The 72,089-nt window shown below is 39.5% G+C and overlaps 2 protein-coding genes and 1 long non-coding RNA gene across 12 annotated transcripts in view; 2 read left to right on the top strand and 1 right to left on the bottom strand.

The window, feature by feature from the left end:
- Positions 1-4,706, top strand: part of LOC115953023 — a 5,465-nt gene extending 759 nt beyond the window's left edge. Inside the window, exons 2-11 of one of the 9 annotated variants that reach the window (XR_004083626.1) lie at positions 203-399; positions 477-680; positions 792-921; positions 1,336-1,487; positions 1,854-2,143; positions 2,221-2,455; positions 2,806-2,886; positions 3,023-3,122; positions 3,386-3,460; positions 4,076-4,684. This is a non-coding gene — a long non-coding RNA (uncharacterized LOC115953023). Of the gene's footprint in view, positions 1-202; positions 400-476; positions 681-791; positions 922-1,335; positions 1,488-1,853; positions 2,144-2,220; positions 2,456-2,805; positions 2,887-3,022 lie in introns of all 9 variants that reach the window. The other 8 variants (XR_004083624.1, XR_004083623.1, XR_004083622.1 and 5 more) reach the window with 8 other exon arrangements.
- An 8,138-nt stretch (positions 4,707-12,844) lies between these two features.
- LOC115952235 (40S ribosomal protein S15a-5-like) lies at positions 12,845-16,401 on the bottom strand. 2 transcript variants are annotated; one of them, XM_031069324.1, is made up of 4 exons: positions 16,295-16,401; positions 14,854-15,027; positions 13,370-13,530; positions 12,845-13,181 (listed from the first exon to the last, which is right to left on the bottom strand). In XM_031069324.1, the coding sequence occupies exons 2-4, from the start codon at positions 14,981-14,983 to the stop codon at positions 13,083-13,085; spliced, it is 390 nt and encodes a 129-aa protein (XP_030925184.1). In that variant the 5' UTR covers positions 14,984-15,027; positions 16,295-16,401; the 3' UTR covers positions 12,845-13,082. The 2 variants fall into 2 exon arrangements, with proteins under 2 accessions (XP_030925184.1, XP_030925185.1); XM_031069325.1 differs by having other exon boundaries at positions 14,854-15,018; positions 16,295-16,397.
- Positions 16,402-46,083: 29,682 nt separating this feature from the next.
- Positions 46,084-47,046, top strand: LOC115951378 (calcium load-activated calcium channel-like). Its single transcript, XM_031068595.1, has one exon. It carries the CDS (start codon positions 46,216-46,218, stop codon positions 46,825-46,827), a length of 612 nt encoding a protein of 203 aa, XP_030924455.1. The 5' UTR covers positions 46,084-46,215; the 3' UTR covers positions 46,828-47,046.
- Positions 47,047-72,089: the final 25,043 nt, after the last annotated feature.

Here is a 72,089-nt window from a genome sequence, read left to right on the forward strand (position 1 = left end):
CTTATTGCTGAATACTGAAAATTAAAAATAGTGTAGTAAAATAATTTTTAAATGTGTGAATAGTATTGTAGGACCCAATTTTTATTTGATTTTACCAAATTCTGTAATTGCGGCACCCGTAAACAGTGCTTGGATCAAGACACGGTTGGATTTCAGCTGTATACAAACTCACACTATGGTTATGGACATTAATTTGACACAGTGAGGCTAATGGAAGGAAGGAATGCCAACAAAGTGGTTCTATATGAGGATGCAGCAAAAAAACAACTCCAAGAGTTTATATCAGTGCTACGTGCATGGTTGTGAATTAATGGCCCAATCAATCATGTTCTTCTCTTGGTGTTATTTTGGAAAATGTTGAATCTGGAGTCCTTCATCATTTGTTAACACCTGGCACTGGTATGAGCAGCTTTGATTTTTTAAGCAATATGCTATTAAAAGGGTCTAGTTTGGTGTCTTATCTTTTATATATACAGGTGTAGGTCTCCCTAACATTGATTCGGGTATAAATCATTTCAAGGATGCTTTTGATTGGGTAGAACTAGAAGCCAATAATTCAGGACGTATCGTACCTCATGAAGGAGTTGATCTGGAGTATGACCTGTAATAAAGTTAAGGAGGTTGAGTCTAGTTTAACAAAACACCTCTAGGACCAGCAAAAATTACTTGGAGATGCATCAGTAAGAATTTTTTCACAAATTGTTTGGGCTGGAATTTTCAGTAGTCTACTTCTTTGTTTATTTATATTCAACAACAATAACCAAGTTCTGTTATCTAACAATCTGTAACAGATTACATATGTCACAATTGGAAAAGAGGCATATCTCTCACAAGTACCAGAAAGTTTGCGCGCGCAAGAGAGAGAGAGAGAGAGAGAGAGAAAGAATTCCTTGTGACTATGAGTTAAGATCATCTAAAAAGGTGAAAGCAAAATTTGTGGTGAATGAAGTAGCTACACTGGTTATTTTTGATCCTGTAATTGAACATATTTTACATACCTGGACTAATTAACAACCAGGTGTGTGTAATGCCTCTTTCTTATCTTAATTGCAACTTAATGGAAAGCATTGAGCTCCTATTATGACAATCATATTGAACCGTGAATTTTAATGTGATAATGCAATGAAGTAATCTCTGTCATGTTGAATAACATGGCATAGTTTATAGTAGTACCAGGATTTATTGATTCTTTTGGTTAAGATTTTATCTTTGTCAGTTTCAATCCCTAGTTAAAATAATTCTAAAGTGCCTTATTTAGCAGCACATTAATTTGGGTTTTATATCTCAACTATTTTTTATTTTGTTTCTTGCCTGGCATTTTCGGGGCTTCTTTAGGTATTGGACTCCAAGTATCAAGAAGTTGTTGGGAGAGCTTTCACAAGCTGAGTCTGAAAAGGAATCCAAGCTGAAAAGCATTCTTCAGAGGTTGACTGGACGTTTCTGTGAGCATCATAATAAGTGGAGCCAATTAGTTTCTGCTACTGCAGGTACGCATACCCTTCTCTTTTTCTCTTTCAGATACACTCAAGCGTACATGCAAACAAGTGTGATTGTGCATATAGAAGAGTGGAGGTGTCACAAGGTCATAGTTCTCTTTTGGGGAAATGTCACATTGTCATAGTCCTCTTTTGGGGTAATAATGGTAGTAGATCTTCAGATCACGATGGATTAATATCTGCTTCTATAGTATCTCAAAATTAACTTTATGTCTTGGAATTTTATTTTGTTACTAAGTTATCTGACATATTGTCAGATTTCATGTTTTCATGAATAAAAAGAACAATATTATATAGTAGTCTACATTATACAAAATGTATTTCATTTTGTATGGCTAAAATTGGTACATGTTGCAGAGTTGGATGTTTTGATCAGTCTAGCAATTGCAAGTGAATATTATGAAGGGCCAACAAGCCAACCAATTATATTAGACTCGTCAAGTCCGGATGAAGTGCCATGCTTTTCTGCAAAAAGTCTAGGACATCCTGTTCTTAGAAGCGATTCTTTAGGCAAGGGTACCTTTGTTCCCAATGAAATTATGATTGGTGGTTCTGGTCATGCTAGGTTCATCCTTCTCACTGGTCCTAACATGGGGGGGAATTCAACTCTTCTTTGCCAAGTTTGCTAGGCTATGACTTTGGCCCAGGTAATGTTTTTGTGGTTTTTTTTGTGCAACTCTGAGTTTTAATATTTTGTGGTTTTCACCTTAATGGTTCTTTTCAGGTAGGAGCAGATGTCCCTGCAGACAGTTTTGAGTTGTCACCTGTGGACCGAATCTTTGTTCGGATGGGTGCCAAAAATCATATCATGGCAGGCCAAAGTAAATTTTTAACTGAACTCTCAGAAACTGCATTAATGCTGATGAGATTTGTCAGTGGATCAAAGGATTTTCATTGCACACTATTGTTATGCCTGTGATTTTATAGATTATTTGCAGAATCAAAGACAACATTCTTGAGTATGTACAAATTGATTAGTCTGCCCATATTGGTTCTGATTTTTAGCATAATTAATTAGATCTTAACTGTCAAAGGACAATCCTATCACAAATTTCTCCTCAGTTGCTTTATGTTGAGTCATATTAATAATTTCCTTGGTTACATTCTAAATTTTATTATTCTTGCACATTTGTCCCGTATCTCATCTCATGAGAAGTTTCTTCTTGCATAAGAAAAACTCACTCTTGTTTGATCATTATGCTTTAGAACTTTTAAAGAATAGTCTGCAAAAGTAAATTTTATAATGAGTTAAGATGAATATGATTGAATAATTTTCATGCCATTGACATATTTTTGATGGTTGATGCAGTCTTCTGCAACTCGTAATTCCATTGGTGGCATTGGATGAACTTGGACGTGGAACATCAACTTCAGATGGGCAAGCGATTGCGTATGTGTAAATTATTGGATTAACTTGTCTTTCAGCGATTTCAATATTAATGATCAATTCTCTACAAATTTGCCTTTTCTCTGAGGGTTGTATCTGGTTGAACTTTGTTTCTACTTTGGTTTTCTATCCATTGCAGTGAATCAGTTCTACAACATTTTGTCCACAAGGTACAGTGTCGAGGAATGTTTTCTACTCACTATCACCGATTAGCTGTAGATTATCAGAATGATCCTAAGGTATACCTCTGCTTTTTCTGTTATTTTTCTGTTTCATCACAGACGCTGTTGACACACAAGCTAAGGGTATCTTCTTAATCTTCAAAAAACTAGACAAATGAGTTTTTAGCATGATTGGCCATGTGATAACCATATATAATAGTATCATAGTTTATATTAGATTCATCATGGTTTAGACATAAAGGCCATGATATTGGTACTCTACCAATGGGCACATATATTCTGAACATTGTCTAATTTGTTGTTCTTCATGTTTGGAATAGGTTTTGCATTTCTTTACAAGTTGACACCTGGTGCATGCCCTAAAAGCTATGGTGTTAATGTTGCACGGTTAGCTGGTAAGATTCTTTTTGTATTATTGCCTCTTTGTTGAGAAGCTCTCTTTATTAACCAGAAGAAACGTAGCTGAGGTACAATGATTTGGTTTATGTGATTTTAGACTGTTAACAACAGTCATTTTCTTAAATTATCTGTTGGTAAATTTCCCCAAAGTGACTAGCCAATTTAAAAAATTACTTCTCCATATACTTCTCCATGTAAAAGAATTATCAACCCTGATCTCTTTACCTTGTAAAACTCTTGACTTGAAACCCATGACTCTTTGAAGGGGAACTACACTAACTTGTCTTCTCCCTCCTAGAAAATTCTGATAGAATATAAGACATCCATAAAATCTTCATAGATTCTAACTCACAATGAATACATCCATTTAACAATTCCATATTGATACATATGGACTTCCTGTATACAAATTGTGGAGATTTTTTGCTGTCTAGCACTTCATGTTTCTCCTTCTGGGTACTTAGTCTTTATAAACCATGAAAGTTCAACCACCTTTGATTATCTTTTAAATATTACTTTTTTTTTTTTAATTAATGATAACAATATTTTGGTATTTTTTTTAAGGAAACCAATATGTTTGAAGTTGAAATATCATTTGAATTATATTTAAGGAACGTATATTCTTTTATCAAACATATATGCAACTGCTAGCAACTGCAATGGGGTGGCAAGGGTGAGGACCTTGATGAAAACATTGGAGTGCAGAAGGAACCTAGCTGTAGCTCAATTGAAGTGAATAATAAGGTACACGAGTTTCTTACTGGAGATAAGAAACACCCAAACAGCAAAGAAATTTACATGATGCTATTGGAGATAAATGGTTGGCTTAAGGCACACGGCTACATACCACAAACAGAAATTGTGTCACATGACTTAGGGGAGAGACAAAAGGAACAATCCCTTGAAGTTCACAGTGAGAAGCTAGCTATGGCTTTTGGGCTCATCAGTACTCAACCCGGAACTACTATAAAGATTGTGAGGAACCTCCGTGTATGTCTGGACTGCCATGCTGTGACCAAGCTGATTTCAAAGATAACTGGACGTAAGATTGTAATGAGGGACTGTATTTGATTTCACCACTTTGTGAACGGTTCATGTTCTTGTGGGGATTACTGGTGAATTGCAATATTGTTAACGGATCATGTTCTTGTGGGAATTACTAATGAACTGTAATATATCACTGTTATAGTGTTACTATGCTTAGCATTCCATTGATCGTATAATTTGAATAACTTTTTTAAACCAATTGCCATCAAATTCCAACTTTGCCTAATCTGTTTGACCAGTGATAGTTGGGCTCATTCCTCAACATCAACTGAAAAGATAAACATTCAGCAAAGAAAAACTGAAATAAACATAGTAAACGAAATGTAACTGGGTAACAAACATCGTTCCAAATAACTATCATTGGGAAAAGAAATGGTAAACTAGAAACCATAAATTATGGTCCAATTCAAATAATTCTGTACATAATTGGGTTGCAAACTTACAATTCACTCCTACCAAGCATAAGCCTGACAGATAATTGAGTAAATGTAATTACAAAAGCGATCAACACAAGTGAGTAATGCCTGCTCTATGGTTAAAACGCAAAACCTACCCACCCAAAATACATTTCTACCCATCCCCATCAAAAGTAATATCTCTACAACTAAACTTTGAAGAACAACTAAGAAGTTAATTATCATTCCTGAGGTCATAGGGCTTTGGAATTCCAGGGAGATTGTAGAGCATTTTCCAAGACCTTACATTCTGAAATCAAAAACACAAACTGTCTTGTTGGCAAAACATGCGGCAATCTTGTCAACTTCCTTGTTCCAGCAAACTTCAAATATGCCCCCATTGCCTGTATAAGTTTTGACAATCTTGTTTTCCTTCAATGACCAGATGTGCATGGATTTATCAAGAGATCCACTGGCCAAATACTCACCATTTGGGCTAAATGCAACAGAATATACAGGGTTCCTGAAGTTTCAATATAAGATATCAGTGAAATTGAAAAGCATCTCATCAGTTAAAATCACCTTCAAATAACATCAATGACAGCAGCAAGGGCCAGTACGTGTGTCCATTTAAGCTGTATAGAAGTTTCCCAACTTCCACGTCCCATAGCTTCACTGTTGAGTCAAACGATGCACTACATAGAAACACAACCCACAGAATATTTTAACTGAAATAAGTAAAACAAGAATGAAGACCTAATTATGTCCTGAAACACACAATATTTTAACTGTGTGTGTGTGAGAGGTTTGTATGCAATATGGTGCACAAAATTTTTTATTAAGATCTTGTCATAGCAAAACCTTAGTTTATCTTAACACAGTAATTTAGGCTTAGTTACACATCTAGTCCTCAACCTTTGCCCCATGTTTCAAATTCATTAAAATATAAACAGGACTATGCATCTACTGCTGTAATTGAGGTTTTCTCTCTTGTGAGTCATACACTCTTCAATCCTGCGGATATTATACAGAAGGTGAGTTCAAACTTTGGACTTTCATTTTTCAATTGCATTTGAGCTTTGAAGTATTTATGCCTATGTTAGTTCATTTAAGTGAATCTCTCCCTCTGTTAATTGCTGGTCACTCCAATGACTAATATTTGGGAAAGAATGGGGGAAAGCCACCTTTGAGCTATCAATCATTTGTGAAGCTTGCATGGCAACCATCATGGGTGTTGCGGTATTCTAATTTCCTATCCTTTGAAATGATTCATTTTAGGCCTTACATTTTTAAGTTTGTGTCAAAAAAATACTTATCAAAAAGAAAAGTTTGTGTCAAAAAAGTCCTTGCAGTTAACTCCTGCTGATTGAGTAGAGATTGTTCAGTGAAATCCCAAGGATTTTGATAGCAGCATATAAGGGAAAGGATTGGCTATTCAAATACTTTGTTTTGGAGTAGAGAGAATCAAAGTAAGATCTAACGACAATGAACGTTAGACATAAATTTAAAATGTACAAAAAAATATTCAAATTTCCTCTGGTGTTGAGGGAATTGCATACATAAAGATTCAAAAATAATTATAAGGACCAAAATGAAACATTTCAAAGCCTGAGGACCATTTTAAATCATGAGGTGAAGGTTCAAGACTAAATGTGAAACTAAACCAGTAATATATTTTTTGGTAAATTGGAAATTTCATTAAAACAAACTAAAGGCTACCGGCAACAGCAGGAATAGCCCTGTTACAAAACACACCCTCCTTGTCCGCACTAATAAGATCTAGCAAGTCCACAGGAGGATCCTAATACACATAATAACAATAATCTTGGAGCACACCTTTTCTAGCTAAAAAGTCAGCACAAAAATTAGCCTCACAATAGCAATGCCCAATCCAAACTTGGCCAAATTGGGATATCAACTGTCTACAATCATCAACAATAGGCATAACAACCCGGTTCAAATAAGAAGGATCTCTAATAATATCAACAACTACTTTGGCATCAATTTGAATATCAACAGCTTGAAGATGCATGTTGTGACAAAGGTTAAGGCCATCACGAAGAGCCCAAAGCTCAGCAATAAAGCTTGTGGTGACTCCAATGCATCTAGAGAAACCACCAAGCCAATCTCCACGATCATTCCAAATGATGCCACCGCAACCAGCTCTACCAGGATTCCCTAAGGCTGATCCGTCAATGTTTAAGCGAAACCAGCCAGGTGAAGGCTTCTCCCATCTGATCTGGAACATCCTTCTGCTACCTGCAATTTTAGGATTCAAAACACAATGCACAAACTCAAGAGCTTGGAACACCGCCTCACTGTGAACACCAGGCCGAAAGTTTTGGCCTCTAAACACCACATTATTCCTTTCTTTCCACAACAACCAAATGACAAAAGGAAAAAGAATTCTCCAAGGTGGCTGATTGGGCACTCTACACCCATGATCTTTGCAATTCTTTTCAAGCCAAATGTGGAGGCTATCCTCAAAGAAGCTGCTGTTTGGCCGAACCCCCAGGCTAGTCCAAATTGTTTTTGCCATCTCACAGTCCCTAAGTCTATGAATAATGGTCTCAACTTCCCTTAGACAAATATGGCACCTATCCAACTCACTAAGGTGCCTTTTAACAAGGAAATCTCCCACCCCAATGCTATTATGCAAGCATTGCCATATGAAAGATTTAATACGCGGTAAAGTATCCACCTTCCAAACCCAACACCCCATAAACTCCTCTTCCTCCTCACTGCATCTAGTGGCTAAAGAATAGGCTGATTTAAGCTCAAAATCCCCATGCTTATCACCATTCCAAATCAACCTATCTTCCTCAATAGAAGTCCCCAAAGAATAAGGCATGGCATTAATTTCCATAATAACATCATTTGGAACTTGGACAGAAACTTTTGACCAATCCCATCCATGAGGACCAAAAACCTCTTTAACTTGGAGCCTCTCTTCTTCTTCAAGGAGAGGACCTTGAATTAAAGCTCTAAACGGGGCCTTTGCAAACCATTTGTCATGCCAAATGCTCAAACTACTATTTTGTCCCGGAATCCACCGAATGCCTTTATGGAAAACCTCACTACCCTTCTGAATTGCTTTCCAAACTCTAAAGCAAGGAAGCTTGTCTTTAGCTCTAGCGTGCAACCGATGGCTAGTACAATACTTGCTTCTAAGAACCTTTGCCCACACAGCATCCTTCTCCGTCCGGAATCTCCAATTAAGCTTGGCAAGAAGAGCTTGATTCCTTCCCCTAGCTGATTGAATTCCAAGACCCCCTTGATCTTTAGCTTTGGTCACTTTATGCCAACCCACCCAATGTGTTCTTTTCGAAGAATCCAAAGATCCCCACAGAAAATTACGATTAACTCTATCAATATCATCCAACAACTTCTTGGGTAACGCCGTGCATTGCATGACATAGGCAGGAATAGTAGATGTGGAGGCTTGAATGAGCACCGTTCTACCTGCAAGTGATAATAAATTAGCTTTCCACCCCGCCAACTTCTGCTTGACCCTATCCAAAATGAAATTTTGATCTTGATTGTTCCCTCCCGGTGCTTCAAGGGAAACCCAAGGTACTTTCCAAGATTAGAAGTAGATTTAAATCCCAAAATATCACACAAGGATTCTCTAGTATCCACGTCTACATTTGGGGAGAAATAAACTCTAGACTTACTCTCACTGATGGATTGGCCAGACCTAGTACAAAAGTCATCAAGCACATCCCTAATTGTAGAACAATTCACATGATCCGCCTTCGATAAGAGAACCAAATCATCCGCAAAAAACAAGTGAGAAAAAGCCATCCCACTCTGAGAGCTTTTGACAGGAACCCAACTCTTCTCACTACACTTATCTTCAATGATATGCCCAAGAACTTCCATACAAAGAATGAAGAGATAAGGAGATAATGGATCACCTTGCCTAATTCCACTCAAGGGGAAAATAGGCTCAGCAATTCCACCATTAAATAGAATAGAAGTGGAAACAGAAGAAACACAACTCATGATGAGATTAACCAAATTGTGGGGTAAATTTGCATTAATCAACACTTCTCGAATGAAACTCCATTCAATTTTGTCATAAGCCTTTTCAAGGTCCACTTTAATCGCCATGTAGCCTCCCTGCCCCTTCTTATTACTAATAGTATGAATCAACTCTTGCACCACAATAGCATTGTCTACACTTCGCCTCCCCGGCACAAAAGCTGATTGGAGAGGGCAGACCAGCTTATCAAGGTGAGGTCTAAGCCTAGCTACAATGATCTTAGTGACAATCTTGTACACCGTGTTGCAAAGACTAATGGGGCGATAGTTCCCCAAACTTTCCGGGCCCTTTAGCCCAAAAGCAGCCTCCTCAACCAAAAAATGAATGGGGGGTGGGGGTGAAGAAATACAATGACCAGCACATTATATTTTTTTTGATAGGAAAGTTAAATGATAATAGTGAAACCAGCATGATATATTAATGCAATAAAGTTATCCATCACTACAGACAGGAGTTGAAGATGGGCCAAGTAAAAAATTATGAAGTCTACAGTCTGAGAAAATAAACCTGACCATCATTGAAGCCCAAATGGCAATGGAACATTTTCAACACAATGGTGGCTTAAACTAACAACTCCTGATGCACTCTACCTCTTAATAATATTGTATGAAACTAATTAAAGTTCAATGTGTTTTGTATATATGAAGATGTCAAATGCAAACTTCTTTAACAATACAAGATGAGTCAAGACTAATAATACAAGTCAAGGGTACTAAAGATTCAAAGTAATAGAACCTCATATAATCAATTGAGTTTTACAACAGGCTGCAAGTTTTTAATAATTCTGTGCCTCTATGAAAATTTTGATAACATTAACAGGTTTTCTAGAACAAACCCATAATTCATAATCCATACTAAATTCACTTTTCAAGGAATAAAAAATAAATGATCAACTAAAAAAGAAATTCCAGAACTACCAAATAGAATGACTAGATAACTGATGCAAATGCATAAAAGTAGATGAAAATTAATGGCATTCAAATTCATTAAATCAACAGCATATACCTTGCCAACAATAACTGATGATTAGGGTTGCTTGTACTAGGTCCAGTGGGACTTCCATCTGATAGTATATTTCTCCTGCAAAACAATTATCCAATGTTTCTGAGAACAATCCAGTCAGATCAGAAGTGCATATGCTGGGAGGCAAACACATTGAGATTAAAAAGAGAAACAAAATCTCCACAGTACCTTAGCATGATCCTTTAAGTCTTGAACAAACTTTTCCTGCTTCATACTCCATATCTACAACATTGCTATATATTAGTTGAAATTGAAAACAAAAACACATCAAAAAGAAAAAAAACCAACAGAACAATATATATTTTGGAGTGACAAGAACCGAGATAAGCCAAGAAGAAATGTGATTAAACTGTATGACATAGTGTAAATTAATTTGAAGATTGAAATACAAGTTGAAGATGGTGCGCACACACACACAGAGATAATGCTAAGAGCAAACATCTATGTCAATGGAACATAAGATGCAAATCAATGTAGTACTGGTACCATAAACAACCCTTGCAGTGACAAAAGTGCAGACACACAAACACATGCACATATATATAATGCCAACAGTGAAAATCTATGTCAATGGAACATAAGATGCAGGGAGGTTTGGTGCTCTAATTCTGTGCAGGGGCCCAACGGAGTTTGTCTTTGGAAGAAGATCAGGAAGGGGTGCGACACTTTTTATCATTTTGTTAACTTTAAGGTGGGAGATGACTCTTCTATAAAATTCTGGGGTGACCCTTGGTGTGGGGGGCTTCCTCTGAAAGACAACTTCCCTGAACTTTATGGCTTTGCTTGTAACAGGGATGCTTCAGTGGCAGACTTGTTATCTCTTTTAGAGGATAGTTATCATTGGAATGTCAGTTTTGTTAAACCAGCACAAGATTGGGAATTGGAATTGGTTGTCTCCTTTATGGATTTGATCTATTCTGGCCTGAGGAGGAAGAATGTAGTGGATGAGCTTTGCTGGATTCCCTCCTACAAGCGACTTTTGATGTTAGATCCTTTTATAGGGCCTTAATTCTTCTACTCAACTCTCTTTTCCTTGGAAGTCTATATGGAAGCCAAAAGTACCTACAAAGGTTAGTTTCTTTCTTTGGATTGTGGCACTGGGGAGGATTTAAGTAGTGATAATTTGAGGAGGTGTAGAGTAATGGTGATCAATTGTTGTTGCATGTATAAGAGAGATGAGGAGACTATTGATCATTTACTTATGCACTGCCCTGTTGCTAGAGAGCTGTGGAATTTGGTGTTTTCTCTATTTGGCGTTCTGTGGGTTATGCCAATGGGGTTGTGGATCCTCTAGCAAGCTGGCCAAGTAAGTTTAACAGATATAGATATGCAGTGATTTGGGCCATGATCCCTCATTGTCTCATGTGGAGTATTTGGTGGGAAAGGAATACTTGCACTTTTGAAGGAAGCAAAAGAGGTTTATTCATGATTTGAAGCTGCTATTCTTCCAGACTTTATCTGAGTAGACAAATGCCTCGGGTGTTTTTACTTTTAACGCTTTGGCTGATTTACTTGATAGCTGTAATTTTCTTGCTTTATAATTTTGTTTTCTTTGTTAGCCCCTAGCACACTGCCTGTGTGCTCTGGTCCCTCTGGAATCTGTACTACTGTTTTTTTTTTTTTTTTAGATAAGTCCTTCTGTACTTTTGTTTTTTATTTGATGAAGCAGTAATTACTTATACAAATAAAAATAAAACGTAAGATGTAAATCAAATTTCCTAAAAGGAAGGAGTAGCATCAACAACCTTTGCGGTGATATCATCAGAGCAAGAGGCCAACAAAGAACCTGTTGGATCCCATTTGACACAGTTAACTTCACCCTGAAATCGTACAAAGTTCATAATTAGCTTTAAAAAAAATTTACAATGAAATATTTTCATAAGTCAATGCACACAGTTTGATCTAATGCTTTCCAAACATTCAGAAGCCAATCAAAGTCAACAAGTTTCGCTACTTGATATTCAAAAAGAACAGATTTAGACACGATGAGGCAATTCTAGTAACTAATACCACTAATGTAGGCACTAAGCTGGTAAATACATGTTTTGCTACTTGATTAATCTTAGGCATGTTTTGCTACTTGATTAATCTTAGGGTCGATGTATAACTTTTGAGTAAACTAAAACATTCCTAAAGGTGGAGCTGGCAATTCCCAGCAAAAATGCACACAGTTTTCTCATGACATGCTTTGCACGCTGCTCATAGTATTTTTTTTCTTTGCACAATGATTGAAATTCTTAAATAGTGGTTGAAGAGTTCACCATTTTTTTGTTTTATCGTTTATTGTAGATCACTTCATGGCTGCTGGCAGCACTGGTGATACTGATTAACGGGTATCTGTTGCTGGACTTCTTCTCCTCTGAAGTGAATAGTACGTTGTTTGGCACAGTTGTGTGTGCATTTACAGCTGCATATATTGCATTTATAATTTACCTTGTTTCCCGGGGTGCTAACTTTAGAAGTTGGTGCAACTTAGGACAACCCAAGGTCGTAGCAGACACAGAAATTTGAGTAATCAATGCCCATTGTTGGTATCAATTGCAAGATGTTTGAAATTAGAAAATGCCCGTTTGCAAAAGTGCCATCAGAGTGCATTTGCACTGAAATTTTAGATTTAACTTCAATTGGTAATCATCGATCAGTTGTGTACAAATTTTACAAATTTGAAATCAATAGCTTAATATCGTTTCTCTGTGCTGTATTATGCAGCTCGCGGTTGTTGTTTCTTTATAATATAACTCGTTTACTATCTTTGGTTTTATAGAGGGAAGAAAAATGCAAATTAAGATATCCTGTCAAATTAAGATACTTTCGTAACAATATAGTCACAGTAAAAAAAAAAGAAGCAACAATATGACCAAATTCTCAGGTAGATCTAGTGAATTTGTACCATCGTGTTTCAATACTGAACAAACAATCAATTTAGGAAGAGAAAGGAAACAAAGTCATGTCCATCATCTCATTCATCAACAGAGACAAAATTACAACTGACTGAAGAAGAAAAGTAGACAACATAACAAATGCTTGCTAAAAGAGGCAAAATGTGATCATATGGGCAACTCTTTGCCCCTTTCCCTCCAAGCATGTCAAAAAAGGCAAGTTGGAAGTCTAAAGAAAATAACCCAAAACCTGACCACCCACATTCTTTTTAATTGCCTCTTCGTGATCCAAAACACCATCTGGAGTTGTGATTACAACATAACCCCACTGCACGGAGAGAGGGAAAGACAAGTAACAAAATAAGTCAGAAGAAGAAGAATTTCATTCTTTCATAAACAAGTGAGATTTCATTAACAACACAAACACAGAGCCCATTCTTCTCCCAAGCCTTTTCCAATATAAAAAGGGAAAACAAGCATCCATGACAGAATGTTGAACATCAAAATGTGACAAACCTGATGTGTTGGTAGCATACGCAATCTGTAATTTTCAATATCCCTTGCCTTGATATCCTGCCTGTAAGTGAGAGCCTTGCAATCTTTAACCCTACCTTGTAGTTCAACTGTTATCCTCCCCACTCTATGCGGATCATAGACCTGATAATCCTTGATGTACCCTAAAAGTAACTATACCAAGTTAAATTAAACTGTGTGCCCAAAAAAAACAAGCTGTTCATTCTGCAGCATGCAAAAGATAACCAATAGCCTTTCAGAACCCAAACCCAAAAATAGAAGAAGGAAATCCATGGGTAGCAAAGCTTTGCTGGTCTAGAGAAGGTGGTTTAAGAAACTTCCTAAACTACCCCTCCGTAAGCATGGATTCATATAGAAGCAAAGGAACTATCTGAAAATGCCTAAGACTAACCTTTCATAAGCAGCTAGAGCTGCTATGAGGAAAATTAAATGAGCTGCTATGAGGAAAATTAAATGAAATCATGCTTCTGATCCCAATAAAACACAAACAGCTATCCAATTAACCAAGTAAAATACAGGCACCTTCTTGTCTCCCATTTATGTTTATTATCTATTTTCTAGTAACTTCAGGTTTCTAATTATGAAAGGGACCTCCCAAGGGTTCTAAACTAAATTATCTCCCTCTTACTTTATGGCAATTGTTTCAACCTCTCGTCTTTTAGGAATATTGGACAAAGAATAAGACTAAAGGCACCAGTACTTGAAAAATAATAATAAAACAAGTAGAATTTTGGCTTAGACTCAGTATATGAGCTACATATAAAATGATAAGTATATGAGCTCTAAATCTAATAATACTTCCTCCTCCCACAATAGGTGGAGGATAAGACAACGGGTTCAAAATTCACCAGATGCAAGCATAACCAAGAATCAAAAAAGCTTAAACCTATATCAGTTCAGAGTAGAAACATATACAAGACCAATGAAAACACACACACACACCCAAAAAAAAAAAAAAAAAACTTGAGTTGAGTGTAACAGCACTGGACTTCAAACCATACAAACATTGAAAAGAGAATCTAAAATACTCTGAAATTCACATGAAATGAAACAGAACCATGATGCAATCGTTCATCACTCTATTTAGAGTACCAGGTTTCGAAAACAACCCCATTAAAATTTTTATGGGTAGGAATAAAAGAGACAATCCACCATTCTTTTTCAATCCAAACACTCCAGTATCTCAATGTCTCACTATTTCTGCTAGCTCTAACATTATGACACCAATAATTTGAAGTACCCACCAACCTTTTACCACTTCAGCACCAAAGACCAAACACAAATATTACATTACCTCAAGATAAATAAAAACTAAACCATTGATCCTTAATTGATACAACCCACCACTATTTCAAATAATAAGGGAATCCAAAAGTATAAATGGGAAATTTTGATTGAAGCAATGGAAAAAGTAGAACTATAAAGAAAACCCATAACAGCAAAGAGAGGGAATAGTACAGATTTACCTCGATCTTTCATGATATTGAGAAAGGAAGAAATGACATTGGAGATAGGCTTCAACTCCACTGTTGCTTTTCCTCTCTTCTCCGCATTCACAATTGATCTCAACGCATCGTTCAATATCCTCCTCCCCATCTCTCTCTCTCTCTCTCTCTCTCTACCCTGAATGGCTAAAACCCCTAAGTCGGACACAGTCAAACAGTGAGTCGGACACAGTCAAACAGTGAGTTTAGCCAGATTTGGTGGTCGACTTAATAAATACGTAGTTTAATTAATAATTTTTTAAATTATATAAATAAATATTATACTTACTAAAACTCTATAAACATTTCTTTTACACAAAATCACAAATAAATAATTAACAAACTCTATGTTGTGGCTGTTTTTTACTCTTTTGCATTTTGCAAAAAAATCTTTGCCCATTATAAGCATTATCGGACTTTGTTATGACAATGTACAATGATAAGTAGTTTAGTTTCTTAAACATTTGTAATTGATCTGGTTTGTATAATTTTTCATTGGTCTTAAAAAGTACTATTTATTACTTTTCCTTTGAATTGTTGAATATAAATTCAAATTATAATATTTCTCATAGTGCCAAAGTTGTTCACAGAATCACAGGTCAACCATTACTTTGGCATAATGTTCTGCATTGAATCTCATGTCAAGCAATCTGCCCATCCCAAGCATACTATATTTTAACGAAATTATGTTATGAACTAGACAAGTATGGATGTGATGTAAGGAAATGATGGCATGAAGGCTAAAGAGTATTGGAATGCAAAACAGATACCGCTGAAGGAGTACAATGTAGAGCAAGTGTCGCTGATGGGGTCCAATTTGTTAGCCGGGTTATCAAATAGAAGATAGAGAATCAGTTGGATTGGTTCTTTAGTTTATTGATAGGCTTATCAAATAAAGGCTTCCTATCATTTAGGAAGAGTTATTTGATTGTTAACAAATTATTCTTCAAAATGTAATTCTTTATTAAATACTACTCCATATGCAAACATGCCCACCACAAACATCCCTATGCATTTTTCTTAAAAACCTCATATGCAAAATTATAAAACACATGAACACATGTAAATATAAAAAAGAAATTATGCTATTACAAGTACCTCATTCATATATTTCCCCCTTCTAAATCCCCTTCCCATGGCCCCAACACAGCTAAAACATGCCCAACACAAATGACACCACCATATACCCACCCACCACAAATGAGAGCATAAGCCAACAAAAAAAAATGCCAAGAAAACAAGCATTTCCACTGACACCAATCTTTCAAGAGGTCAATAATATGGAATTTCAATTTGAAAGTCCATTTACGAATATTCAGTAAACTATCAACATCAAATACATGTAATACTTAACTACAATGTGTTTGGACTCACGAATCAGTAATAAAGGTAAATATTCAAGAGAGAGAGAGAGAGAGCTAACCCAAGAGGAGGGAGATCTGTAGAGAGCAATCTGAGAGCTGAAGGAGAAGAGGTGTATACTACTATGGCAATTGGCAATAGGCAATTTGGCATCGTGTTCATGTTGGCTGAAATGCTGCAGCCGAGGGATTGATGGGCTCACTTGTGAGTTGACCAAATAAAGGGGGAGGGAGGGATCCAAACCAAAAAATGAAGCCCATAGGTCCAGTCCGAGGAAAGGCAAAGGCCCATTCAAGCGCCAATTAAAGCCTGACGCATAAGCAGAGTCCGAGGAAGTCAGACTTGAAGACGACGCTAGTTTAGGCAAATATGCGATTAGAGAGGATTGGCATTTTTTAGGAACTTGAGAAGAAAAGACCACATTGTAGAGAGATTGGCTTTGACCTTTTATGAACAATCCATCCTCGGACGAGCTCGAGGAAGTGTTTACACTGAATTTGTGCTTCATCTATTCATTTTAAAAGCTTTTGTCCTTTTCATTTCAAGCTTGGATCTTAGTTAGTATTGCAGTTGACTCGGAAAGCCCACTGTCTTACAAATTTATTGTGTTGGGCTTAAAGTACTGAGTACCACTATTCTAAGTAGGCTTGGGTATCTTTTGGGTCATTACAAGTCACATATTAAAATTCCTACCTAAATTTAATACTACTTATGATCATTTTTTTCTAAATTTGAAGAAGATAGAACATGTGATGATCTTTATTGTGCTGTGATTTTTATTGAGTATATGTGATTGGTTTTTTTTTTATTATTATTATAAATTTTAAGTTCATTAATATTAGATTCTTAGTATTTTGTACTCATTAACTTACTTAAAACAAAGATTAAAAAACTTAAGTGGACACATGGCACAAACTTAAGTAGATAATTATGATGTGGTCTCTACATAAATTTAGACACATGGCACAAAATTGAATTCTAATTTCAAATTCTAATTGAATTTTCTTTGATCTTTACCTATTAATATATATAGATTGGCATGCAGATATTGACATTATCATTTGAACACGTTCAAAAGTTTCATTTGATTGGTCATGTTTATCTATATTTTATTAAAATTAAATTAAAGTAATACAAATAATATTAGCCACTACAAAATTTCATGGAGATCGAGATTTTAAAACATTTTCTGTCCGCCATATAAAGTAAGTTGCTCAAGGGTAATAGGGTTATAGAAAACCAACTAAAAATAAAATAAAATAAATTTAGTTCACAATCATATTCTATATTATATTTTATTATTGCAAGTCACTTTTACATTTCTAATTATTTCATAGAAGATGAGAAATATTTTGTGTAGAGCTTTTATGATTTGATCCGAAATGATGTGCAATTGGAACATTAAAATTAGTGTTAAAATTAGTGTTATTTTGAGTTTTATCCAACACATTTTTGCCTTTAAAATTAAGATCATGTCTTGTAATGAGTTGTGTTCAACAACAAAATGAATTGTGTTTAAAAATGAAACATAGGAGTCTATTACTTGAAATCATTGCGGGGTCTTCTGGTGTCACATGCATATTTGTGTCCTGACATTTGAACAAAATGATCATATATTTATTTTGTGGGAAAAAAATGTTAACGAATGAATATTAATTAACATTTTAATCTACAATATTCATATGAAATGAAAATTTAATTTTTTGAATCATACATATAGGGAAGCAATTTTTTGTGCAACTACAAAATACCTTCAAAAGTTGCTTCAAAATCATATGTCCATATCTATATGTGCTTATGTTTTAGTAATTGGATTTTGAAAACTATGATAACTCTTAAACTTCATGGAAACTAGGTAAAGAAAACACAAACAATATATAATACAAAAATATCAACAACAACAAAAAAAACTAAATAGAAGGGCAGAACACAAATATTTAAAAGAGAACTTTAAAAGCTCAAAATAAAACTGCATAATGCAACTCCAATATGGAGAAATATATATATATATATATATATGTAGGAGTGATAAGCCCAGTGGTATATATCTATGTATATATTGGGCTGGGGGCCTAGTTTGAGAACATTAAGTAGTTCGAGGACGGGTAAATACAATCATAAGAATCTGTGTTAGTGAGTGAGGAGGTGAGGTTTGATCATGATTGTCCAAGAGGGCGGTTCGAGGAGGAATGCTTCCTCGACTGAGCAAAGCCGAGGTCAGAAGGTGCGGTTTGCCATCAAGAGAAACGTTCCGGACAATTCCACTATTGAGGATAAGTATCAGGAAGGAACAGGACAGAAAGAGGCTATGAAATATCTAAAGGAAAGCTGTTATCATCGCATTGAATGCTCTGCAGCTAACTCTCTGGCCGCATTAATGAGGAAGTAATGCTTGAACAGTAATTTTTAGCTTTACAGCTACTCCCTAAAGACTTTAGGAAGGTGCTGATGTGACAAGAATCAACACCAACAATTTAATCTACACGTGAAGGGCAAATATGAAAGGGGGAAGAAAGTATAAAATAAAGAGGAGGCCCTGAGAGAAGGAGATCAGAGATTTGAGAAAGAAATATTGTAGCAATAAGAATTGTACTTGTAGTCAACTTCAAGAAATATATACGAGAACTGATCTCCTCATACTGTGCCGATGACGATTTTCTTTAGATAAAACCAATTTATTTTTACTTTATTGTCATTTGGATTCACTATAATTGTTACCCAACTCATTAGAACCTAATTTTCTAACCCACTCTCTACAAATTCATTGTATTGAGCTCTTTGGGCCTAGAGACTTTCAACTTTTGGGCTCAAGATTCAAATTGCGCCCTTACAATATATATATATATATATATATTAATTAAAAAAAACAATGAAAATTTAACAACATTTTTTTTTTTTTTAGTTTGTCATTTGTATTGCAAACTCATTAATTATGTTGAACAATTTATTTTATACCTACATCTTAATTTTGTCAAAAAGGTCCAAAGATTGCTCAATGCACTTTGATATTATACCTTCCATATCTATATGCTTGGATATTACCTTCTAAATGGTTGCATTTGGCGCAAATTCACATTAGTATCCAACTCATCAAATAATTGACACTGAACTTAATATTATAAATCTTCAAATTTTGTATCCCTTTATTAAAAAAAGTCCTCAATTAATCTTCAAAATTTCAAATTAAAATTACATCATATCAAAACACTAAAATTGTATAATTGATCAAAAAGCTAAAATACTAATATTATATAAGGGAGGAAAAAAGAACATAAAAAAAGCTTAGACCGCAAATCATTAAATTATACAACTAAAATTAATAATATTACTTTTTTTCATTTAAATATTTTTTGAATAAATTCGGATTTAAAATAGGTACTCTTAACTCAAACTTGTTGTTTCCCATTATTAAGTAAGCTCACTAAAATGGACTGAACTGGACCAAAGGAGATTACATAAGTACATGTATTTTCAAGTTCTTGGAAAAAAAAATCAATACATCTATTTTCGACAAAACAAAAAATAATAATTGTAGGGACGCAATTTGGGGCCCAAGCCCAAATATGTATGGAGTCTTGGTCCAAAAGGCTCAACACAATGAATTTGTAAAGAATGGGTTGAAGAGCTAGGGCCTAATGAGTTGTACAACGGCAAGTCTTGAATTAGATGACAGTTAGGCACAAGTAAGAGATATTGATATCAGTGGACTTTGAGTTCGAGGAGGCTACAATTGTGTATGATGATTACAGTTGGACATTGAGACAACTTAGGTTACTACAGTGTTCTCTCTCTTTTCTTCCCCCCCCCCCCCCCACCCACCCACCCACCCACCCCTCTCTCATCTCATAGGGATCTCTCACATTATATAGCCTTCTTTGAGCTATCTTGATCCTACATTTGTTGATCATCTGAATTCCCACTTGAGTGCCCATCCCATCAGACACCCCCCTTCAGCCTTTTGTGAGTTGTGGTAGCCAAGGCAACACTATTCAAAGGTCCTCTTCACATAAATGCGGTCAGAAAAGTAGCTACAATACATTTAATGCGGTGGTAACAGCTTTTCCTTAGATATTTTGTATTTCCTTCTTCCTCGTATGTTTATATGGCACACTCCTATTACTAGGGCCTTTCGGAGGGGCCCTCTAATTTCTAGAGTTACGCATTTGAGCCACATCAATCGCATCTGAGGAGGTATTCCTCATTGAATCGTCTTTCTTGCACTTCCTGTTTATGAGACTTTAACTGGGAGTCCCTTTTACAACCATTTGCCTCTCCTCAGACTTGTCAATTGTCCTAGGTGAAGCCCAAAGCCCACCATATGATTTTGGGCCTTTGTCCCTACAATAATAATGAAAATTTTGTAAGAGTCCACAAATAAATTTTGTACATAAAAATAATTAGAATCCGAGAAAGCAAATATATTCAAATGATTTAAGATAAATATTTGGAAATTGTTTCAATCTAATTAATATAGCTATGCAATTGAATTTTAAATTTAACACTTGGAATGAATTTCAAATTTCAAATGTATATAACACTCAGTATGCTATCCATAAAAATATGTGTTGTCTTACAAATAGATTTTCTTTTAAGCCTATTCTAAACAACTAAAACTATAACATCCGCTATGATGGAGAGAAAAATATATCTAGCAATTGAACTAAAGAGAAAGGTGTGATTGTCCTTCCTTGGAAGCAAATTGGAAAAGCATGATTGTTGTTCATTTCGCATTCTTCGTCATAATACTTCTTCAACTAAATAAATTGAACAAATGAACCTAAGTTTTAAACAAGAAAAAAAAAAAAATCAAAGAGATTTAGACATTGTCGGGGACGTTTTTGCGACTTGGGTCAAAAATGCAAGATTAGCCCAAATCTCCCCTTGGGTTCTTTAGAAGTGTTTATTTGTGGAAGGTCAAGCCCAAAATTCCAAATGTATAATGAACAAAAGGCTAATGGTGCTTTAACAAGAGAGAAATCAAAATGCCATAACTGAAATGCTGAAAAATGCATAAAAACAACACAGGTTCGAAATTCGACCCACAGTCAACAAGAAGAGGAAATTGAGAGAGGTTGTGAGGAAGAGAGGGAATGTTCCCCTGTACCCATATTTCCAACCCCAAACTTTAGAATTGTGAAAATGTTAGCTAGCTGAGTGGATTCTTGCTCTCAAGTTTCAGCTCTATGAGGTAAACGTAGTTGGTTGGTTTTTTGGCTAAAGGGAAAGTTTAATATTGAGTTTAGGGTGCTGCTAATGACTGGCTTTTGGTCAATAGAAAAGGCTTTGGACCCCATGATGTTAAGTAAGTAGTAAATTAGTAATTTTTAGGTTTGCTTTTGCTTGGATAAAATGAAGGCATACTTTTATCATCATTAAGGGAAATGCTTGACTAAACCCTCATTAGCTCCTCCTTTTCAATTATTTTAGACTCTTGGGAGGCTCACCAAAGTGAGGGCTAGCAGCTGGAGTTGGCCAATGAGAGCCAACTATTTTTAAGGAAAAAATGGGCTTGGACAGAAACTTCGAGCCACAGTCAGCCAGAGTATAAAAGTTGTTTTGGGGTGGAAATTTCAGGTCCAAGACCTCTTCCATGAGCCTGAGTTGCTACCAATGTCCCTTACCCACTTAGTAGCACGCATGTGTTGGGTTCATGCAAAAGGTCCAAAAAGAACCGACCCATACCCTCCAAACTACACTTCCTCAATTTCCCCAATAAGTCACATGGGCTTGGGCCATGCTTAAAAGAATAAAATATAATATAATACATGAATTGAGCCCACAAGGAAGTCGAGCTTGGTTGAATCAGGCTTGTAGAAAATGTGTCGCGAAAATGGGTATCAATAGACATCAAATTTAGCATTAACTTTGATAGGATAATTTTAATTATAAAAATACAAACCAACCTCAAGAATATCTCATCATCTCCCAATCCAAATAAAACTTGCTTAATTTAATGTGCATGGTAGTGGATGAAAAAATCTTTGGTTTCTACAATGGTGAAAGAATAATGATTCCATAATGACATAAGACTTGATATGCCATATTATACTTTACCTTGAAACTACCCAACTACTCATCTAAGTCCATTTTTTCACTAACAAAATAAACATTTCCAAGATGCATGATACTAAGAAAAAGTATGTAGTCCTTTCCCTGCCTAGCATAGACTATAGAAATACCTTTAAAATTCAAATGTAAATATAATGTAAAGCGAAAAGTTCATCCTAGTGAAGTGGTAAATAAATTTAGATGTAAATATAAAAATTATACTAGAACTCTGGGTTGGGTAAGTACACTTTGGGGTGAATGTAGGGATCATCAAGGCAAGAAGCGACTTCTCCAGCAGCTGCTCAACCTTGGGTATTTTTGGCCAACCATGAAGCAAGACATGGCCAAACATGTGAAGACTTGTGACACTTGTCAAGTCCATGGGAGCTTGATCCATACTCACCCCACTAGCCTCCAAAACATGACAATGCCATGGCCATTTCACACTTGGGGGCTAGACTTGATAGGCCCAATCAATTCACCGTCCAATGGCTATATTTGGATATTAGTGGCTATGGAGTACTTCCCAAAATAGGTTGAGGCGGTCTCGTTAAAGAAAGCTACCGGTCTAGTAGTTGCAAATTTCATTCGTGAGCACATAATTTGTAGATTTGGCATCCTCCATAAGATCGTCAGCGATAATGGCACTCCTTTTGTCAACAAGGATGTCTGTAAACTGCTTGACCATCGCCACATCAAGCATAGAAAGTCTACTTCTTACTATCCCTAAGGCAATGGCCAAGCGGAGGCAACTAATCGAGTATTGTTGAGAATTCTCAGCAAGATGGTCCACGAATATGAGGAAGGGTGGAGTGACATTTGCTGGAAACCTTATGGGCCTACTGAGGTTCAGCAAAGACTACTACTAGCTTTTCACCGTTTTCTCTTGTGTATGGCACCGAGGCTATGTCACCGGTTGAGTTATTAGTCCCTACTCCTAGGGTGGTTCATGGTCAAGAAGTTGAAATGAGTGCAGTCACCTGTGTAGAATGTAAGGTCTCCGACCTTGAAACCCTAGAGGAAGCAAGGAATTTGGCCTTTAGCCATATCCAATAGTACCAGCAGTAGATGGCCAATGCCTATAACAAGGTCATGAAGGCTAGAACTTTTGTTAATGGGCAAATGGTTTTGAAGGTAGCAAATTATGTGAGAAGGAACCTCTCTACCCCCACTAAATTTGCCCTCAATTGGGTGGGCCCATACCTTGTAAGGGAAGCCAATGAGAGTGGTTACTATCGTCTAGCTACAGCAGGTGGTGAAGTCTTCGTGGAACCTATTAACGGCAAATGGCTTAAGTTGTACTATGCTTAATCTCCTGCGCGTGTACTGTGTGGTCTTTCCTTGCTCTTTTGTAAAATCACAACTACTACTAAATAAAGAAATAAGCACCGCTTTTGCCATAATCATGCACGTTTTCTTTGAAAAGTATTGAGTTTTTCTTCTTCTTTTTTTCTTTTTTTAAAAAAGAACAACATAGATGTTCTCTCGAAAATATATGTATATATGTATATATATATATATATATATATGCACATGTGAATGCACATATATACATAAGTATATAAGTATACGTACATATATATACGTGTGAATATTTATGAGTGAACACTCTATTTTTCTTTTCTTTTTTTTTTTTAAAAAGGGAACATAGTAGCTACAGCTGGAGGTGTCCTTTGCCATGAAAAGTACAATTTTTATACAAGAATGGCTAAAAGAAAAGGGTAATGATGCGTATACGTATGTTAGTATATAAGTGTATACACATACCTAGATAGATAAACGCTACTTCATCATAAAACTTTTTTTTCTTTTTTAAAGAAAACTACTCTTGCAAAAGAAAAAGGCACAGTATCTACGGCTGGAGATGTCCTCTGCTGTGAACAGTGCAGAATTTTTGCATGAACAGTTAGAAAAAAACATGTGCTCACACAAAGAAGTGCAGAAAAATTCTTTTATGTAGAAAAATTCTGTTATGCAAAAAAATTTTCTTTTATGCAGAAAAATTTCTGTTATGCAGAAAAAATTTCTGTTATGCAAAAAATTTTCAGTTATGCAGAAAAAATTAGCTTTTATGTAGAAAATTTTCTTTTAGGCATGAACCCTTCTACAAGACAATGTCCATAGTTGACTAGTCCTTCTTTCACATAAGATGTTGGTCTCCACAATTGAACGACCTTTTGCACAGATAACAACAACACTTTCAACTAGACAAATCACGACTAAATAAGTTTTTTATATATAGCTGAATAGTTTCACATTCATGAGTAGTAACAGCACCTAGAAGTTTTTTTCTTCTTCTATTACAAAAAGAAAGGGGGAAAGAAGTCTTTATAACTAAGTAAGTCTCAAAACACATATTACATCCCAAATGGAGTGGTCCACTAATACAATGGCTATAAAAGAAAATACATATATAAACTAAAGCATGAGTAGCCTAATCCAACAAGCCACCAAGGGTTTCCGCGGAGGACGAGTTACCACTAGTGGCTAAGGACAACATGACAGACTCCTTTTGGCTTGTCAAGAGGGATAGTTCTGATACCTTCGCTACAATCTCTTTCTCTAAATTTGCAATTTTTGCTATGAGTTCAGCCAACTTCATCTCACCATCACGAATGATGCATGAGGCAGCAGTGGTTTTAAGCCAATCAAGAATGAACCCAACATCAAACCTCATGGATTGCAACTCACTAAGTACGTCCTTCCACTCAACAACCTTGTGCAAGTTGAAACTTTAGAGGGGTGTGTGTTCTATGTCAAGCAAAACCACAACAAAGGATTGAAACATTACCTTCCTCACTAGATTACCATATGTGCACCTAGACATAAAATCTGGATGCTTTGACAATACTTTCTCCAGCAAGGGCAGACCTTTAATGGGAACATCAAACCACTGGAATTTCACTGTGGTTCTTCAAAGTGCATAGAAATCCTCGGCAGATTTGTTGTTCTCCTTTTCTTGATCGAACATTTCCATGAAATCTTGGACATTAACCCCCTGAAACACAGCACTTGACAGCTCTCCTTCTACAACTGTTAGACAAGATTGGTGGGGGTTAATCCGTTTGTCAAAGGAACAAAAAGGCAAGTTTTTTTTTTTTGGCGTAAATGCACTCTTAGTCCCTACGTTTTGACCCGATTTCTATTTTGGTCCCTACATTTTATTTTTACCACTTTTAATCCCTAAACCAATTAATGCGTTCCATTTTGGTTCTTTCCGTTAGTCAACTGACGGAAATTGCTGAGGTGGCTGCCGGAAGAATTAAAATATTATAAAAAAAAGCCAAATCACTCCTGACACATCAGCATATAAATTTAAAAAATTAATTTATTAATTTTAACTAAATAATAAAATTAAAAATAGAATTAAAAACTAAAATTCACATGAATTAAGATTTCTCTTCATGTTCTTCAGATTGTTCTTCATTTTACAACTTGTTTTTCATATTCTTCCCAAATCAAACTCAGTAACCAAGAACTCAAACCCATCACAAGAACACAAACCCAGCAACCCAAGAACTCAAACCCAAATCACTAGGACATAAATGAAAACAAGAAGAAAAAACCCAAATTCAACACCTTAGAGATCGTCAAACGCGGCACCATCAGATCTACCACAAATCAAGATCATCGAATTCTTCATGTTCTTCCCCAAATTCTAACACAATCAACACCAAATTCTCAACAAATCGAACCGAGATTAAACCCAGATCAAGAAACCAATCACAACAAACCCAGATCAACACAATCAAACCCAAACCAACACAATCAAACCCAGATCCCACCACCAATGACCGACACAATCAAGCCACCACCACCCCGCCAATCAAAAACATTTCTTCATAACATGAACTTTAGCTCAAAAACCCATAAAAATTCAGAACATGACCACCATTGCCACCAAAAAAGTCACCAAACCCACCAATCAGTTAACAAACCCACGCCAAGACGATGGCCAAGATCGGCAAGCTCCATTGTGGCCAAGACCAGGACAAAGGCCGAGACCGGCGAGCTCTATTGTGGCCGAGACGAAGGCCGAGATCGAGTTCCATTCTCTCTAAACCACCGCCGGCCCCCTTCCTTTAGATCTACTCCAAATCGCCGGCCTCATCTCATTCTCTCCCTCTCTCTCTCTAAATCTAAGACTTACAAAGGCCAAATCCAAAAAGAGACACGAGAAGAGTTGGGGGAGTCTAGACGTCACCATCGAGGCCACCTAAAGCCGTGGCCGTGGCCGCCAAGGCTGCCTAGAGCCACCGCCGTCGCCTGAGTTCACAAGAGCTGATGGGTTTATGGGGATTGGGTTTGGTCTATCTGGGTTCACAGGTGCAATCGGTGGAAGTTTTGGTCTGGGTTCACCACTGCAATCGAAGCTAGGGAAGGTCTGGCCGTGTGGTGTTCAAATCCAATAAATTAGTTTATTTTATGTGAAGTTTGGGTTCATGTGAAGTTTAGTTTAGTTTAGTTTCGGTCTAGGTTCACAGGTCTTGATGAGCTTTTGGGTTCATGTGAAGTTTAGTTTTTAATTATGTTTTTAATTTTATTATTTAGTTAAAATTAATAAATTAATTTTTTAAATTTATATGCTGATGTGGCATTTTTATAATATTTTAATTCTTCTGGTAGCCACCTTAGCAATTTTCGTCGGTTGATTGATAGAAAGGACCAAAATGAAACGCGTTAATTGGTTTAGAGACTAAAAGTGGTAAAAATAAAATGTAGGGACCAAAATAGAAATCGGGTCAAAACGTAGGGATTAAAAGTGCATTTACGCCTTTTTTTTTAAACAAGACAAACCCAACATAAATCTTTAGATGTTATTGAAACATAGGCAGCAGAAGCCATACTTGTGTTTTTTTTGCTATAGGGAGGATCAAGATCAGATGTGGGCATGGTAGGCTCACTTATAATTCTTTCTCCGGCCATACCAGCAACCCCTCAGGTGGCAGCAAAGGATCAACGGCACCCCCTCCAATTGTGCCACCATCAGTAACGTCCTCAAGGACCAACGGGGGTACACCGGTCTCTCTTTCAACTATACTAGCGCTAGGCGCTAAGGAAGGGTCAACGGCAGTCCCAACCTCACCAATTTCCACAATTTCCACGTGTACCATTGAGGGATCAACAACATTACCTATGATAGAAATGCCATCAGTGGCGGCAGAAGCATAGGATGATAAAGAGGCAAGTAACAGAAGGTTACCAGAACCCATGGTGATGTCCATAAAGTCACCTCCGCGGTCTTCAAACTCGGTTCTCTCACTGTTGCTAGACTGATGGGGCAGCTGATGGCAAAAAGAAAATACATCAGTATAAAAAAAATTATAAAAAATAAAAAAAAAAAAAGAAGAAAAAAAGGGGAAAAGAAAAAAGGAAATAATATAATAATAGCAAAAAAGGGGGAAAGGAAGAAGGGTTTAAAGGTCAAGAATTTACCTCTTTGGAGGAGCTCTCAACATCAGATCTAATAGCTTTCGCCCTACGGGCAGTGGTTTTCTTCCTATATGTCCTTGCCTCAAAATCTGGGCTTGAGAAAAGGACAACCTCAGTAGTCGGCACCAATGGAGGCCCCACGGTCTCTACCACTGAGGTTGTGAGGGAGGGAAAGACTTGTATCCCTAACCGAAGAGTCATGCAACTCGATCACTAGAGACTTGGATTTATGTCTCTTACTACTACCAACATCACACTCTACCTTAGACCTTGTCCTCTTAGCAACACTTCCAATTGGAGGAGTTCCATGGCGAGCTCTTTTACTTGGTGTCCTATGCTCCTCTGTTTCGAGTTCAGGGGCTTCCACTATCCTATTCTGCTTGCTCCATTCTACTAGAACGTCCTCGCCATAGATGACCCAACCATCAAGGTTAGCATGCCATTCGGCAAAACTTATATTCTGCCTAGCTGCCCATGAACAAATAGCCCAGGTATTTGGAACCAGGCACTGATTAGGAGGAATGTCAGTCCTTGGAGGGCCAATTACCACCCTTTCTTGCTCTCGACTAGCAACAAAATCCACAAAGCTGTTCATTATCTTCCGCCAGTAAGTACACATATTTTGAGTAACATGACCTTCCCTTCGCCTACACGGGATCAACACATCCACCTCCCTCTCACGCCAGTAATCCATGGCCGAATCATAAAGTAAGGGCCTCATCACCTCTCGAACATCATAATCCATATCATTAATCATAGGCAAATCTTGGTCGAGCCCGAATTAACGTGACACTCTATGAGGGTTGTATTTCACAAGGCTAAAACCTGAACTGTTGAGGCAGGGGAGCGACGATGGAGAAGTAATGAGCAGAAGGTTCAAAACCTTGCTGCCATCCCCTAAGTTAAACATTTGAGAATTGGGTTTGGCGCACAAAAACGGGGAAGGAGAAAAGAACCTATCGGCATGATAAGCATAAGGCCTCAAATAAAATCAGAGGCAGTGTTTAACAAGTCAATTGCCAACAAACCCCATACCTTTAAGGCCATCCACTTCATCAATAGAGGAAAGCCATGCTCAAACCCAAAAAATCTCTCCTCACCATCAACAATTCCAAGCGAAATCACCCTCTTAGTGTCACGAATGTCACTTACACTCTTCCCTACATTAACATAATTGCTTGAACGCTCCCAAGCAAAAGCTTGCAACATCACTATGCTCACCTTGGAATCAACAATATGGTATGGAGAGCCAGCTAGTTCATTATGATGAAGTTGATCTAATTCTGAGTAAAGGCTGCCTAAAAATAGAGCACCTAACGGCAAGGGCATACCTTGGGAAAGCTTTATGGCTAGGCAAAATGTGAAGGGTTTGATGAATTGAGCAGGGTAGCAGCCAAAAATGCATTTACTCAGCCACGTTGCCAAAAAATGCAACTTTCCCAATTGCACGACTACCAAGCTTTTTAAACGTAGCAATCCATGAAGAAAACATGGCCCTTTGGCCGGTGAGCAATGCCGTGCGACCCCCAAATACCTTGTAAAGCCTCTCTTCGATTTTAGCCTCCTCACTACTCAACTCCAAATCCATTGGGTTCAACTTCCCTATGCTTGGCAGTAAAAACAATCTCTCTACATCTTCGAGGGTGATAATGGTTTCACCCCAAGAGAAGAAGAAAGTATGGGTTTCCGGGCTCTAGCGGCGGATTGAATACCGTAGTGAGATAATATCCCTAAATACATGCCGCCCTCCGGACATCAGAACTGCTTCAAAAATGTTAGCATCGCAAAGAGCTTGACAAAATCCTTCATTTTCAAATTCCCTATCGAGCCAATCGGACCAACCATTGATCAATCCACTGGGACACCAAAATTGCACTGGTGAAAGTAGAAGCTCTTTCCGCTAGAGGCCCAAATCCATAACCCCAGATGCTAAAGGCACCCATGCAGTTTCGATATTGGGGCCTTCACCCCATATATTACATTGGGAAGGAGCATCAAATACACTGATATCAGTAGGAACCATGGGAAACAATGGAGAAGAGCAATACCACGGGTCTTGCAATGGTAGGAGCGAGTTTTTCGCAATTTCGACATCAATGGCAAAGGGTGTTTCCTTTTCTTCAGCCATGGACCCAACTAAGTGGTGAAAACCTCTCAAACATAGATAAAAGGGAAAAATAGAGGAGGAACAAATTTTTTTTTTTCACCATGGCAAAAAATATATAAAAAGAAAATATATATGAAGAGAAGTTTTTTCCCTCTCCTCTTTGGTATCGAAGTTTTTTCCCTTTTTGATGGTGCTGAAACAAGAAAGAAGAAGGTAAGACTCCTCTCTCTTTCTTTTTCTCCTTTTCTCTCTCTCTCTCTCTCTCTCTCTCTCTTTGTTCCTCGGCCTTGACAAAAATAGTGGGGAAGGGGTAGAATTGACTCCTTGGGTTGCACCGAGAAACGTGAAACCTAGCCTTGAAAAGACATGCTAGGGTGCTGCAGTTATTGCAGGTAATAATAACCGCCCTGATGTTTGAGATGAGGTTTTGCAAGGGTTCATGCATAGCACCCCAAACGGTCACCATTTTTGAAAAATACATGTATATATATAATAATAAAAAATATAAACAAATAATAATAATAATAATAAAATATATAAAATAATAAATAAATAAGTAAATGATAAAAATATATGTATATAACTGTGGGGCCCAAATAATTTATAGGCCAGGCCCATTTACCCGTGGGGAGCCCAAAGGCCCAAGCCGAGGAGGGCTATGGCCCAAGCTCGATAATATAAAGCACAAGATAGCCTTGGGATACAGCCGAGGACAGTTCAGTCCTCGGCAAACCCAAAGTCCCACTGGAAAGAGGGGCAAAAACGGTATAGGACTAAGCTTGAAAGAAAATCTAAAAATATCCAGGGAAAGCTGCCCTTATTGCCATTCAATACGTTGCACCTGACAGAGCCGTATTCTTCGACTTTTACAACCACCCCCAACGACTTTGGGTATGGGCTGATGGGACAAGTATCAGTCTTGGAAAGGTAGACCCTATACGTGGACGAAGGACAGTGAACACAAGCTAGTATAAAAGGAAAAATAGGTAATCTAAAGAGGTGGCTGGGAAAAATGGCCAAAAACCAGAGCCTCCCAGCCCACCTCCAAGAAAAAGACTCCAGGGGTGAAAGAAACTTAACCATGCGTGAACACCACGAAAAACCCACCGCCTGGTGACCAAGACCTAGCCTTTCAAACCCACGCTCTACAAATGATATTGTTTGGGCCTTTTTACGAGCGAACCCAACACTGTTACGGTTCGTTACAAAATCGTGTCCTTACAATTGGCGCCGTCTGTGGGAAAGGCTTGTGTGTTGGCATAGGCGGTAGGTCGAGAGAGTTCCTTTATCATTTCTAACAACTGGTTATAGAGTTTTAGTATAAAGTTCCGCTAGGGGCTATGCTTCTTGACTAGGGGCTACGCTTGGTAGCGTTAATCGCATGGATAATTCTAGGGGCTCGGCCGAGGAGCTAACTCCCCTAAAGCCAAGGTCCCACGCAATGAGAAAACTGAGTTTTGGACAGAACCAAGGCATTACATGGTCCTCGGACTCAAGCCTATGGGGAAACCAACTACTTGGATGAGAAAACTGAGTTTTGGATAGAACCAAGGCATTACATGGTCCTCGGACTCAAGCCTATGGGGAAACCAACTACTTGGATGAGAAAACTGAGTTTTGGACAGAACCAAGGCATTGCATGGTCCTCGGACTCAAACCTATGGGGAAACCAACTACTTGGATGAGAAAACTGGGTTTTGGACAGAACCAAGGCATTGCATGCTCCTCGGACTCAAGCCTATGGGGAAACCAACTACTTGAATGAGAAAACTGGGTTTTGGACAGAACCAAGGCATTGCATGGTCCTCAGAATCAAGCCTATGGGGAAACCAACTACTTGGATGAGAAAACTGAGTTTTGGACAGAACCAAGGCATTGCATGGTCCTCGGACTCAAGCCTATGGGGAAACCAACTACTTGGATGAGAAAACTGAGTTTTGGACAGAACCAAGGCATTGCATGGTCCTCGGACTCAAGCCTATGGGGAAACCAACTACTTGGATGAGAAAATTGGGTTTTGGACAGAACCAAGGCATTGCATGGTCCTCGGACTCAAGCCTATGGGGAAACCAACTACTTGGATGAGAAAACTAGGTTTTGGACAGAGCCAAGACATTGCATGGTCCTCGGACTCAAGCCTATGGGGAAACCAACTACTTGGATGAGAAAACTGAGTTTTGGACAGAACCAAGGCATTGCATGGTCCTCGGAGATGAGAAAAAGATTGAATTTCGTAAGGTTGGCTACTTAATGAAAATTCTAAATTACTCAATCTTCGGTTCAAATACTGTAAAAGGTTAATGCCAATAGGAGTGTCAAGAAGATGGTGAAAACACCCCACTATTCAACAGCCTAGGGGGGCTGTTCATTTTGCGGGTGATATGTCTTCAGATGGTTACTTCCTACACTGCATCGAGCATTCAGTTATCATCTCGGCTAGTTTCGGGGTAAGTATCGTTTTTCACAGGTTGGCATTGTTGTGCCAAACAACTCTATTAAAGTTATGGTGATATCTCTTTCTTAGCAAATATTTTGGCCCTAGGCGTCATTGATTCAAATGCTATATTACTGTGCCGAACAGCACTTGTAAATACATAATATCGCCTTTCTCCTGGATAAGGGATTATGGCCCCTAGTATTGTACTCTAAGGTCGGCGGTATGATGCCAGGCCGACTCAGTAGACCCATCATAATGTCCTTTCTTTTCCTGCCTAATGGGAGTTTCAGCCCTAAATTTCATTTGTTTGATTCAGTATTATTAAGCCGGATTGTTTTTATAAGCACAGAGCAAGATCTTTCTATTAACTGGGACTTTGGTCCTAGACGTCGGCCACGGTTTAAAAATAAAAAAAAATTAAATTAAAATTAAAATTAAAAAAAAAATTCACAAGATTGTATGTCTATTCATTGCGTTATCATTTCGGAACTATAGAGATAGAATATGTGAAATAAAGTGATAACAATTTTCATTAATATAAAGATGTATTACAACGTACAAAGAGGGGCTTAAACAAGCCTATACAAAAGGTGGATTGCCAAAACAATAAAAAAAAAAAAAAACAAAACACAACAACAGCAATACAGATAAATAAACAGCCAGACATCTTTTTAAACTCGTCTCCAAAGTCCTTCCAAACTTTGCCTCAGTGGCGCCCATATTGAGAGAAGGACCTTCTTTAGAAGAAGATGGAGGAGATGAATGAAGAAGATGGAGGAGATGAATGAAAAAAAGGAGGAGAAGAAGAGAGAAGAGATGAAAAGAAAGAAAAATGAGCAAAAGAGGGAGAAGAAAAAGCATCAGGATGGATCTGGTGGTGGAAAGAAGAAGAAAGAGAGGCAAAAGGAGGCACCAGTGAACGAAGAGAGGAAGAAGCAGGGGCACTTGGTCCCTGCCTCAGTCCTGACTCCTAACACACTGGTGCCATGTTAGGTATGCTCATGAGAGAGCGGTTGGTACTGATGATGGGGGTCCTCGACTCAGTCACGCCGAAAGTTTGACGTGACGAGTCCCTGCTTCGGATTTTGGCTGAAAGGAAGGTGAGATAGATTTTGAGTCTTCGCCATCCCTGCCCTGACCGAGCCATTACGAACTTTATTGGAACGTGGTGTTTACGGGGGAGGGTGTGGTTCCTTCATTACTCGTTGTTATGGTGAACGTATTATGATTTAGTGTATAACTAGTGGGTAAAGTAAACGCTAAGGGAGGCTAAGGATTTCAAATCTCCGAAAGATAAAAAGGGTCTCTGTATGAGAGCGGTAGCCTCCTACTTGTCTTCTTATAGGAAGGGCAAAACGGAAGGTATTAAATTCGTCCGGGTTTCCAAAGGAATCTGTAAACAAAGATGTATCCGTTCCACTTCCCCACCTCATCAAACAAACCGTCGAATTTAAATAAGTCTCGTAAATAGAAGTCATTAAAGGCGCGTTTTGGATAACCAAACAGTGAGAACGCACCAGGAGTAAAATCAAAAGAATGTCTCGTAGACCGGTACATTTTCTGGGCAGATGGAGAACCGCCAGCATTAGTGAAAGGCCGAATTAAATGAGCCATAATAAAGGCTCGATATTACCAAAACTCCCCTTTCCAACCAAGAGGTTGGACAGCAGGGTTTTGAGGGGCTATTGTAGGGCTCAAATAATTTATAGGCCAGGCCCATTTACCCGTGGGGAGCCCAAAAGCCCAAGCCGAGGAGGGCTATGGTCTAAACTCGATAATATAAAGTACAAGATAGCCTTGGGATACAGCCGAGGACAGTTCAGTCCTCGGCAAACCCAAAGTCCCACCGGAAAGAGGGGCAAAAACGGTATAGGACTAAGCTTGAAAGAAAATCTAAAAATATCCAGGGAAAGCTGCCCTTACTGCCATTCAATACGCTGCACTTGACAGAGCCGTATTCTTCGACTTTTACAACCACCCCCAATGACTTTGGGTATGGGCTGATGGGACAAGTATCAGTCTTGGAAAGGTAGACCCTATACGTGGACGAAGGACAGTGAACACAGGCTAGTATAAAAGGAAAAATAGGTAATCTAAAGAGGTGGCTGGGAAAAATGGTCAAAAACCAGAGCCTCCCAGCCCACCTCCAGGAGAAAGACTCCAGGGGTGAAAGAAACTTAACCATGCGTGAACACCACGAAAAACCCACCGCCTGGTGACCAAGACCTAGCCTTTCAAACCCACGCTCTACAAATGATATTGTTTGGGCCTTTTTACGAGCGAACCCAACACTGTTACGGTTCGTTACAAAATTGTGTCCTTACAATAACAATAACAAATAGCTAAATAACTAAGCAATAACAACAACAATAAATGTTCATAAAAATGTATATGAAGCATAACAATGACATGTTTTCAAAATATGTGGACATATATATATATATATATATATATATAAATGAATAAATAGATAAGCGCATGTGTATACAATAATAATGATAATAGCAACAATAACGCTAATAATAAAAAACTCCCACATGTGATCCAAATATTTTTCTTTTAAAAAAAATAGTATTACTAATAACTTGATCACATGTGACTCAGGGGGCTGAATGTTAGGGTACTTTTTTATTAAACCTAATTTTATTTAAGTACCACATATTTACTTCCAAATACACACACCCTATTCTATTTAAAGCACAAGAATACTTATGCTTGACAATATTTGAAAAGCCCATGATTCAAGTCCATGGCAAAACAATTTTATCAATGAAATTCAAATCCATAATCAAAGCCTATGGTTTAAACCCATAGTAATTTGTTTATCTTAAGCCCAATTCTCATTGGCAACATCAAAGCCCAATTCACATTTGCAATATCAAAGCTCAATTCTCATTGGCAATATCAAAACCCAATTCTTATTGGCAACATCAAAGCCCAATTTTCATTGGCACTACTTTATCAAAAAGAAAAAGAGCCCAAGATTATCAACGCTTGGCAAAGAAAAAATATCATGGAAAAATGTTACCGTGGCAAAAAGGACCATGGCAATCATCTTATAAAAAAAAAAAAACTCATTGAGAGTTATCTTGAGGATTATGTTCTCATATTATAAACCCATGAAATAAATGGACATCATTTGCATCACAACATCCATAATATATACCTTCAACACTCGTGGTAAAACATTCAAACCCACAAGCTCATCATTTAAATTATTAGAAACCATGAACATTATTTGCCATATGGAATTCATCATAGTAAGTGTTATTTACAAAAGTATTTGAAACTTGTCCTATTATTTCAAACAATACAACTAATTGCCCAAAGACCCATTGCAAGTATCTATGAAAAAACCCAAACTATTCACTAACAAAAGTCCATGAGGGATAAAAACCCATGGCAAACATGTTTTATGACTATTTTGTAGGATGCACACAACCTGGCCCAAAAGAACCAGCCCAGTCCAAAAAAACATCAGCAGAGGGCAAAGGATTGGGAGTGGGCAACCAACCCTTGTTCATCACTAACCAAAAAGAGCAACTAGAGACTCATACAAGGGAACCAAGCCCTTAAGAATGGACCAAATGCTTGTTGGGGGGAAAATTTCTGATGTTCCCAAATAGAATATGGGGTAGCCAAGCCGAAACTCAACGATGGGCCCTTGAAATAAAGCTCAAAGGCTATCGATGTGGTGTAAGTCCGCCCAAGTAAGAGATAAAGGCTGCACCCTAATAAGAAGACAACAATAAAGCCCAAGAAACACGTTAGTATTGTTAGTTTGTTATATTATTAGTCTTTTTACAGTGTCATAGTTCAAATCAGTCCTCTAGTGGTACGGTATTATCTCCAGCGGTATGAGTGAAATTATACTTAGAATCCAGCAGTCAATGATTAAATAAATTTAGGAAAATGTTCACTCTTGGGGGGTCCTTATGTGTCTTGGTCAAATTACTTTTAGCCATCATTACATCAATTGTGAGGGAAAACTTCAATTGTTATAAATACATTATATTCTTCATCATAATAATAAACAATGATTAAAGGCTCCATAGTTACAAATAAAAGAGGAAAAATAGGATGGAATGAAGGGAGAGAAAGATCCCCAGCTCAGTGTAGCAAGTATTAAACTAAGATTTTGGTAAGTGAATGGGATGAGGTTAACTCTGAGGTTAAGGCTTTTTGAGATTTGTGGTCTGTTTGTGACTAGTTGAGAGACATTTATGGCCTGTGATTGTGTGAAAGGGGAAGGGAGTATCTGAGATTAGATGAGTGTGGGCTAAAGATGATGAGTGGTGAGCTTGAGGAAAGCTAGACCACAAGCAAAGTAGTAAACAAACCAAGGGTTTTAGAAGGAGTGGCTGTCTTGGTCAGTTATGGGATGTTTATGGAGTAGGAAGGTGTAAGCAAGGTAATGAATGTTGGTGTTATGGTGACTATAGGCTGAGAAAGCTTGTGAGTGAGCTCAAGAGAGCTTGGGGTAGCTTAAAGAAAGCAAATAGGGATTGAATTTCTGCAAAGTGTAGTCAATGACATAAATTTTCTAGAGAGGCTTCCTTCTCCAGTGGGCTGAGGTGTGTATGTCTTTATAATAGAGTTTTAGAGAAGTATTGATTAACAAAAATCCAAAAATGCATGACTCATCAGGGATGACGAAATCAAGGTTTAACTTTCCTGAGTTTTTTTTATCAGAAGTAGGAAAATCCACTTTGAGGGGTTGTCTTGCTTCTTTAGGTAATGATGGGATTTTAGAGTTTTTTGCATTAAGTGCCAAGATTTTCGGGGCTGAGCTTAATTATTGTGTATCAAGAGTGAATCTTAATGCTGCAAACTGAGATTTGGTCCCCTGAGAAGTAAGATTCAACACCCCCAAGCCAAGTGTCAAGCTTTAGTCTACTCTAGGGGGTTCCGCTGAAGATCCTTTTATGCCCTCCAAACCACATGTTCCTAAATTTTCCCCTTTAGGATTCATGGGCTTGTTACATGAATCATGTCTTGATCGTTTTTAACATTTATAGCATCAATTTGTTAAGTTTGGATAGTTTGGTTTCAACTCCCCTTCCGCTGAAGGTGTAGTCTTGAGGAAGATGATGGAGTCCCTTCATCCTTTTGACTTTAACTGCTATGACAGTCCTTAGGCACTGTTCACGTCAGGCAGAGGGTGGCAGAAAATTGATGGGACAACCCTTAATCCATTCCCAAAGGCTTAGTTCCCTTGTATGAGTATCTAGTTGCTCTTTTTGGTTTGGAATGTACAAGGGCTGGTTGCCCACTCTCAAGCCTCTTGCTAGGGGACCTTTTTGGGCTGGAACTCTTCTCCATTTCAGCACTTTTAGTTGGGGCACATGGCCCTTTCTTTGCTTGGACTTGTTTCCTACTTCATGAGATTCTTGAGCCTACAAAATGGGCATCTTTGCCATGGGTTTTTTACTCCTCATGGGCTTTAGTTGTTAGTAGAAATAAAATGTGTTAGGGACATATTTTTATGTAATTGGCATATCTTTTGACAAAACGCACTTTACTTGTATTTGGGTAAATTTAAGTAGGTTCATGATGATCATTACAAGTGGTTAAATTGAAGACATGAAGACTACTCAGGAACTATTCAAGAAAAGTGCAATCTGCAGGTCTCAATACCTTCTCAATAGAAGCTCGATCTGTCGAGATTTGCTCGACAGATGCCTCGATCGATCGAGCTTACGAGTTTTCAGATTATAGCCAGAAACGTTTTATTCTAAAAGGCTATTTGTTTATGGGTTTTTATAATCCTTATAGGACTAGGAAAGCCCAAGGTTTGTGTAAACCTATTTGGAATAGGAGAGCCCATTAAACTCCTATTTAAAGGAGGTGGAAAAAGAAAAACTTAACCCTAGAGAGCTTCATAAGATTTTCTTTTTGAAACCCTAGCCTCATTTTACAGAAGAAAGAGTTCTTGCTGCGTTTCTTGTACGCCTTTGGGTTCTGTAACTAAGCAAAGTCTCTTGCACCAATATTAAAGATCTTATTGGTGTTTCTATGTGAAGCTTCTACAAATCAACTACAACAATCAAATGGTTGCTGTAGAGTTAGTCATGTACTTGGATTCGTGCAAAGGAGTAAGCTGCGTACTAAGATCCGTGCATCAAATTGGTTAGTCACGTACTTGGGAGCCGTGCATCAGAAAGGGGAACTGTCACTACAAAACAAGTCCAATTGGGTATTGGGGTAAGGGTTTAACTGTAGGTTGGTAAGGTACTTGGGATTCCTTTACTTGTAACTGCTTGCTGTGATAATCGTGGAGTTTCGGGAGTGGTGACCTGAAAATCACCCGGTGGGGTTTTTGCCGTTAGATTTTCCCCATTCGTAAACAAATCACTGTGTTATTTATTTTCTGCTGCATATTTAGTTTATTGGTGATTTGTTTGTGCTACCACGCGTTTGCATGATAAATTGATTAATTAATAACTTGGCTAATTAATTAATTAATTTCTATCACAAGGGGTTATTCAGTTTATGGCCTATCAAGTGGTATTAGAGCAGGCACACTCTGATTAGGTTTTAATCTTTGTTGTGTGATCCATTGAACCCTGTTGTCATGGAAACTCTTGATTGTTTTGATTTGCATAATCTTATGTTGAATGATGATGATGATATTCAAGATGCCTATTGCAAGCTTTATAATTTTTGTATGAAATCTCTTGAATGTTCTACAAAATTAAAAGCTAAATTTAAAAAGGTCAAGCTTGAAAAAGATGATTTGATTACAAAATTGGATGAAGTCAATAATTTGAATGAAAATTTTAAAAATCAAATTTCATCTCAGGTGGACAAAATTAATAGTTTGGAAGAGCAACTAGTTGAATTTAAAACTAAAGTTGAAAAATTAACTAGTGCCAAACTTGTTGCTAAGCCTAACTCAAAAGAAAAAGATTTTTATATTCCCCCATTTAAAAGGAATAATGAAGAGTTGAAGGCTAATATTGCTAAGATAGACAAAGGTAAACAATCTGATGTTAACGCTGAAATTTCTAAACCTATGTCTAAAACTCCTCCTAGGTTGAATAAAAATTATGAATTTGTCCCCACTTGTCATCATTGTCATATTATTGGTCATATTAGGCAAAATTGTCCTAAATTAAGGTCTTTGTCAACCTCTAAGGTTAGACCTCCTTCTAGGAAGCATAGTATTTCGAAAACTACTCATGTTTGTCACCATTGTGGTGCTTCCGGTCATACTCGTCCTAATTGTTTCAAGTTGTTTCCTCATAAGCGGGTGTCCAATAGGTCTCATCCTTTGTCTAAAAGCTCTATACCTATTTTTGGTGAGTTATTAAAAGTTTTGAGTTTTTTGACCCAATTTCAGGGGAATTCTAATTCCTCTATGTCCTTTTGTAGTCATACTAGGACACGTGCCTTTTCATCTTCACGGCCAAAGACTCGTGCTGTGTGGGTGATAAAGGATCTTAAGACTTAATTGTCTTTCTGTTTTTCCTTTACTTTAATTCTTTCTATCTAAAGTGGGACTCTCTTTGCTTAATTTCTTATCTGCTTTTGGAATTATACTTGCATGCATCTGCACCCTTCTATCATACCTTCATGCATATGCATCTTTCTTTCATGCTTTTATGTGTTTGTTTGTTTTTGTTTGGTTAGTTTTCAGTTTTGTTTTATTTTGTTTTTCATATAAAAATAAAAAATAAAAATAAAAATAAAATTGAAAAATCAGAAAAATACAAAAACAGTGTGTGTTTTGTGTACATTGGTACTTATGTACCTTAGATGGTCATTGAAACAAAGTTTTCTAAATTTTGTATCATTTGTAACTTAGATGAGCATCTCTATGCACAACTAAGCAAATGAGCTTTGTGGCTCGTGTTTGTGATGAGTAAGATTAAGTAGTCTCTTGAACTTTACACTCGTATCACTCTTTTTGATGAGAATGACTAAAAAATCCTAAGAAAAAGACATTAATAACCATCTCACCACTATTGCTCGCCAATCAAAATATGACACATGTATGCTTCGGCATAGCAAAAGTACAGTGTCAATGACATTTGTATGCTTAGGCATAACAAAATTGGAATGTCAATTATCATTTGGTATTTATTTTCTCTCTCTAATATGCCCATGCATGATATGCTTAAAAGAAATATATACAAAGAAAAATCAAAAGCAAAAAGAACAAAAATACTTTAAATATGATTGCAAGCGTGTATTCTAGGAGATGTGGGAGTTATAGGATGTACCTCAAAGGTGATAGTCCCCATCAAGCAGTTATGATTGTGTGTGAGTTAAAGTAATTTTCTCATATCTCAAATCATCATAACATGTATACACATATGTAATCTTGCAATATTTTTCACACACAACACGCAATATTCTTTGCTATTCTTCATACATGTGCAGGTACAATGTGATTTGGCCATCACAAGGTTTTACATGTGTTTATGTATGCTCATTAGACTGTCTTAACTTGTTTTTGAAATATAAAATTGGTTGGACTTGTTTAGTGTGTGTGTGTGTGTGTGTGTTTTTGAAGATTCATGTGCTTAAAATTATTATTGAGTGGTGATTTTGAGAGCTTAATATGTTGAGTGGATCATTGGTTGAGTTGCTTGTTGGATTGCATTCATGTCTGTGTTTTTCACATCTCGAAAAACTATTTTTAAATGCTGGCTCGACACCTCCTCAATACCTCCTCGATACCTTGCTGTCTGTCGAGCTTCTTCAGCTTTTTCTAATCGCAATCGCGATAGCTTCTTAATACCCGGTGGATCGATCGAGAATGGTTCTGCATCCTCGATAGCTTCTCGACACCTGGTCGATCGATTGAGATTCTGTTCTTGTGTCTTTGGTTTGTTCCTCGATACCTTTTCAACACTTGCATCTGTCAAAGTTCTGTTCTCTCGACACCTCTCGATCCCCTTGCATACATTTCATTTTTTTTTGTTTTGCATTTTTTTTCTTTGTGTCCATAGCATCTTGTTTTTCTTTTATTGTAGGTCTATGGTTCCATGTTCTCCTCGTTCCCTCTTTGTCATTTTTCTGTCTATCTCCTGTCATGTCTTTTGGCTTCTTATGCCCTTTGACAATCGTGTCAAAAATGGGGAGAAATTTGAGAATTGAATGTCATTCCTCAGTGGGAGTAATAAACTTAGAGGGAGAACTTCATGTTAAAAGGAAGAAATTTTTTCTTGTAACTAACTTAGGGGGAGAGTTAATTTGATACACATTGATATTGATATATTTTTTTTAGTGTTGTGTATCTTTTGGTTTTGTAACCATTTACATACATCATGTGTTGATTCTATATTTGATGATGATGTATGTGTTTCACTCTTTATCTCACATGTGTTGTTTCTTTTCTCTCTTTATACACATGTTTCTTGTTTATTTAACTTATCATTATTTTCCACATGGTACCTTAATGTGTTTTGTTTAGTGTCTTTCAGGAAAGATAAGTTAAAGCCAAGTCAAGGTTCCAAACCTTCTTCTTGCAGCAACTTCCAAGGTTCAAATCTTTTAGACTAGGCTTATTTATTCTGTAATTTTGAGTAGAATGTATTCTAGGACATTCAATGTACTCTTGTGGTTTTGTCACGGATTGCCAAAGGGGGAGATTGTTGGGGACATATTTTTATGTAATTGGCATATCTTTTGACAAAACGCACTTTACTTGTATTTTGGTAAATCTAAGTAGGTTCAAGATGATCATTACAAGTGGTTAAATTGAAGACATGAAGACTACTCAAGAACTGTTCAAGAAAAGTGCAATCTGCAGGTCTCGATACCTTTTCGATAGAAGTTCGATCTGTCGAGATTCATTAAAGCTCGACAGATGCCTCGATCGATCGAGCTTACGAGTTTTCAAATTATAGCCAGAAACATTTTATTCTAAAAGGTTATTTGTTTATGGGTTTGTATAATCCTTATAGGACTAGGAAAGCCCAAAGTTTGTGTAAACCTATTTGGAATAGGAGAGCCCATTAAACTCCTATTTAAAGGAGGTGAAAAAAGAAAAACATAACCCTAGAGAGTTTCATAAGGTTTTCTTTTTGAAACCCTAGCCTTCTTTTACAGAAGAAAGAGTTCTTGCTGCGTTTCTTGTACGCCTTTGGGTTCTGTAACCAAGCAAAGTTTCTTGCACTAACATTGAAGATCTTATTGGTGTTTCTATGTGAAGCTGTTACAAATCAACTACAATAATCAAAGGGTTGCTATGGAGTTAGTCACGTACTTGGATTCATGCAAAGGAGTAAGCCGCGTACTAGGAGCAAGCAAAGTCTCTTGCACTAACATTGAAGATCTTATTGGTGTTTCTATGTGAAGCTGCTACAAATCAACTACAATAATCAAAGGGTTGCTATGGAGTTAGTCATATACTTGGATTCATGCAAAGGAGTAAGCCGCGTACTAGGATCCGCGCATCAAATTGGTTAGTCACGTACTTGGGAGTCGTGCATCAAAAAGGAGAACTGTCACTGCAGAACAAATCCAATTGGGTATTAGGGTAAGGGTTCAACTGTAGGTTGGTAAGGTACTTGGGATTCCTTTACTTGTAACTACTTGTTGTGATAATAGTGGAGTTTCGGGAGTGGTAACCTAAAAATCACCCGGTGGGGTTTTTGCCGTTAGTTTTTTCTCATTCGTAAACAAATCACCGTGTTATTCATTTTCCGCTGCATATTTAGTTTATTGGTGATTTTTTTGTACTACCACGCATTTGCATGATAAATTGATTAATTAATAACTTGGCTAATTAATTAATTAATTTCTATCACAAAGGGTCATTCAGTTTGTAGCCTATCAAAATGAATCCATAAGCTTTTATGAAATGACAGATTTTGGGTATTAATTTTTATGGGCTTTAAATAACAACTTGTATAGTTTCTCTATAGATAATCATAATGGTCATGTAGGATGAATAATTACCATGAGTTTTAGTAATAAATATTATGAATGTTGTGATGTAAGATAAATAGTGACCATTAGTTCTTATATAAATTCCATGGGTTTATATTATGGTTGAAGTAAATAGATGTCATAGGTCCAAAATAAATAATGGTAACTTTCCATGGGCTTTTATATTAGTAACACAAATTCATAATTCTCCATGGCTTGATATATGTTTGCTATGAATTTTGGAAAAATGAATAGTGTTACGTAACATAAATACTTACCATGGGTTTATAATAAGGTATGAAATAAATAAATATTATGGGTTTAAAATAAATCATAACTTTCCACTGGTTTTTATATTAGTAACACAAATTCATAATTCTCCATGGGCTTGATGTATGTTTGCCATGGGTTTTAGAAAAATGAATAGTGTCACGTAACATAAATGGATACCATGAATTTTATAAGATAGATTTTATAGGCTTGTAAAATTGTAGTAATAGGTTTAAGAACTTAAAACATTGTTGATCATTGGACCTTTAAGTGAAATAATTATGATATAGTATTTTGCCAAGTATTAATAACCTTGGCCTTTTGATAGAATAGTGCCAAGTAGTTAGCTTGGGCTTTTAAATATTGCTAGCGAGAACTGGGCTTTGATATTGTCAACGAGAATTGGGCTTTTTTGTGATGTTTTATATCATAACCCAATTTTAGATAATAAGATATGAAACATTTGTGATTAACATAATAATAGAGCAAAAAATATTTGAAAAAACCCAATAACTTATTAGCGGTATAAATAGGTGAAACTCAAATAAAATTAGGTATAAAAAAAAGGTACCCTAAAAATGTTGTCCCATCAGTTTTCTGCCATCCTCTACCTAACGTGAACAGTGCCTGAGGGTTGTCATGTCAGTTGAAGTCTAAAGAATGATGGAACTCCATTTTTCTCAAGATTGCACCTCCAACGGAAGGGAAGCTAAAAACCAAATTATCCAAACTTCAAACAAATTGATGCTATAAAAGTTGAAAACGTTCAAAGACATTATTCATGTGCCAAGCCCATGAATTCTAAAGGGGAAAAATTGAAAACATGTGGTTTGGAGGGCATAAAGAGATCTCCAGCGGAATCCCCTGAAGTAGACTAGAGCTTGACACCTAGCTTGGGGGTGTTAAATCTTACTTCTCAAGGGTCCGAATCTCAGTTGCAGCATTAGGATTCGCTCTTGGTACACACCTCAATCATAATAATTAAGCACAGTCCCAAATCTTGGCATTTAATGCAAAACACTCTAAAATTCCATCATTACCCAAAGAAGCAAGGCAGCCCCTAAAATAGATTTTCCTACTTCTGATCAAAAATCCCAGGAAAGCATGACCTTGATTCGTCACCTCTGAGTAGTCATATGTTTTTTGGATTGTTGTCAATTAATGCTTCCCTGAAGCTCCATTATAAAAACACAAGCAACTAACCAGAAAGACAACCTAGCCACCCCTCTGAGACTTTGAGATTCATGGGCCATTTTTGCTGCTGGTTCAACTCTCTTTTAGCTCACCACCCATCACCTTTAACCTACACCCATCTAATCTCAGATATTCTTCTCCCCCCTTTACACTATCACAGCTCATAAACGTCTTCTAACTAGTTATAAATAACCCACTACTCATAAAAAACTTTAATCTCAACATCAATCCTGTCTCACTCACTCAAGAACAGCCCATATTCAGCTTGTCCATACCTTATAAGCACATATTCACCGAAGTCTTAGTTTAAATACTTGCTGCACTGAGCTGTGATCTTTCTCTCCCTTCACACCATGCCAATTAATTCTCCCTTTTTTCCTCCTAGGGAACCTTTAATTTTTACTTTTTACTTTACTATTGAAGGATACGATGTATTTTTAACAATTAAACTCTTCCCTCACATTAATGTAATGATAGCTAAAAGCACAATAAATTCCTCTTGAATGAGACACATAAGGACCTAAAATTTTTCCTAAATTTATCTAATTATTGATTATTGGACCGTGTAATTCCATCCCTACCGTTGGACAATCTATCTTTTGGACTTAAATGTAACTTCACCCTTCCCACTGGAGAATTTATTTCCCTCGAACTATTAGAACAAGACCATTAATGTACTAACTATCATAAAGTATTTTTCATTAGGTTTTTGTTGCTGTTTTGTTGAATGCAACCTTTGTTTCCTTGCTTGGGTAGGCTTGTCATCACACCAAAAGCCTTTGAACGTCATCTCGAGAGTCCACAGTCGAGTTTTGGTTTGGTTTCCCAACATCTTATTCAAAGGCATCAATTTCCTCCTCAACAACATCAAAAAGGGAAAGTTGTAAATTCTAATCTAGCTTATTAAGATCCTAGTAGTTGGATTGTATTGTCAATTTGAGACTTTCACAAAAAGGCTAAAAACAACAAATTTCATAATATTTTTCATAATTATTAAAATGATAAAGAATAGTAATTAATTTTTTTTTTTTTACAATAAATAGTAATTAATCTTTAACAAAAAATGGTATTTAGTATTGCTCTAAATAAAGGGAAATTATTGTGTACTCCCAGAGTACCATAAATGCGTACTCCCTTCTCTCACATGAATGGTGAGTCACACCATTAAATTCATGGTGATATCCATTATTCATGTGAGATGAGGAAGTATGCATTTATGGTATTCTAGGAGTACCTAATAATTTTCTCTAAATAAAAATTAGGTTACACTAATCATAATCTCTAGTTTTAATAAATTTCTTAGCCCATTATGAGTGAAAAGCCCCTTGATTATCCTGGTGGGATTAGTTGCCCTTGTAAGTTTGATTAATGGTGAGGATTGTTTGTTGAACCCCAAGACGACACCAATCTCAAGCTAAAAAAAAAAAAATACCCAAAACGACATGAGAATAAGATGAGATTCCAAGCCGTAATCCGAAGATAGAGTTCATTTTGACTTACACATCCTATGCAAAGATAGTTTTCATTACCTGTAAACAAAACTCAGATCTGTCACAAACACAAACACAAACACAAATACATCTCATCGCCATTACCAAGCAAGCTTGGAAACATGGCGACATCTCAACTCTTCAATTTCTCGTCATACAAATACTCAGACAGCCTAACAGTGGTGGGCATCTCATTCTGCACCGCCATAGTCTGCGAGGCCATCTCCTGGCTCCTCATCTACCGCACCAACTCCTACAAATCCCTCCGCTCTTCAATCGACAAAGCCGCCAAAAAACTCGAGACCATGAAAACCGAAACCCCAAATTCTTCCTCCTCCTCCGTCGCAAAAGTCAAAATCAGCAACAAGAAATCCAAGACCAAGAAGATCGATCGCGTCGAGACCAGTCTCAAGGAATCCAGCCGCGACCTTTCTCTCTTCAAGTTCAAGTCCGGTGCCGTCGTCGCGCTTGTTCTCTTCGTCGTTTTTGGGCTCCTCAACTCGCTGTTTGAAGGCAAGGTTGTGGCGAAATTACCGTTCAAGCCCTTCGGGATTGTCATGAAGATGAGCCATAGAGGTTTACACGGCGACGATGTCACCGATTGTTCGATGCCATTTTTGTACTTTCTTTGCTCGATTAGCATTCGCACCAATTTGCAGAAATTCTTAGGGTTCGCTCCGCCACGTGGCGCCTCGTCCGGCCTCTTCCCCATGCCTGATCCCAAGACCAATTGATCTCATCTGGTTTGCGAATCTAGTCCCCTATTTGTTTTTATAATTTTTAGGTCATGTGGAATGCCTAAAAGGAACTGATTTTTTGTTTATGAATATTCGGCTTGGATTTGAAATTCCTTGACCTGAAAATAATTGGTGCCACTTCCTAATTAGTTTTTGTTTTTAAGCTTATTGATTTGCTCTTTGAATGGAAAATTCAATGTCTTTTACTGTGGATTATTGCAATGCTTGTGCCATTTGGTAGTCTCATTTATGTGAGGTTAAGAGGTGTTATTACTAAAACTAATTAAAGCTTCTTTAGCATTTATTCATTATTTCAATTTTCAAGTAAGCATTTCATTGTACTTTAATTATTACGAATATTTTTAGCTACTGTGCACTTTTGCTGTGATGGTCACTTCATAGGTACAAAGTTCTTCAAAGTTCTTGTGAGGTGGGAGGCATAGACCGGAGTTCAAGTCTTTAAGAGGAGCTTCATACACATATATACCTAAATTAGATTAAAGTAAAATTTATATTTCTTTTCTTCCATTCTATTTAATTGAAACTACTAATGTTATTTTTGGTTTTCCTTTACTTTTTTAAGTTTCCTCAACTTGAATCAACTCACTCTTTCTTACCAATGCATTAATCTCTCTCCTTTGCATATGACCGAATCAACTTAAGCAACATTTCCTCATAAATTTATACTATAATTATTGAAAAACAATAATGTTAGGATTATTTGGTGTCTCATTAAAATACATTGGCTTTTGTTATTAATTTCTTTAAGTTGAGTTATGCTAAGAGTGAGATTTATGGAAAGCTTATAAATTTTATGTCGGCTCTTTAAACTTCCTACTTAGTATTCCTACATTGTTTAAATTTTTCTTAGATTGGATTTTGCCATGTAAGGTTGATAAATTGCAATGTTATGTTGTTCAGATGTTGTTGCAAAAGATTGAAAATTTAAAACATTAATTGCTATGTTGTGTTGCCATCTAAGAATTAGAAGCTCATAAAATGAGCATGTAGTTATCTTGAAACATATCAAAGATAGAGAAAGTCTGATGTATAAGACGTGAAGCTCATGTTGATTGGTAATGGAAAATGGTTCTAGAAGATCATTTACTTAATATGCTGTTATTTACTTAGAAATGAGTATTGAAATATATGTTACTGACTTTTGCTACTAGATTTTTAAACAACATAGCCTTAATCCCAAAAATATGTCTTGGCTGTGGTCTACTAATTATTTGTGGCTATTGATTTTTAAAGAAGTTAAAAAGTTGTTGGATGTTGTAATTATAAATAATCAGTTTTCTATGTGTGCATAGAAATTGTGTTTGGAATCCAGCTAAGTCAGGGTTTGTTTTGGGCAGGTCTGAGATTGCACATAGATACATGGTTTGGGTCCAATATTATATTTTATTGCAATCAGTTTAGAGTTATTTGTGAAAGTGAAGTAAGTGAATGCTGACATGATGTCATATTAACCAGTTCTAAAAAAGTATTGTTTTAACCAAAAAAAATTGTCCTCAAATTAAAGAAACCACACCAAGTTGAGGGAACCAAAAAAGGTAGAAGAAGACCTAATACAACATTAGTAGAGGTAATAAAAAAGGATATGTCAATAGAATGGAGGAAAAGAATACATGTAGCCGTCCTTAGTAATCTGTTGAGAATCTATAGCTAACCCCAAAATTTTGGGAATAAGGCTATGTTGTTGTTGTTAAAGAAACTACACCTTTTCATCCCTAAAAGTAAATGGACAAATTCTGGTTTGATTTATTAGAGTTGTATATAAATATAGTTTAGCATTCAAGCTCATTTGACTAATTGACTCATTTTGATTTACTTTACAAAAGAAGATTTGAGTGGAAATTTAGGCTTGTAATTCTATAGTTACACCTTTTAGTAACCCTTCTTGATGCTTAAAAGGAAAAGGAGCTATAATTTGCAATGTTTTACAAGAGGTGTATGTATAATATAGAAAAGTAAAAATGTACTCATCTTCAAATAAGGAGACATCTCTTTTTCATGTGTTTATTCCATTACTTGGTCATATTTTAGTCTTACATGAGTATTTTTTTATCTTTAACAAATCCTTTCATATTTGTATTGTTGGGGTTTCTCCCCCTCTCGGTACTCCCCCCCGCCGGACCCCCCAACCTTTTTTTCTTCTTTCCCAAGATCACCAAGCATTATTTTTTCAGCCCTTCACTTTTAGACCTGTGTGATTCCATGTAGATATATCAAGATATCATTGTTTACCTGTGTGAGGAAGTGTATGTTGGTTGAATTTCTTTTTTGTTTATACCTGTATGGCACTTTATATGAGTGGTGATAAATTTATTTTATAAAATAGAGGGATTTGAAGTTTATGTTAGCCCAAGAGCTATTGAGAGTTGATCATTGTAAAATTTGGTTGGAAGAAGTTTCAGAATTTATTAATCTCTTTGGTTTGAAAAGTAATTGTAACAGTTAATTTATATTAATAAATTCTTCTTACCAGTTTCCTATATTTATTATTATTATTTTTTAAGAATCTCTACATATTTCAGGGTTGATCTTGGTACCACAACCCCACCATCCCTCCTTCCCTACCCCTAATGAGGGCATTTCAGGCGATAATATGTAATTGTAATACGGTTTCTTGGTTTGCAACTATATTTTGGAGATAATATATTAGCATTTGTCAACAAATTGAGGGAGAAATGGTTTGGATTTGTCCAAAAAAAAAAAAAAAAAAAACCTCTGAGAGTGGTTTGGATTTAAATCCACTTTTTAAGCATTATGTCTGTGGTTGTGGTCTCAAATGATATGAATGTTAATGTTTAGGAGATAATACATATGAGTGTATAAATTTTGTGATTCAAATATCAGCTCTGAAGCCAAACATTTTCCCCCTTTTGTGCTACAGGGAAAACATTGCATACCATTTCAAATTTTCAATCACCAAAAGATGCAAATAACAGTGCATAGGAATCATCAAGACAAAAATGTTGGATGGTTTCTGACTCTCCTAACTAAAGCATAAGCCATAAAATTACTTATTTTTATGAACACGAGAGAATTTATGGGCTATTAACCCCTAAGCTAAAGCTTGGGCCTCTTGCATGATGTCCAAACTGTGAGAAGTGAAAATTACTCTTGACTTGATTCATCACTATCTTAGAATCTCCTTCAATAACAATTTGATCAATTCCAATTGCAACAGCAAAAAGGGTCATTCGACTAGCTGCTAAAGATTCTACCTCAAAAAATTATGGCAATGGAATTGTTAAAGGTATTAGGTTTATGTGTATGGGCCCAAGAGGCTCAATTATACTTTAACTATTAACTTCTAATCTATATATATACCCTATTTAGGGTTTATATTAATGGTTTGACCTTGTTGAGGTCCAAAAAAGGGTTACAATAAAATAAGCCCAAAAGAAATGGAAGAGCAAGTTAAGCCCAAAAGAAATGGAAGAGCAAGTCAAGCCCAAAAGAAATGGAAGAGCAAGTCAAAGCCCAAAAGAAAAAAAAAACCAGGCTAAGCCCAAAAGTAACAGGAACGGATGACCCATGGGGAGATAAAAGGAAAGCCAGAGGATCCTGAAGCCCAGAAAAGGAAACAGCATCCCAAAAGAGACCACGGCAAAAATATAAAGAAGCAAGGATCCCCAAAACCCTTCAAGCACAAATAAAAAGGAAGACTGAGACAGATCGGTAGAAAGAAGACAGGAAAAGAAGAAAAAAACAAGAAGCGCAAAACGACCTCTCATGACACAGACAGCAAAAGGGCCTCGGGGAACCAGGACAGGGAAGAAAGAATAGCAACGAAGGACTTTCAAAAATGGCAGAACAAGATTCCACCCAAAACGGAAAAGAGGAATACGCCAGAAATGAGGATACCGAGAAGGGCATACCTCAGCACGTCCCAAAGAGGATGGCCGACCAGAAGCTTTCGAAGGAATCAGAACCAAGAGAAGGAAAGAATGAGAGAAAACGGCAAAGGGACTTACCAAGGCAACAGGGACAGAACATGCTCTGTTTGCAAAAGAGCAAAACAGAGGAACCCGGGATACCCAGAAAAACTCCATTATAAAAGGAGGGGACGGGTTATGAAGAAGGCAGCGAGAAAAATAGAAAAGAAGCACAAAAAAAAGAAGAAATTCTCTAGGAAGAACCATTAGAAAAATCCACCCAGAAAGAAAATACTAAGGGAAGAACAAAAATACTGTTTTCCCGATATCCTGTAAAAGCCACTACTGCACATACTCGGATTCAACAGGAATCAAACTTTGCAAGTTTTGAAGGCTGAAATAGCCATTCAAGACTGCAACTTTTGAGCTTGATTGGACCTTGTATCACGTCCTAGTGAGCTTTCTGTAATCAAACAGATACTTTGTTAATGAAATACTGCTACATAATTCCCAGGATCCCCATAGCACTATTTCTCTGTTTTATCATTTTGCTAATCCTGCTTTGTTTCCTTCTGAACTTACGTTGTTAATTTTGGTACTCCTCGATATCCTTGTTTGTTGTCTTTCTGTATATTGTCAGGAGTATTCTCTGCATTCACTTGATTCTTAAACAGCTCGTTAGCTGCGGTGAATCAAGGCCCGGTCCACCAAATCCTCTCTTCCTTTTTTTTCATTTAGGCCCGGGATCCTTGGGCCTGAGTATCTTGAAAGAAAAGCACTCTCACATTTTTGGCGACTCCGCTGGGGACTGGGCAAAGAAGAAGGAAGAAGCAACCCTTCACAGAGAATGCCTCCAAGACAAAGAAGCAGCAGGGGAACTAATGTGCCACCTACGGCCTCTGAGCCTGTAGGAGAAAACGAGGAAGTCTCCAGGCAGGGAGGTGGGATACCCTTGGTAGAACAGGAAGTGGTGTCAGAACAAAGACACGCAAGACAGGAACCAGACCTAATGGCCAGAATGACAGCAATGTTAAAGGATCTGGAGCAAGAAGTTCGTCTTCTCAAAGAAGGCAGGACACAGGAAGTCAGAGACAACATTCCCCCTACTGGTAACCAAGAAGGGACGCAGCCAGAAGGAGGGTCAGCAGTGGGAGCAAGGGCCAACCCTCAGTACTTGACACTAGCAGACGTCAATGCCCTCCTGGAGCAAGAAAGGGAAAAACTCTCAGGGATCCCCAAGCAATTCTCTCGGGATCCCCCGTTCCCCCCAGAACTTCTTGGCAAACCATACCCTAAGGGGTACGAACCCCCAAAGTTCCATCCTTTCGATGGAAGGAATGGAAGTGCCGTAGAACATGTGAGTAGGTTTGTCCACACTATGGGCCCCTATGCAGGGGACAGAGAATTATGTCTAAGGGAATTCGCCAAATCCTTAGTGGATAGGGCATACACTTGGTACACCACACTGAGACCAGGGTCCATCAAGACCTGGGATGAAATGATGGAAAAATTCTGCGCCAAATATTACCCCGGTGAAGACAAAATCACTTTCCAGAACCTGCAAATGGTGAGGCAGAGACCTGGAGAAGATCCTGTTCAATTCATTAAAAGATTCGAAGATGTGTCCCTAGATTGCTATGGGGACCATGAAGAAAAGGAGCTCGTGGAGACCTGTGTAGCCAACATGCTTTTTGATTACAGGCTCAACCTTGAAAATTTATGTATCACACAATTTGCTGACCTGCTACAGAGAACTAGAAGGACGGCGCAAACCATGAGAACAAAAAGGCTGCCCGCATCCCAAGCTTTGACAGCATCAGCAGGAGAGAAAAGGAAGAGACCAGATGGGAAGGTGTTTGAGGAACCACCAGTGATCTCGTGTACAGCTGAGGAATTAAGCCATGTCCTAGACAAGTGGATTGGAGATGGGGTTATCAGACCATTCACTGTGTCCAGGCCACCAACAGAAGAAGAAAGGAAGAACCCTTTATTTTGCAGAATCCATAATTATGTCAAGCACTCCACCAAGGATTGCTGGACCCTTCGCAGACTCTTCCACAAAAAATTGAGAGAAGGAACCCTGGAGCTCACTCAGAAGGAGCCAGAAGTACAGAGGAACCCCTTGCCTAACCACAAAGGAAAAGGGGTGGTAGCAGTAATAATACACAGGAACCCGGCAGAAGCAGGAGAATCTGAAGGATCCTTCCACCCGAGCACAGTCAGGACCCTCCAGAAGAATCCCAAGTTCAGGTCACTATTCAATCAATTAGGATTCGGACCAGAAGCAAGGAGGGTGGCTACAGAGTCTCTCATGAGCATAGCAGCAGATTCAGGGATGGAATGCTTTACAGCTGAGTCACATGCTAGTCGAGCTTTCCTGGAAACAACCAATGCAATAACCTTCACTGATGAAGACATGGAGATTAAGCACCCAGACCACCGTAGACCCCTTTATTTAATGGCCACCATAAACGGTGTTCAAGTCAGAAGGGCACTGGTGGATACGGGGGCATCACTCAACCTCATAGCCTTAAGTACCCTGGAAGCTGTTGGCTTAGCTGACAGAAGGATCCTGGGGGCTCCCATGGAGATAACAGGATTTGGAGGATCAGTAGAGTCAACAGAAGGATACGTGCAGCTAGCCTTAAGGGTGGGGCCGATAGTAGCCCTGACCAGATTTCATGTGATTAATGCTGAAGTTTCTTATCACGTGTTGCTGGGACGCCCGTGGCTTCATAAACATCGCCTCATTCCATCTACGTTCCATCAATGCATTAAAGGGAGACTGAATGGGAGGCCCATAAAGATCCCTGCCAATCATAATCCTTTCAGCCAGGGAGAAGTGAACTTTGCAGAAATAATGTTTTATGATGAGTTGGAGCCAGATGACGAGAACCCCGCCCCAGGGACCCCGGGGGCACCTGTCTTAGAAGAAGAAGAAGGAGGAAGGGGCACCCGTGACCTGAGAAACCTTCTAGAGAGAAAAAGACAAAAGAGGGAGCCCAGCTCTTCAGGATCCCGAGAATGTGTGGTGGTGCGGGAACCTGGGGGAAGGCTAATTTATCGTTTGTGAAGGTGCGCGGGACCCGAATGCATTGTGCAGGAAGGTCCCGGACCACCAAGCTGCATGATGGCCCAAGAAGAAATCCCTGAAGAACCAGTTAAGGAGGCCCAGATTCAGCCTGAGGAAGAATTAAAAGAAGTAGACCTGGGAACAGAACCAGGATCCCGAAAACCTGTCTTCATTAGCAGTCAACTGGTGGCTCAAGAAAGAGAGCAACTGGTAACCTTACTTAAAAAATACAGAGATGTGTTTGCATGGACCTATGATGAGATGCCTGGTCTAGATCCAGAGTTGGTAGTCCATTCTCTTAATGTGGACCCGGGGATGAGGCCAGTAGTCCAACCAGCTAGGGTCTTCCACACTGAGATAGAAGCTCAAATAGTCCAAGAGGTCAGGAAATTACTAACAGCTGGTTTTATCAAACCCATCCAACATCCAAAATGGCTTTCCAACATTGTACCTGCGAAGAAGAAAAATGGTCAAATCCGTTGCTGTGTAGACTTTCGCAACCTGAACAAGGCATGTCCTAAAGATGAGTTCCCCTTGCCCAATATAGACCTCCTTGTAGATTCAGCCGCTGGAAACTCGATGTTCTCATTTATGGATGGGTACAGTGGATACAACCAGATCCGCATGGCAGCCAAAGATGCAGAGAAGACGGCATTCAGAACTCCGATTAGGAACTTTTACTATACTGTAATGCCCTTTGGCCTAAAAAATGCGGGGGCTACGTATCAACGGACCATGACAGCCATTTTCCATGACATGATGCATGAGGAGATGGAAGATTATGTAGACGATATTGTGGTCAAGTCAAAAACCAGAACAGGTAATTTCCAAGTACTTGAGCAAGTCTTTGAAAGATGCAGGAAATACAAGTTACGTATGAACCCCATGAAGTGCGCCTTTGGAGTGTCTGCTGGAAAGTTCCTTAGGTTCCTGGTGCATCACAAAGGCATAAGCGTGGACCCAGCCAAGGCCACAGCCATTGCCACGATGAGAAGACCAACTACTATTAGAGAACTCAAAAGTTTCCTGGGAAGAGTTTCCTATATCAGGAGATTTGTTCCTGGTTTAGCCTCAGCCACAGCAGGCCTATCCAAACTATTGAAAAAGGGAAATGAATTTACCTGGGGAACAGAGCAGCAGGAAGCTTTTCAAAGGATTCAGGGCATTATGAATCATCTGCCCACCCTCCAGGCACCAGTACGTGGGCGACCTCTGTTACTATACTTAGCATCAAACTCTCAGGCAATAGGAGCTTTGCTGGCACAAGAAGATGACCAAGGAAATGAGCAGCCCATATATTATGTGAGCAGAACACTCAAGGATACCGAGACCAGGTACCCCAGAATAGAGAAAGCCTGCCTAGTAATCATTTATGCATCCCAAAGGTTGAAGAGGTACTTCTCAGCTCACCAAATCCTCTTGGTAACCAAGTCCCACCCCATAAAGGCACTCCTGCACCAGCCCCTTCTCACGGGAAGGATAGCACAATGGCTAGTGTTGCTCTCGCAATATGATATATGTATAAGAACTCCCAAGGCTGTTAAGAGCCAGGCCATAGCGGACTTGCTAGCCCAATTCCCAGGAAGGGAAGAAAGCCCGCTGAGTGAAGAAATCCCTGGTGAGGTGGCAGTGATAGAGATCCCAGGGAAGAAATGGACCATGAGGTTTGACGGGTCAGCTACAGCAACTTCAAATGGTATAGGAATTGTACTAAGCTGCGAAAACGGGGATATCATGCCCCTGTCCTTCAAGCTTGGTTTCTCATGCTCTAATAATGCAGCTGAATATGAGGCATACATAACTGGGTTGACTATAGCACTCAGCATAGGAGTGAAACATATGAGGGTGTTGGGAGACTCTAATCTTGTAGTCTCCCAAGTGAAAGGTGACTTTGCATTACGGGAACAAAGTTTAGCAGCCTACAGGACTTGGGCACAAAGGCTGGAGATGGAATTTCAAACCTTCAGCATAGAATACACTCAAAGAAGTGAAAACAAGTTTGCAGATGCTCTCGCCACCCTGGGATCCCAAATACCATTTAATGGGAGGGATACGCTGATAAAAATAGGAAGGCAGGAGCATTCCATTGTAAGGATCCTCCAAGGAATGTATCCCGGGGAATCCAAACAGTGGGACTGGAGGGACGAAATCAAAGAAAGGATGAAAGAGGCAAGCCCTAGAGGGAACATCAAAGAACTAATGGATTACACTCAGATAGAAGGAGAATTGTATAAAAGACTGCCAGGAGGAATACTGTCCAGATGTGTCACCGAGAAGGAAGGAGAGGCAAAACTAGAAGAATTACATTCCCAAGCATGTGGAGTTGCAGAAAAAGTCAGCCTGTACAGAAGAATGCAACGCATGGGATATTACTGGCCAGATATGGACAAGCAAGCAGCAATCATACAAGGGAAATGCCAGGAATGTCGCTTGGCAATTGATAAAGAAGAAAGCTACGCTGTATTTATTGCAGAAGATTGGCGGGTTCCTTTCATAGGATACCTGGCTCAAGGGATCCTGCCAACCGACAGGGAACTGGCCCACAAGCTCAAAAAGCTAGCATGCAGGTATTTCTTGCAGAACCACATTTTATTCAAAAAGGGATACCATGGGGATCCCCTCAGGTGCCTGGGACCAAAGGAAGCTAGAGAAGTAGTCAGAGAGGTGCATTCTGGAGATTGTGGAAGTCACCCAGGAAAGAGAAGATTGTATAAGCAGTTATTGTTGTTGGGATATTACTGGCCAACGATGAAAAGAGACTCTGAGGAGCCGGTCAAAACATGTCATGCTTGCCAAGTCCTAGGAGATGCAATTCACACTCACCCAAATGTCCTACAGGATATGACAACGCCATGGCCCTTTCATACTTGGGGGCTCGATCTCATAGGGCCCATAAATCCTCCATCCAATGGTTATATATGGATCCTGGCAGCCACGGAGTACTTTACAAAATGGGTAGAGGCCATCCCTTTGAAAAAAGCTACTGGAGCAGCTGTGGCAAATTTCATTCGAGACCACATCATTACAAGGTTTGGGATCCCCAGAAGATTGATCAGCGACAATGGAACCCCATTCATAAACAAAGATATGAAAGGATTAACTGAGGCATACCACATCAAGCATGGAAGATCTACCCCCTACTACCCACAAGGAAACGGCCAAGCTGAAGCCACTAATAGGGTAATATTAAAGATCCTTAAGAAAATGAAGCATGAGTATGGGGGAAAATGGAGTGACCATCTGGCAGATGCGCTTTGGGCATGTAGAAGCTCTGTAAAGACAGCCACAGGATTCTCCCCATTCTCCCTGGTTTATGGAACAGAAGCCATCAGCCCTGTGGAGTTAGTCATTCCTACACCAAGGGTAGTTCTGGAGGAAAACCAGGGAGAAAGTGAGGACGCCAGCAATGAAAAGAGGCTAGCAGATCTGGAAGGAGTAGAAGAAGAAAGAGAACTGACCAAGAAAAGAAGCCAGAGATACCAGCAAAGAATGACCAGAGCATATGCACAAGCAATACGCCCAAGAGTGTTCAGTAAAGGGCAATTAGTGCTAAGGATGGCGGAGCATGTGAGGAGGAACCTGCTAGGGCCTTCCAAGTTCACCCCGAAATGGGAAGGACCTTACATCATCAATACAGCTCATGAAAGTGGGTATTACTACCTTGCCAAAGAAGATGGAACAGTCCTGACAGAGCCCATAAACGGGAAGTGGCTGAAGCAATATTATGCATAAGGACAAGGGGATCCCGGTACCTCAGGGTCCTTTCACCAGCTTCACTATCTGCTAAGTTCCTTTTATTTTTTTGTCTTTTTCAGCTTTTATCATGAATTCTGGTCTAAGATAATTTTGTTCAGGAACATGTGATAGATTGACACTTTGTGGTCAATACTGCACCAAAAGACTTTTCTTTGTTCCTTGAAAATGACTATGTTTTAATGAAATTCCTGTTTCTTTAACATTTAAGTTTTTCATACTGCAAAAAAAAAAAACAACCAAGTTTGGATAAATTTGAGGAAGGATACCTGAGTCCAAAAAAAAAAAGGGAGAGTATGTAATACCCTTTTACATATGGCCCAGGATTCACCCCACAAATAATTTCAGATATCCCCCAAACAGTCCCAAGTGCATAGGTCTAGGATCACAGAATAAAAAGCAAAATATCTAGGATACCTAGCCTAGCACTTGGCAAAAGGGGAACCTGTCAAAGTTCATGAACTGGGACCGTATCTCAAAAGAAATATAAGAAGGATACCAGTGTACCCAGTTCAGTACTTGCACAATAGATTACCGGGTACCTGGACCAGAATTTACAGTGAAACCTGTGAAGACCATGGTCCAGGACTCAGGAAAGAAAAGAACCATAGGAAAGAAAAGGCAATATACCAAAGAAAAAAGGCAGATTCACATACTGAAAAAAAAAGCAGTCTTGAAACACAAAAGAGAAAGCAAAGAGCAGGACAATGTTCAAAAAGAAAAACTTATACAATCCCAAATTGTTTATGTAAATCTAAAAAAGAGGCTAAGGAATGAGCCCGGCCAACAGGGAGACATCCGGAGGAATAACAGGCACAGCCAAAGTAGAAAGGATCCTCTGCCGCTTGACCTTCAAGTCTTGTAAAACCTTGTGAGCACGAGCCAAAGCTTCCTCAGCAGCAGCTATCTCAGTGTCTATACTCTTGAAAGATTGCCTCTGAAAAAACATATGAGCCAGCAGACGCAAGTGATCCAGCAGAAAAGACAAATTAAACTTGGCCTCTAGAAGGTCTTGCACCACCCCTCTCCACTCCAGAAGCTTTTCTTCAGACAAGGAATCTACAGAGGAATTCCTTAGGGAAATCAGCACAGCACACAGCAACTCCATTAAAATATTGCCTAGAAAGACGCCTCCCCTGAAGCCGCTGGTGAAATCCCCGTGACTCTTAAGCAGACTCTCTAGCAGCGGCAGGCCTTCCACAGGAACAGAGAAACGCAGGAAGCTGCCATAAGAAGACCCAAAGACATGGAAGTGGCTAGCAGGAAGACTGTTGAATTCCAAGAGATCAAAGCGAGCCAGAAAAGAAGAAAGCTTTGAATCAAGATCTGAGGCAGTCATCTTCGAGGCATCCCCCATCACTGTGTCACCACTTGCAGAAACAGGGGGACTTGCAGCCTTTTGCTCTGGACGAAGGTCAGCAACTTGAACAGGTCTCACAATTCCTTCCGGAATAACAGGCTCAGAACCTGCAAAGCCTGCATCAATATTCAAAAAAGAATAGAAGAAAAGAAAAGAAAAAGAAGAACAGATTTAGTCTTAAAAAAAAAAGGGGGAGAAAAAGAAGAACAAACCGGTTCCAGCTTCTTGGGGCAGAGCCTCTTCTTCCTGATCTCCTGACTTCCCCGAAGATTCTGGGAAGGAACATAAGGCAAGTTGAAGAAAAGGTGAAGGACCAGTGGCAAAGTGGCTAAAAGAAGGGATAGATGCAGGGGGCTTCGCCATAAAAAAAAAGAAAGGAAGAAAAGGGAAACACGATGGGAGTAGCTTGCACTCACCTTCTGAGCTTTCTGATTCTAAAGAAGAGGCAACACTGGGACCAGATTTCTCACTGGTTTGACCTAAAAGGAAAAGGAGGAACTCAAGAAAAAAAAAAAATTTGGAAAAGAAAGAAGAATATAACGCCATTCCAAGGAAACAAGGATTACCTGTTTGTTTGGATAAAGGAGTGTCTCCCAAAGCACCTTTATCTGACAAGGACTGAGGAAACACAGTCCTAATAGGACTAGGAGTACGCTCAGGACGGGGACTTTGAGATAACAGAATCCCAGAAGCTTTGGGATCCTGAGAATCCTGGGAACCTTGCACTGGTTGCCCGGTTTCCTCAGCTGGGTCATCAGTAGGGGGCTCCTCCCCCATGACAGGAAAAACAACGGAAAGAGTTGTAATAACTTCCTCCCCCAGAGCCTTGTCAGTCATAGGAGGGGATACCTCCACCTAAAGGAAGAAGAAGAGGAGAAGGCAGTGTCAAAAGAAAGACAGCAGGAAATGCAGACAATACAATGACAGAACAAAAGGGAAAGAACAAAAAAAAGGGAACACATACCACGTCGTCTCCAGAAGATTGGCTCTTACCCGTCTTGGGATCAGACTTGCGCTTGGACTGCAAGGGAAATCACCACTCGTCAGCAAAATAGAAACAAGTGCAACAAAAAAAAAAAAAGAGAAGAAGGAAAGAAGTCTTGCCCTTCTCTCTCTCTCTACAGATTCTCTGGAAGTCTTTTGCTTACTGCGAGTACGCCCAGAGGGTCCTAAAGGAGGCTGGGATACCAAACCAGAGGATCCTAAAGAACCATGGACTGAGGCAGTCACAGGAACCTGGGGAAAAGAAGGCTCTACCTTAGTCTTCTTCCGGGTCCTTGAAACCAAAGGTTCCCTGACATCCTTGCCTTCCTGAGGTGCCAAGTGTGCTTGAGATTTCCCCGATTTCCTTTTTTTCGCCTCAGAGCCTATCTCCACACCTCCTGTACTTTCACCAACATCAGCAGCTTTCATTTTCTTCGACTTGACATCCTTACCTTTACTCGGAGCAGTGGCAGCACTTATTGTCTCTGTTGCACCCCTTTTGATGGGCACCCCAGAGGAAGCACCAATGATGAAGCTATCACCTAGCCAGGTCTCAGGAAAATCCTGTCCATAAACCACCCAACCTCCCCTGGAGGCATGCCACTCTGCAAATCCAGTCTTGCTGCTTGCAGCAGCAGAAACAATCCCAGCAGTAGGAAGGGATAAACGCCTATTGGATGACGGAGCAGAAATAATGCTAGGATTCGGGACATCCCGAACTGTGCCAGTGCCAACATAATCAACAAAGGACTTTTGCACTCTCCTCCAATAACTCGTATAGCCACTAGAAGCAAAGACTCCTCTTTGGGAGTTAGGCACTGCAAATTGGGGGCTCCTCCGCGACCAATAAGAAAAGGCTTGCAGCCTCAAGAAAGGATCCAATGAAGGAAGGGATGGCACCACATCCTTAAAAACTGGAGGAATGTCCTGATCAAAACCAAATTGTCGGAGCACCCGGTGTGCTGAATAATGAGTATATTTTGGGCCACTTGAAGAAGGCACAGGAAGCCAGGAAGGGCTAATGCAGGCAAGATAAGCCAGACTGCCCTCATCACCACGGCGCAAGTCAAAGGTATTACCTGTAGAAGATAAAAAAGAAGACAACACAGAATCACACGCAAAGCCAGGACCAAACTCACGAGGGGATCTCCAATATAAGCTCCCTGCTTGGTCAAACAACTCCACAAGATTGAGGCCACCACCCTTTAAGCTAATCCAACGAAAAATAATGGGAAAGGCATCAGTAGAATTGCCACAAAGACCCTTCACTATGTCGGGGGATCCTTGGAACTTGTCTTTCACAAACTTCAAATTCCTGCACTTAGCCAAAGTAGCTGCAGAACGGTCCCACATGAAAATCTGAAGAATAGCGCAGTGAAGAGACGAAGTGATCACATAACAGGAGTCACCCTCAGCCTCATCCCCATGAAGCTGGTCCAATTGAGAGTAAACGTGACCCAAAAACAGAGGGGCCAAAGGATACTGGGTACCTCGAGCCAACTTGATTGCCAACGGAAAAAACGAAGACTTAACTCCGTACCCAGGGAACTCACTAAACAAAAATTTACTAAGCCAAAAGGCCAGGAAACCAGCCCACCTCACTTCCTTATCTTTTTCACGAGAGAGGGTCATTACCCATCTCCCCATCCTAGCCGGTTTACCACCAGAAGAAGCGGCGCGACCACCAAAGTGACCAAATAATTTTTCTTCTACCACGAGATCCTCATCAGAAAGGTTAATATCAAAGGGATTCTCTTCACCAAACACTGGGAGGAGGAAGTTATTAACCACATCCTCTAAGGTGATTGTCAATTCACCAGTAGAAAAGAAAAAAGTATGAAGGGAAGGGCACCAACGACGTACCAGATGCCTGAGCCCTTTAGCGTCTCTGAAGCCCTCGAGGTTTCTGGAAATAGCCACTGCCTTCAGGATACCGGCGCGCTCCAAACGACCCACAAAATCAGCATCAGACAGTTCCTTGTCTACCCATATAGGCCAGCCCTGAATCTTTCCTGGAACAAAATCGAAGAAAATAGGAACCGCTTCTCGGATTCCTTGTCTGATCTGGAGATCAAAAATCTCTCTAGGGTCAGGAACTTGGGCGGAACCAGCGAAACCCGCTTGACCAGAAAACATCCAAACGTGAGGGGATGGAGGTGCCTCACCATGAGATATATGAGGAAAAAACAAACTGAGAGAATACCAAGGATCCCGTAAAGGGAAGGCTAGACGCTCAGTAACCTCGTGAGAATCACTCGGAGCAGAACCAGAAGAACCTTCGCCCTCAGAAGGACTGGGAGTACGCTCTCTCCTCTTTCGAGAAGAAGAAGAAGCCATCGCAACAACACACACTATAAAAAAAAAAGATTGAAAGTGCGAAAGGGAGAAAGACCAGAGTAACAGAGAAGAAGAAAAAGAAAGAGAAAGAGAAACACAAAGAGTGAAAAACCCAGAGAAGCAAAGTGATAAGGTGAAACGGCTACAATAAAGGCGCAAATAGCAGTTGGGGAAAACAGTTTATGGAAAGACGCGCCAGTTGCCAAGAAATTTAATTTGAAGTGATCAGCAGTTATTAATGAGGAATAACGGGAAACAAGAAAAGTGGGGAGAGGAGTTTTACCTCAAATACCCAACTGCCACGTCCCGTATAAAGAGGAAGCTGCGAAAGGTAGTAATTATAAAGGAATGCAACACGCAAAAAGGGAGGTGATTAAAAAACAGCAGAAAAGGGCCGGGATCCCAAGTAAAAAAGAAAGGGAACCCAGTAGAAAAAGGGGATACTACGAAGATCCTGGGAAACCTAAATCACTCACGCGTGGGTTTCAGGCAACCCACGAGCTCGGGGGGCTAAATGTTGAGGTCCAAAAAAGGGTTACAATAAAATAAGCCCAAAAGAAATGGAAGAGCAAGTCAAGCCCAAAAGAAATGGAAGAGCAAGTCAAGCCCAAAAGAAATGGAAGAGCAAGTCAAAGCCCAAAAGAAAAAAAAACCAGGCTAAGCCCAAAAGTAACAGGAACGGATGACCCATGGGGAGATAAAAGGAAAGCCAGAGGATCCTGAAGCCCAGAAAAGGAAACAGCATCCCAAAAGAGACCACGGCAAAAATATAAAGAAGCAAGGATCCCCAAAACCCTTCAAGCACAAATAAAAAGGAAGACTGAGACAGATCGGTAGAAAGAAGACAGGAAAAGAAGAAAAAAACAAGAAGCGCAAAACGACCTCTCATGACACAGACAGCAAAAGGGCCTCGGGGAACCAGGACAGGGAAGAAAGAATAGCAACGAAGGACTTTCAAAAATGGCAGAACAAGATTCCACCCAAAACGGAAAAGAGGAATACGCCAGAAATGAGGATACCGAGAAGGGCATACCTCAGCACGTCCCAAAGAGGATGGCCGACCAGAAGCTTTCGAAGGAATCAGAACCAAGAGAAGGAAAGAATGAGAGAAAACGGCAAAGGGACTTACCAAGGCAACAGGGACAGAACATGCTCTGTTTGCAAAAGAGCAAAACAGAGGAACCCGGGATACCCAGAAAAACTCCATTATAAAAGGAGGGGACGGGTTATGAAGAAGGCAGCGAGAAAAATAGAAAAGAAGCACAAAAAAAAAAAGAAATTCTCTAGGAAGAACCATTAGAAAAATCCACCCAGAAAGAAAATACTAAGGGAAGAACAAAAATACTGTTTTCCCGATATCCTGTAAAAGCCACTACTGCACATACTCGGATTCAACAGGAATCAAACTTTGCAAGTTTTGAAGGCTGAAATAGCCATTCAAGACTGCAACTTTTGAGCTTGATTGGACCTTGTATCACGTCCTAGTGAGCTTTCTGTAATCAAACAGATACTTTGTTAATGAAATACTGCTACATAATTCCCAGGATCCCCATAGCACTATTTCTCTGTTTTATCATTTTGCTAATCCTGCTTTGTTTCCTTCTGAACTTACGTTGTTAATTTTGGTACTCCTCGATATCCTTGTTTGTTGTCTTTCTGTATATTGTCAGGAGTATTCTCTGCATTCACTTGATTCTTAAACAGCTCGTTAGCTGCGGTGAATCAAGGCCCGGTCCACCAAATCCTCTCTTCCTTTTTTTTCATTTAGGCCCGGGATCCTTGGGCCTGAGTATCTTGAAAGAAAAGCACTCTCACATTTTTGGCGACTCCGCTGGGGACTGGGCAAAGAAGAAGGAAGAAGCAACCCTTCACAGAGAATGCCTCCAAGACAAAGAAGCAGCAGGGGAACTAATGTGCCACCTACGGCCTCTGAGCCTGTAGGAGAAAACGAGGAAGTCTCCAGGCAGGGAGGTGGGATACCCTTGGTAGAACAGGAAGTGGTGTCAGAACAAAGACACGCAAGACAGGAACCAGACCTAATGGCCAGAATGACAGCAATGTTAAAGGATCTGGAGCAAGAAGTTCGTCTTCTCAAAGAAGGCAGGACACAGGAAGTCAGAGACAACATTCCCCCTACTGGTAACCAAGAAGGGACGCAGCCAGAAGGAGGGTCAGCAGTGGGAGCAAGGGCCAACCCTCAGTACTTGACACTAGCAGACGTCAATGCCCTCCTGGAGCAAGAAAGGGAAAAACTCTCAGGGATCCCCAAGCAATTCTCTCGGGATCCCCCGTTCCCCCCAGAACTTCTTGGCAAACCATACCCTAAGGGGTACGAACCCCCAAAGTTCCATCCTTTCGATGGAAGGAATGGAAGTGCCGTAGAACATGTGAGTAGGTTTGTCCACACTATGGGCCCCTATGCAGGGGACAGAGAATTATGTCTAAGGGAATTCGCCAAATCCTTAGTGGATAGGGCATACACTTGGTACACCACACTGAGACCAGGGTCCATCAAGACCTGGGATGAAATGATGGAAAAATTCTGCGCCAAATATTACCCCGGTGAAGACAAAATCACTTTCCAGAACCTGCAAATGGTGAGGCAGAGACCTGGAGAAGATCCTGTTCAATTCATTAAAAGATTCGAAGATGTGTCCCTAGATTGCTATGGGGACCATGAAGAAAAGGAGCTCGTGGAGACCTGTGTAGCCAACATGCTTTTTGATTACAGGCTCAACCTTGAAAATTTATGTATCACACAATTTGCTGACCTGCTACAGAGAACTAGAAGGACGGCGCAAACCATGAGAACAAAAAGGCTGCCCGCATCCCAAGCTTTGACAGCATCAGCAGGAGAGAAAAGGAAGAGACCAGATGGGAAGGTGTTTGAGGAACCACCAGTGATCTCGTGTACAGCTGAGGAATTAAGCCATGTCCTAGACAAGTGGATTGGAGATGGGGTTATCAGACCATTCACTGTGTCCAGGCCACCAACAGAAGAAGAAAGGAAGAACCCTTTATTTTGCAGAATCCATAATTATGTCAAGCACTCCACCAAGGATTGCTGGACCCTTCGCAGACTCTTCCACAAAAAATTGAGAGAAGGAACCCTGGAGCTCACTCAGAAGGAGCCAGAAGTACAGAGGAACCCCTTGCCTAACCACAAAGGAAAAGGGGTGGTAGCAGTAATAATACACAGGAACCCGGCAGAAGCAGGAGAATCTGAAGGATCCTTCCACCCGAGCACAGTCAGGACCCTCCAGAAGAATCCCAAGTTCAGGTCACTATTCAATCAATTAGGATTCGGACCAGAAGCAAGGAGGGTGGCTACAGAGTCTCTCATGAGCATAGCAGCAGATTCAGGGATGGAATGCTTTACAGCTGAGTCACATGCTAGTCGAGCTTTCCTGGAAACAACCAATGCAATAACCTTCACTGATGAAGACATGGAGATTGAGCACCCAGACCACCGTAGACCCCTTTATTTAATGGCCACCATAAACGGTGTTCAAGTCAGAAGGGCACTGGTGGATACGGGGGCATCACTCAACCTCATAGCCTTAAGTACCCTGGAAGCTGTTGGCTTAGCTGACAGAAGGATCCTGGGGGCTCCCATGGAGATAACAGGATTTGGAGGATCAGTAGAGTCAACAGAAGGATACGTGCAGCTAGCCTTAAGGGTGGGGCCGATAGTAGCCCTGACCAGATTTCATGTGATTAATGCTGAAGTTTCTTATCACGTGTTGCTGGGACGCCCGTGGCTTCATAAACATCGCCTCATTCCATCTACGTTCCATCAATGCATTAAAGGGAGACTGAATGGGAGGCCCATAAAGATCCCTGCCAATCATAATCCTTTCAGCCAGGGAGAAGTGAACTTTGCAGAAATAATGTTTTATGATGAGTTGGAGCCAGATGACGAGAACCCCGCCCCAGGGACCCCGGGGGCACCTGTCTTAGAAGAAGAAGAAGGAGGAAGGGGCACCCGTGACCTGAGAAACCTTCTAGAGAGAAAAAGACAAAAGAGGGAGCCCAGCTCTTCAGGATCCCGAGAATGTGTGGTGGTGCGGGAACCTGGGGGAAGGCTAATTTATCGTTTGTGAAGGTGCGCGGGACCCGAATGCATTGTGCAGGAAGGTCCCGGACCACCAAGCTGCATGATGGCCCAAGAAGAAATCCCTGAAGAACCAGTTAAGGAGGCCCAGATTCAGCCTGAGGAAGAATTAAAAGAAGTAGACCTGGGAACAGAACCAGGATCCCGAAAACCTGTCTTCATTAGCAGTCAACTGGTGGCTCAAGAAAGAGAGCAACTGGTAACCTTACTTCAAAAATACAGAGATGTGTTTGCATGGACCTATGATGAGATGCCTGGTCTAGATCCAGAGTTGGTAGTCCATTCTCTTAATGTGGACCCGGGGATGAGGCCAGTAGTCCAACCAGCTAGGGTCTTCCACACTGAGATAGAAGCTCAAATAGTCCAAGAGGTCAGGAAATTACTAACAGCTGGTTTTATCAAACCCATCCAACATCCAAAATGGCTTTCCAACATTGTACCTGTGAAGAAGAAAAATGGTCAAATCCGTTGCTGTGTAGACTTTCGCAACCTGAACAAGGCATGTCCTAAAGATGAGTTCCCCTTGCCCAATATAGACCTCCTTGTAGATTCAGCCGCTGGAAACTCGATGTTCTCATTTATGGATGGGTACAGTGGATACAACCAGATCCGCATGGCAGCCAAAGATGCAGAGAAGACGGCATTCAGAACTCCGATTGGGAACTTTTACTATACTGTAATGCCCTTTGGCCTAAAAAATGCGGGGGCTACGTATCAACGGACCATGACAGCCATTTTCCATGACATGATGCATGAGGAGATGGAAGATTATGTAGACGATATTGTGGTCAAGTCAAAAACCAGAACAGGACATTTCCAAGTACTTGAGCAAGTCTTTGAAAGATGCAGGAAATACAAGTTACGTATGAACCCCATGAAGTGCGCCTTTGGAGTGTCTGCTGGAAAGTTCCTTGGGTTCCTGGTGCATCACAAAGGCATAAGCGTGGACCCAGCCAAGGCCACAGCCATTGCCACGATGAGAAGACCAACTACTATTAGAGAACTCAAAAGTTTCCTGGGAAGAGTTTCCTATATCAGGAGATTTGTTCCTGGTTTAGCCTCAGCCACAGCAGGCCTATCCAAACTATTGAAAAAGGGAAATGAATTTACCTGGGGAACAGAGCAGCAGGAAGCTTTTCAAAGGATTCAGGGCATTATGAATCATCTGCCCACCCTCCAGGCACCAGTACGTGGGCGACCTCTGTTACTATACTTAGCATCAAACTCTCAGGCAATAGGAGCTTTGCTGGCACAAGAAGATGACCAAGGAAATGAGCAGCCCATATATTATGTGAGCAGAACACTCAAGGATACCGAGACCAGGTACCCCAGAATAGAGAAAGCCTGCCTAGTAATCATTTATGCATCCCAGAGGTTGAAGAGGTACTTCTCAGCTCACCAAATCCTCCTAGTAACCAAGTCCCACCCCATAAAGGCACTCCTTCACCAGCCCCTTCTCACAGGAAGGATAGCACAATGGCTAGTGTTGCTCTCACAATATGATATAGGTATAAGAACTCCCAAAGCTGTTAAGAGCCAGGCCATAGCAGATTTGCTAGCTCAATTCCCAGGAAAGGAAGAAGGCCCGCTGAGTGAAGAAATCCCTGGTGAGGTAGCAGTAATGGAGATCCCAGGGAAGAAATGGACCATGAGGTTTGACGGATCAGCTACAGCAACTTCAAATGGGGTAGGAATTGTACTAAGCTGCGAAAATGGGGATATCATGCCCCTGTCCTTCAAGCTTGGTTTCTCATGCTCTAATAACGCAGCTGAATATGAGGCATACTTAACTGGGTTGACTATAGCACTCAGCATAGGAGTGAAACATATGAGGGTGCTGGGAGATTCTAATCTTGTAGTCTCCCAAGTGAAAGGTGACTTTGCACTACGAGAACAAAGCCTAGCAGCCTACAGGACTTGGGCACAAAGGCTGGAGATGGAATTTCAAACCTTCAGCGTAGAATACACTCAAAGAAGTGAGAACAAGTTTGCAGATGCTCTCGCCACCCTGGGATCCCAAATACCATTTAATGGGAGGGATACGCTGATAAAAATAGGAAGGCAGGAACATTCTATTGTGAGGATCCTTCAAGGGATGTACCCCGGGGAATCCAAACAGTGGGACTGGAGGGACGAAATCAAAGAAAGGATGAAAGAGGCAAGCCCCAGAGGGAACATCAAAGAACTAATGGATTACACTCAAATAGAAGGAGAATTGTATAAGAGACTGCCAGGAGGAATACTGTCCAGATGTATTACCGAGAAGGAAGGAAAAGCGAAACTAGAAGAATTACACGCCCAGGCATGTGGAGTTGCAGAAAAAGTCAGTCTATACAGAAGAATGCAACGCATGGGGTATTACTGGCCGGATATGGACAAGGAAGCAGCAATCATACAGGGGAGATGCCAGGAATGTCGTTTGGCAATTGATAAAGAAGAAAGCTACGCGGTGTTTATTGCAGAAGACTGGCGGGTTCCTTTCATAGGATACCTGGCCCAGGGGATCCTGCCAACCGACAGGGAACAGGCCCACAAGCTCAAAAAGCTAGCGTGCAGGTACTTCCTACAGAATGACATTTTATTCAAAAGAGGATACCATGGAGACCCCCTCAGGTGCCTGGGACCAAAGGAAGCCAGAGAAGTAGTCAGAGAGGTGCACTCGGGAGATTGTGGGAGTCACCCAGGGAAGAGAAGGCTGTACAAGCAGTTGCTATTGTTGGGATATTACTGGCCAACGATGAAAAGAGACTCTGAGGAGCTGGTCAAAACATGTCATGCCTGCCAAGTCCTGGGAGATGCAATTCACACTCACCCAAATGTCCTACAGGATATGACGACGCCATGGCCTTTTCATACTTGGGGGCTCGATCTCATAGGGCCTATAAACCCTCCATCTAATGGTTATATATGGATCCTGGCAGCCACGGAGTACTTTACAAAATGGGTAGAGGCCATCCCTTTGAAAAAAGCTACTGGAGCAGCTGTGGCAAATTTCATTCGAGACCACATCATTACAAGGTTTGGGATCCCCAGAAGATTGATCAGCGACAATGGAACCCCATTCATAAACAAAGATATGAAAGGATTAACTGAGGCATACCACATCAAGCATGGAAGATCTACCCCCTACTACCCACAAGGAAACGGCCAAGCTGAAGCCACTAATAGGGTAATATTAAAGATCCTTAAGAAAATGAAGCATGAGTATGGGGGAAAATGGAGTGACCATCTGGCAGATGCGCTTTGGGCATGTAGAAGCTCTGTAAAGACAGCCACAGGATTCTCCCCATTCTCCCTGATTTATGGAACAGAAGCCATCAGCCCTGTGGAGTTAGTCATTCCTACACCAAGGGTAGTTCTAGAGGAAAACCAGGGAGAAAGTGAGGACGCCAGCAATGAAAAGAGGCTAGCAGATCTGGAAGGAGTAGAAGAAGAAAGAGAACTGGCCAAGAAAAGAAGCCAGAGATACCAGCAAAGAATGACCAGAGCATATGCACAAGCAGTACGCCCAAGAGTGTTCAGTAAAGGGCAATTAGTGCTAAGGATGGCGGAGCACGTGAGGAGGAACCTGCCAGGGCCTTCCAAGTTCACCCCGAAATGGGAAGGACCTTACATCATCAATACAGCTCATGAAAGTGGGTATTACTACCTTGTCAAAGAAGATGGAACAGTCCTGACAGAGCCCATAAACGGGAAGTGGCTGAAGCAATATTATGCATAAGGACAAGGGGATCCCGGTACCTCAGGGTCCTTTCACCAGCTTCACTATCTGCTAAGTTCCTTTTATTTTTATTTTTTGTCTTTTTCAGCTTTTATCATGAATTCTAGTCTAAGATAATTTTGTTCAGGAACATGTGATAGATTGACACTTTGTGGTCAATACTGCACCAAAAGACTTTTCTTTGAAAATGACTATGTTTTAATGAAATTCCTGTTTTTTTTTCAACATTTAAGTTTTTCATACTACAAAAAAAAAAAAACCAAGTTTGGACAAATTTAAGGAAGAATACCTGAGTCAAAAAAGGGGAGAGTGTGTAATACCCTTTTACATATGGCCCAGGATTCACCCCACAAATAATTTCAGATATCCCCCAAACAGTCCCAAGTGCATAGGTCTAGGATCACAGAATAAAAAGCAAAATATCTAGGATACCTAGCCTAGCACTTGGCAAAAGGGGAACCTGTCAAAATTCATGAACTGGGACCGTATCTCAAAAGAAATATAAGAAGGATACCAGTGTACCCAGTTCAGTGCTTGCACAATAGATTACCGGGTACCTGGACCAGAATTTACAGTAAAACCTGTGAAGACCATGGTCCAGGACTCGGGAAAAAAAAAAGAGAGCCATAGGAAAGAAAAGGCAGTATAAAAGGCAGATTCACATACTAAAAAAAAAGCAGTCTTGAAACACAAAAGAGAAAGCAAAGAGCAGAACAATGTTCAAAATAAAGAACTTATACAATCCCAAATTGTTTATGTAAATCTAAAAAAAAAAAGGGGGCTAAGGAATGAGGCCGGCCAACAGGGAGGCATCCGGAGAAATGACAGGCACAGCCAAAGTAGAAAGGATCCTCTGCCGTTTGACCTTCAGGTCTTGTAAAACCTTGTGAGCACGAGCCAAAGCTTCCTCAGCAGCAGCTATCTCAGTGTCTACACTCTTGAAAGATTGCCTCTGAAATAGCATATGAGCCAACAGACGCAAGTGATCCAGCAGAAAAGACAAATTAAACTTGGCCTCTAGAAGGTCTTGCACCACCCCTCTCCACTCCAGAAGCTTTTCTTCAGACAAGGAATCTACAGAGGAATTCCTTAGGGAAATCAGCACAGCACACAGCAGACCGTATCTCAAAAGAAATATAAGAAGGATACCAGTGTACCCAGTTCAGTACTTGCACAATAGATTACCGGGTACCTGGACCAGAATTTACAGTGAAACCTGTGAAGACCATGGTCCAGGACTCAGGAAAGAAAAGAACCATAGGAAAGAAAAGGCAATATACCAAAGAAAAAAGGCAGATTCACATACTGAAAAAAAAAGCAGTCTTGAAACACAAAAGAGAAAGCAAAGAGCAGGACAATGTTCAAAAAGAAAAACTTATACAATCCCAAATTGTTTATGTAAATCTAAAAAAGAGGCTAAGGAATGAGCCCGGCCAACAGGGAGACATCCGGAGGAATAACAGGCACAGCCAAAGTAGAAAGGATCCTCTGCCGCTTGACCTTCAAGTCTTGTAAAACCTTGTGAGCACGAGCCAAAGCTTCCTCAGCAGCAGCTATCTCAGTGTCTATACTCTTGAAAGATTGCCTCTGAAAAAACATATGAGCCAGCAGACGCAAGTGATCCAGCAGAAAAGACAAATTAAACTTGGCCTCTAGAAGGTCTTGCACCACCCCTCTCCACTCCAGAAGCTTTTCTTCAGACAAGGAATCTACAGAGGAATTCCTTAGGGAAATCAGCACAGCACACAGCAACTCCATTAAAATATTGCCTAGAAAGACGCCTCCCCTGAAGCCGCTGGTGAAATCCCCGTGACTCTTAAGCAGACTCTCTAGCAGCGGCAGGCCTTCCACAGGAACAGAGAAACGCAGGAAGCTGCCATAAGAAGACCCAAAGACATGGAAGTGGCTAGCAGGAAGACTGTTGAATTCCAAGAGATCAAAGCGAGCCAGAAAAGAAGAAAGCTTTGAATCAAGATCTGAGGCAGTCATCTTCGAGGCATCCCCCATCACTATGTCACCACTTGCAGAAA

The sequence above is a fragment of the Quercus lobata genome, chromosome 7 (assembly GCF_001633185.2).
Source record: "Quercus lobata isolate SW786 chromosome 7, ValleyOak3.0 Primary Assembly, whole genome shotgun sequence".
In the NCBI taxonomy this organism is placed as follows: domain Eukaryota; kingdom Viridiplantae; phylum Streptophyta; class Magnoliopsida; order Fagales; family Fagaceae; genus Quercus; species Quercus lobata.

What these genes read in the sequence shown, in the direction of transcription:
- LOC115952235 (XM_031069324.1), bottom strand. Translation starts at nt 14,983, where the DNA reads ATGGGGAGGAGGATATTGAACGATGCGTTGAGATCAATTGTGAATGCG. An exon ending in CAATATCATGAAAGATCGAG is followed by an intron (nt 13,531 to 14,853) that starts GTAAATCTGTAC and finishes AGTTACTTTTAG; the next exon opens with GGTACATCAAGGATTATCAG. An exon ending in GTATGCTACCAACACATCAG is followed by an intron (nt 13,182 to 13,369) that starts GTTTGTCACATT and finishes CTCTCCGTGCAG; the next exon opens with TGGGGTTATGTTGTAATCAC.
- LOC115951378 (XM_031068595.1), top strand. Translation starts at nt 46,216, where the DNA reads ATGGCGACATCTCAACTCTTCAATTTCTCGTCATACAAATACTCAGAC.